At 33.3% G+C, this 72089-nt stretch overlaps 2 protein-coding genes across 2 annotated transcripts in view; both read right to left on the bottom strand.

Moving 5' to 3' along the window:
• The window catches only part of LOC149207759 (uncharacterized), an 82145-nt gene extending 75837 nt beyond the window's left edge, over positions 1-6308 (bottom strand). Inside the window, exons 1-2 of the mRNA XM_089398138.1 lie at positions 5431-6308; positions 4157-4506 (exon numbers count right to left, since the gene is read on the bottom strand). Of these exons, the coding sequence (XP_089254264.1) occupies positions 4157-4506; positions 5431-6267 (1187 nt within the window). The 5' untranslated portion in view covers positions 6268-6308. The remainder of the gene's footprint in view (positions 1-4156; positions 4507-5430) is intronic.
• A 27394-nt stretch (positions 6309-33702) lies between these two features.
• Positions 33703-36184, bottom strand: LOC149207760 (uncharacterized). The gene is made up of 3 exons (XM_089393948.1): positions 35159-36184; positions 34258-34299; positions 33703-34168 (listed from the first exon to the last, which is right to left on the bottom strand). The coding sequence occupies exons 1-3, from the start codon at positions 35993-35995 to the stop codon at positions 34088-34090; spliced, it is 960 nt and encodes a 319-aa protein (XP_089250074.1). The 5' UTR covers positions 35996-36184; the 3' UTR covers positions 33703-34087.
• Between the last annotated feature and the right edge of the window lie 35905 nt (positions 36185-72089).

A 72089-nucleotide genomic window follows, 5' to 3' on the forward strand; every position in this document is an offset into this window, starting at 1 on the left:
GCTTTTGATGGGGGAGGGCATGTTAGTATCCAACCCTAACCCGTTATTTATGTAATAAGCCCAAGGGGCATAGTTAGAGTCATAGTTAGTTATTTCAGTCAATAAATCCCGTATGAGGTTATCCACATTAATAATAATCGTAAGTGGTTGACCCACATTATAGAAAATGTACCACAATTAGTTATAAAAGGACCATACTTAATAAATAAAGTGATTAACCCACTTATGCAAGGGACCATTAGTAGTTATGGTTTTGGATGTCATTAAGTTATAAATAGTCTTAGATAATAAGGGAAGAATCATCAAGTCTAATTTTAATTGAGCTCTGCTCTATTGGAGCTTGTTCCGTCAAAGAGACAAGTGAACATTGTATTATTCTTCTGAATAATAAAATATCTTTGCAGTTTGTCTCATTTCATGTGATATTTATGTGTTTCGGGCAATATTTTTTTTGTATTTCTGGTATTCTGTTTTTTTCGCAGGTCACGTCCATAGCAAAAATTATGCCATTCAGAAGTTGACCTTCTTGTTTTCACCACAATAGTTCAAGAGGATGGAATGTCAACTCTGATCATTCATGGAAAAGGGGCTAGTCATGCGATTGATGTGGAAGACTCTAACAAAGTCTATATTGTAACTTTGGTTAAGAGTTGAGGTAGTTTAGCCTAACCACTAGCAGACTATCTTGCAATTTTATAACCAGGCTACTAGGAGGATAAGGGGTTACATTCTTTCAAGTGCATTTGTTCCAAAGTTGAGCAAAAATAGCCAGGAGGGATAGGAGATAGAGCACACAGAGATGATTTGTGCACTCTAGTAACCCATGAGACACATGTTATACTTCTTTGTACTTACAACCATATTTTTATTTAGAGAAAGAGAGCATAACGACCTCACATTCTAGTTGGGGTTTTTTCCCCAAAAGGGTTTCCCAAAGAATATCTATGTCAAATGTGTGTATGAGATTTTATTTTTCCATTCTCTATTTTCTGCATAATTTTTATTTGTATATGTCGACTATTAACAGTAAAATCTAAAGATCTAGAAATCTATGAAAATTATAATAGTATAGAATTTCATATTTTCAATATAATTTTATTAAATCTATTGTAACTAATTGCCCACTAAAATACTAATGATAATCTACACATCAATGAAATATTAATGATACTCTACACATAAATACAACCCATAAATCAAAATCAATTATTTTACACTAAAAAATTATTCAGATAAAAATTAGTAAAATTAATATTTTTATTTTTATTTAAATTTTTTACCTATACAAAAAATTATAATATTTTTAATATAACCAGGGTTATTTAAAAATATTTAAATTATAACTATAATTTTTTAAAACTAATCAATTAACATTAATAATAATTAATTAAATTAAACTATAAATTCTTATATATAATTATATATAATCAATTTAATTTTATCAATATATTTTTAGTTCATAAATAATTCACAATCCCTCTTCCTCCAATTACACAACATAGATTCTATAAAACGTTCAATAACACAATTAGATAACCTCTTCTATTAATACAATAAAATAATATAAGAAATGAAAAGAAGACCTCTTATGTTAATACATATTATATATCTAACATAATTCCATCGCTAGATTTTTTAAAAAGTTCACGCTTTTTCAACCATGAACACGGTTCTTAATAAGGAATGTTGAGATCACGAAAATAAACATTTATTAACATGATTAAAGAATTTCATGGTAAGAGAAAATCAAAATTTTATAAAATCAAAATGACTATTTTAATTTATTTATTTTTAATTAAAAACAATATTTAAATAATTAAAAAAATATTTACTATGAAATATAATAATTATAAAAAATAATCTTCAATCCCAACGAAATTAACAAAATTACTATCCTTAAACCTATAAAATAAACAAACTAATTTCTAAAATTAGAATTAAAATAATCATTAACTAAACATAAAAGTGATCATAATTTTATAGAATATTTTATTTGTACTTCAAATTTCTTTCCTATTTAAAATGAAATTCAGTTATTAATGTAGTTTTTATATTTATTTAAATTAAATTTTCAAAGATTTAGGCGGAATTGATATTTCATCACAGGTTTAATCATAATTATAAAATTCAACTATAATTATAACCATAATTATAAAGTTCAACTATAATTATAATATTGAGAGAAAGATAAATAAAAGTAGAAATTATATAATGAGATTGAAAGAAATTATATCTTAATGCATTATGAAATATGAAATAAAATAATATTTTTTGATACTTTTGTTATTTTATATGGATGTATGTTTTTTGGTTGCAATATCTTCAAAAAAATCTCTTAGAACAGATCCCAAATTTGTTTATAACATATAGTCACAAGATTAAAGAAAATACATCATATCTTATATCTCTAGTTAAATCTAGCCATTTCCCCATTTAAAGCATGGTTGTGAGTAGGGATCTTATGTATCAAAGGCACTTAAACAAGATGGAAGACATGAGGCTTCCTAAAATTGCTTCTAACTCTAGTTAAATTCATCACTTTTGGGTCGAATGGGGTTTGCATAAAGATGCTCAATCCTGGCTCGACCATTGGAAGATAAATGACATGATTTGGAAAATTAAGGATTTAAATATTAAAAACATTATTACATCAAAATTTATGGTTTCTTTGACTAGAGCAAAAAAACAAAATAAGCATGATTAAAATAAGAAGAAATTCTCATGAGTTTCAAAGAAAACATTGGCCAATTCCCAAAAGACTATGGATGATAGATTACCACTTTTCTAAATATTTGTCACACTACCAACTTTCTCTATATTTTGTATAAGAAAAATTATGGTGATTGTAATATTTTTCTTTATGATTTTTTAACATAGAAATAAAATGCTAAAAACTCTAAATACTCTCTTTCTTTGATCAAGATTTAATAAATTATTTCAATTATAATAAATATTAATCACCATCAACGACAAATTTGTTATTTTCAAAATATTTAATAAATTTAGAATTAAAAACATCCTTAACTTGATATATTTAAAATAAAAGAGTTGAAATTATGAGAAATTATAAAACAATATTAAGTATGATGTACACTAAAACCTCGAGATTGCACTACAATCTCCCATAGGAAGCTGCAAGATAACCTAAGTACAACCCAGTTAGTTATCAGAGTCTAAAACTTTAATTAAATTACAATTTAATTAACGAACAAAATTATTTTAATTTTTATGTCTGTCTTGGGTAGTTTAAGTGGCCATGGCAGTGGAATAAAGTCTCACAGAATCGTAAATGAAAAAGTCCTACCAAACCTAACAAAAAAAACTACTCTAATCTCCTTCTAATTCTTAAAATAAACAACTCCACTCTAATACCATTCGAAGAAATCCAGTAAATCCAGTCTCCTACCATTCTAGTTCTCGTGTTCGAATAAATCCAGTCTCCTACCACTCTAGTTCTCGTGAGAGTCCGAATACAAGGGAACCACTACACGGAGGGGCAAATCCACCATCTTCAACCTAAATATCTGGCCGAAGCACAAGACGTTGGCTGCAATTGCCCTTCACCCACTTCGACCCTCTTTATGTTGCACATGTTCTGTCCAATCGACAAACCTAATCAAAGACTTCAAAATTAGTTCAATTAGGTCCATTGTTTTTTACCAAGGACAAATGAAGTCGTGTAGTTATGACCTATGCCAAACTCAACCTGGCACACTAGGGTGCAGTAAAAACATGTCACCTTGATCTATATGTTTGATCTGAATCTTGAAAAATATCCAAGAGTACGAAAAAAATACAAAACCCTTTTATACAAAATATAAAGATATATGTTTTGGAATAAAAAACCCTTTTAATACACAAAGATATATATATGATTTCTGCTCTCAGAAGATCGAAAAGTGTGAATATATATATAGCTCAGACAGGAATTTGCAACCAAGGCTGCCCCGCCATTTTGTCGGTCTACACAACAGTGAAGAACGTTTTCTACAATTTCATTAACATCTTCTCAGGAGAAGAAAAGACTATAGTAATTGAGGCTTCGAATTTCGGACCAGCGCTACCTTGTCATGTTCACGGTCTGCAAAACAGTATAGAAGTTTTCTGCAATTTACTTAACATCTTTTATATAAATAGAAATACTATATTAACTGACATCGAATTTGGAACCGGTGCTGCCCTGTCATTTTTACGGTCTGCATAACAGTACAGAACGTTTTCAGTAATTTCCTTAACATCGATGACAGGTTTATAATGGTTTTGGTCGTCAGATTCCGTCGCCGCAAGGTTTTGATCAGACCATTGAGCTGTACCTGCAATCTGGGTTTGAAGGAATAGGCGAACGTTGACGAACAACTGGACGCCCGCATGCGAACTGAGGGAATACACGAAAAAAATGTTAGTTATTGGGATAGACAATAGAGAGAAAACCAGAATAATTGCAGAAGCGCATAGGACATGGACCTTCTGGCTCAATGTATGTAGACTGTTCTTCCATCCCTTGACCTAAAATCCAGGGGCAACAGCGAAGTATTTCAGAATTTGATTTTAAAAAATAAAAGGGTAAAAGTCTTAACAACAATAATTTTGTGTTTTTCTTTTCCAGAAAATTAGGCGGTAGAGTATATATGTCTTTAGAGAGGTGAAAGTGTAGAGTATGTATATTTTTATAGATTTAACAATTAAATTTCGAGAGAGTAGATCGAAAGTAGATCAAATATGACATTTTTTCTATTAAATGGTCTTAAAATTATATAATAATAATAATAATAGATAATAATAGATAAGATGAAAAAGAAATATGGTATCTTCTGGAAAATAGAACTCAAACCATTAAAGTTTCTTCTATTCATCAGATTTTGAAACAAATGATTTTAGATTTTTGTAATCCATATTTATAATCATGTTGTTTTTCCAATTAATCACATTATTTAAATTTGGTTTAAGTTTGGAACAATCTAATATGGTTCATCTAATCACATCAAATCTTAATGATGTGATTAACCAAAAAACAACTTCATTCTAAATATTTTGAAATGTCAAACAATTTGTCTCTCCTAATTATCAGATTCCTAAATATTCCTAAAATTAATCTTCTTCCTAATTATCAGATTCCCTCCTAAGAAGTCAAGTGTTCAAAACCAGAGAAATAAAGTATATATGACCTGATAGACTTAGCAGTCATATTGCTGTCTCTAAGACTATGACCTTAAAATTAGATAATAATAATAATGGACGATTAAATTCTTAAATATTTCAAAAATCTACTATCTAAATAAATCTAACTACTTATTAATTTAATTGAGGATAAGATTTCTGGATATTCCAAAAATATGTTATCTATGTCATCTAACTAAATCTAATTAATTAACTTACTACATGATAATTAATATTGGTCAATAAAGAATATATTCTGCTTTCTCCTCTCACCATTTTAGCAAGTGCCGACGGCACTTTTTTTCCCGGTTGTTCTGAGGGACTGAAAAGTTGTTCGAAAGAGTTTACTGATACCATGTCCATTGAATCCCTGCGGGTGGTGGAGCTCAGGTTACGGTTGAGGTGGAGAGGATTTCTGTAAGAAGCTTCCTGGAGCCGAGGAGGAAGCGGTAACTTTGACTGTCCGAAATCATTTTGGGAAATTTCATGGTCCATTGATTTATCACCTCTTCCCCATTCGAAAAGGGAATTCGAGCGCTCCAAAGCAAAAGATTTGCTGCCCTCGTCCAAAGAGCGGTGGCTGGAACTAATCGAAGAGACTGATCTGTTATGCACTGCGGCTGAGCTGCGGTTCGCTACGGTCATCGTTATTGTCAATTTTACACCATTCTCGGGACGAGTGCTTCCATCACGTAAAACCCCACTGTCACTGTATATGTTTTTCATGATACAGTTCCTGAATTCACCCGTCAATTGGTCGACTTCATCTTCAACTTCTTTATTTGGCTGAGAGCTTATGACCCTTTTCTCGTCCGAATTTGCAGAGGAGAAATTCTCTGCGACGGCTTTCCCCGGTTCTTCATCACTATCATCATTTTCAATATCTGATGGCGCTCGAAGCGAGGGACTTCTGCGGAATCGTTTGTTCCCGAATGCATCCCTGTATAGAACAGTATCAGGATTATTGGTTTGCCCCGGAAGATCTGGTTTTCCATTTACAGTATTCACTCCGAAATCGGCTTCAGCTTTGGAGTGTCTGGAAAACTTACTGTCCTTCCCGAACACATGTTCCATGGAATCATTTCGAAATTGAAAGATATCAGACATCATAATAGACACTATACTTACGACTGTGCTAAAGTCGAAAACACATAGCTGAGAACTGGAACTATAAAAAAAAACAAAACTTTTGGGACAACAATTCATTTAAAAGGAGGTGAAGCTACAGCTGTCCAACAGAGTTTCATGTCACTGAATATTAAATGGGATTAAATGGGTGTGCCTATTCTTGATTTGTTTCATGCCACTTGGAAAGTTTCATTATATCAGGTCGTTTCACACCGCATATTATTATATTTTAGATTCTCTATATAATAATGGCATGCCATCGTAGTTAGGAAGGCAGTGGTTTATAATGTGGTTTTTTATAAGTTTTTTGGGTGGGTTTTTCCGATTAAAATCTAGCAGTAATTTATTGGAATCTCAAGTTTGATAGTTAATTTATGCACGATTAAAGCAAGATGCTGCATCTAAATATACAATTAAAACCATTTTAAATAATACAATTCAAGATTTAACCTCCGTCACCAAAACTCTAAAAAATCACATTATAAACGACCCGTTATGAACTATGCTAAACTCACTCTGGCACGCTAGGGTTCTGAGAAAACATGTTTTCGTGATCTTGTGATGAAAATTTAGAGGCGACCTTAGGGTTTGCATTAAGTAAAGCACACATCATGTGAGGAAGACAACGTCGTTTTCTTTACGGCCGTTATTTGCATAGACAGTGCTCTGTCCAATGGGAAAAAAGTCTTACAAATTTTGTATGGAACTCTGTATGGAGTTGTCGTTTCTGAAATTTGAAGTATCATGCAATTTTGACATTTGCTATTTAGAAGCGTCACGAAAACAACATAGATCGCATTTTCGAATTTATTAATTATCGTGAATATTTGACAATCAGTTAGAAGCCTATGAAAACTACAGATATCGCATTTCAAAATTGCGAAATTTTTGACAATTTGGGAATTAACAGTGTCATGAATAACTATGTACATCGTAATAGTTTAATTGAGTAGAATATAGCTTTAATATTCTTACTTAAATAAACTCTTTAAATAGAAATTATGCTATACAGTAAATTACTTGAATCTTATACAGCATGCTGTTTTAAGGAAAAAAGCATTCTGGAGAAATTATATAGAAATGTTAGGGTGGATGTGTTTCTAATTTTTATTGAGGTTTATCATCAGTCGATAGAGTTTATAAAAGCATCAGCTTTAAAATTTCTATGTGATTTTTCTAGGAAGTCTTGATTTAAATCATAAATTATAGAAATATCTAATTTAAAATAATAAAAAAAAATTATTTAAAAATGTTGTTTTGAGGTTTCTGCGGTTTGCACTGTGTGTAAAATTTTCTTCTGGAATTATCGCATTCATTGTTTTTAGAATCTATATTTCGAGCCATCCACATTGGCTCGAAACTTAGATTCTAAAAACAATAAATGCGAGGAAAAAAATAAATTACGGTGCCTCAAAACGTCCATTCTAAAAACAATGAATTGCGGGAAAAAAAAAAAAATATATATATATATATATATATATTAAAAACACATGTAAAATATTTATATGATTCTAGGCCATTTACAATGCAAGGTTGCTTTTATGAATTTTAAAACTATTTTCATATTTATATCAGTTTTTTATTAGGAATTGATATTCATCACAAGCTCAACTGGAACCATAGCATTGAGAAAAGGATTAATGGGGGGTGGAAAGCTTACTTTGGTCTTGAAAATAATTGTAAAATAGCAAACCTTGTAATGTGGGATAAAAAGAAGTTTCTCTTTGAAACTTTAGTCACTCTTGTTATCTTATATGGCTGTGAGGTTTGGGGTTGCAGCATCTCCAGAGAATCATGGAGAAAGATTGAGCAAATCTAGAAGCGTTTTATAACTTATAGCCTTGAAATTAAAAGTAATACACCCTATCCTATTCTCCTTATAGAAGCAGGTATTTCCCCTATTGAGAGCCTAGCTATTATAAGAAGGTCATCAACCCCACCCTAGAAGATCAAAAGTATCTCTCTATTTTAACTAGCTCAAAGAAGAAAATTAATATAGCGAAGATTGAAACGAATTCTCATGACCTCCATAGTGAAATAGGTCGTTGGGCAGTTCCTAAAATGCCATGGACGGAAAGGATCTGCCATATATGTGAGAATAGGAACATCTAGGATGAAAATCACTTCCTCTTAGAGTGCCCCGCGTATAACCACATTAGATCTCAGTTTCACAATCTTTGTTACAATACTGAGCTTCCTAGCCTTTTACAATGTCAAAATTATAGTGAGCTCGGGAAGTTTCTCTCCAAGCTTTTTGAGCATAAGAATAAAATCTTAAATCAAAATAGATAATTTATTTTTTTAAATCTGACAGAACATTATTTGATCTCAGTAGACATTAACCACCACCATTATCATCATCATCAAATAAATTTAAAATAATAATTAAAATACTGATAATTTAATAAAACTAATATATTTATACTTAACCTTCAACCACTTATAATCTCTTGAAATATGATTTGATTATTATTTGAGGAATGCTGGATGCTTTACGTAATAGTTCATTATTTTTTTTCTTTTGCCACAGTTCAAATATGTTCCATCGCATGTCAATTATGGCTGGACCCAATGGCCCTATGAATAGTTCAAATATATCATTCACATGACATGTTAATTTTGGGTTGAACCAATGGACCTATGAATGCTTATGGACTTCTAAATTTGCCTAATATGCATATTAGATGGTTAATAGAGTAGGGAAGAAGACAATTTATATGAGGTAGGTTATTTAGGATAAATCGAAATTTAATCTTTTTATATAGAACTAGTTTCGTCAACTTTATGAAAATGTTGATAAAATGATTTATTTATTTTTTTGATAAGGATTTCCATCGATAAATTTTACATATTTTATGTGGTTAGAAAAATTAAATAATTTATTATTTGATATAGTTTTAAATATAAATATTAATATTTTTATAATTATAAAATATTTTTTTGGGATATATTTTTAAAAATATAATATATAAATGTAATATTTATTTAAAATTAGAATGTATGGGGTTTTGGATTGATGGTGAATGGGTGTATTGATAAGACACTCTTTGCGATAGGTCACCGATTGAGATTTTCCTAAGTACTTAATATATATATATATATGAATGAAAAATGTTATAAATTTTTTATTTTTTATTTTTTAAAAAATCAATTTAAATGTAATTTAATAATTATTTTCCATACATTTATAATGATAATAAAAATAAATTTATTTTTTATTAAAAATATTTTAATTTCAATTATGCAGCGAAATTATTGTTTATATAAATGTATATAAAAAATTATATTTTACACAAATAAATAAATATATATAGAAACTTTAGATTTTTATACATATTTTATTATATACATATATGTTGAAGAGATAGGAGAATTATATAGTGATATTGGGTATATATAAAATGGGGTTTGATTACCGATTTGATTAACGAAAAAATTTTCATTTGAATTTTCTTTCTCTTGTTTTTGATATAGCAAGTTTATGTTTCTGAAAGAAAGAGGGATTCGATTTTCTAAGTTATTTTGTTTTTATACAGTAAGTTTATGTGTCTCGAGGAGAGAGATTATTGGAAGGAATGACATTGAGGAATCAATGTAGATTTCAAAAAGAGTTACTTATTTTTGTAAAATATTTTAAGGATTCATTGATGAATGTTGAGTTAATGATGGAAGAGAATGAGTCCAAAATAAGGTGACCATATTGTTCGAAGATTTGAGCAAGCAAGGTATTTAGCGGAGTCCAGGTAGATGATATTTATGATAGGGAGAAAAACAACGGGTTTCTTTTACTTTTTCTCAATAAAGGGCAACCATGTAAATGAGTTTATGTGATGTAATTGTTCTTTTAATAAATTATTCATAATTCATCTTCTGAGTGAAATTATTCATGATTCATCACTTAAGTGAAATTAATTATGTTTAAAAGCTAGTATATATTAACGTTTTATAAATAACTTAATATATAAATTTATTTTATAATAATAATAAAAAAAAATTATTCAATAAAAATAATGAATTTATTTAGATATTTTTATAGCCCGTGTTTTATTATAATATTTCAGGTGCTGAAAAACATTTCATAATAATAACTCATTTAAAAAAATTATTAGATATGAAGAATCATGCCATTGGAATTAATAAATTACAATAAATATGTGATATCATCTTTATAATATTATAAAGATGAATAAAAATTATAAATTCCATTTGAGAGGATAGTGGTTAGCATATTTTATGATTAATTTGTATAATTAGATTTATATGATAATAATAAATTAAAAAAATTATTTATATTATTGATAATATAGTTAAAATAAATAATTAATATAATTATATAAATTGAAGGGTTATTAAAATCTTATAAGTATTTATTGATAAATATTTTATATAAAAGTAATTATAATATTAATAAAATTATAAATTTATTATTATTATTAAAAAGAATTAATATATGTAAATGATAATGTTTTGGGATTAATCACATTATTAGGATGTCGTTGACATTTTAAATCAACTAATGTGGTTCATTTTTGTCACACTTTTGTTGAGAGGATGAACTTTGTCATGAGGATAAACCATAATAGTCAGTTTGAAACATGGACCAAATTCTAATGAAACCCTAATGATGTGATTAATCCGAAAGACTCATTTACAATATGGATCACAAAAGTATATCATCTAAAGTTAATATATGAATTGAAAACAAATATATTAAAAAAAACATGTAAAGTGATTTTTTTATTGTGGAAATTAGATCTACTTTACTATGGATATTCTTCGTCTATATATAGGTGTGTTACAATATTATGGATCAATATCATATATTCTCAATACCATATATTATATATATATATGTTATTGGTTAGAATGACATTTTTCTATTTAATTTATTTAACTAAAATGATAAATAATATATAGTTAATTTTAAAAAGCTCGAAGGGATAGTTTAGTTGATCGAGTTTTTGGTCGCTAGGTTAAATTTCCTCAACGCCATTGGGTTAAGCCTTTGCTAATTTGAAAGATAGATAAATCTCTTGAAATTGATCTACCTAAATTTTCCGATAAATATAGCAACGACCACTCAATATTTGTGAACCACCTTAAAAAATACATAACTAATTTAATTATAAGAACTTTATTCTAAAATAAACAAACCTATAGAAACAAAAATTAAAACCAAAAACTATAACTTAATAATAATAATAAAAATAAATCGTACGGGACAAGACATGACAGAAAGACTTCGTAAAGTAAGGGGCATTTAAGGCCTTCAAACCAATGGAGAGGAAATGATAAGACGTTTTATAATAATAACTTTGTATAGATTCCATGTTCGGAGGAAGTGATGAACATCATTTATGGTTAACTTGGTGTATGTAATAATAAGGAAAGCTTGAATATGTTATAACAGAAGTTTTGTGTTAGCACTTCGCCTGCTGATTGACTGGCCGGGATGAAAAACATAAAGTCCGTACACTCCTTTGCGCTCCTAAATTCCATTCTTCTCTCCATTCAACTCTGGTTCCAAATACAGTTGATTTTTCCAGCCACCCATGAGAAGTTTAGTTTAGTCAACGTCCCCGTCTTAAACGGGATTAATTGACCATTGGGATAACCTAAAGTCGTTCTAGATTAAATCTCACTTTGATAATCAAATCAGAGAAAAATGACCTGAACCTCATAGGGAATCTTCAATCAACTGCTCCTGATTCATGCATTTACTTTCGCATCGTCCTGGTCATGACCCAGTCCACCCAATGTCATGACAAATATAAACTCTACTGCTTCGCTCCGTTGGATGATATACATTGGACTCCAGCTACTTCCTTTATTTTGCCCTATCAAGAATAAGAAAGTTGGTCCTATGGGGTTGCTTATAGTGAAAGAAAATAATTTTCAGCAGATGCCCACTACTTAACCAGATTCCTCTATCTTTAGGCTGGTTTGTTTTTTTTCTAATTTTTTTATTTGGTACAAAATTTCACATATTTTTTCTCGGTAGGTACTTTTAAGCTCTCTTTAAATTTACTTATATATTCAAAATATTATTTAACCAAAAAAGAATTTTCAATTCCATAAAAAGTGTATCATCAAATTTAAAAATAATTAAATAAAAACCAAAATAATTAAAATTCTAAAATACTTATCACTCCAAACTTTATAAAAGGCTTACTCTCACCCACTTGGTAACTTTGTTCCTACCATGTTTGAAAGTAATCAATATTATTCATTCATAGTCTCCCAATGTAACTCTACTCTTATTAATAAGAGTCAATTATGTTAATCAAGTTAAACATTATCCATGTGAATCAACTAAGTGGTCATTCTTGGTGGATGATAAGAAAAATTTTAAAATATTTAATGATACAAATGTTATTATTAATAAATAATAATAATATATTGTGAAGTGAGAATTGAACACAAATTTGTTCAACATTGTAATGTGAAAAATATTGTTGCAATGTGAAAATGAAATTATTGCAAAGTTACATTACATTGCAATTTATTTAGTATCATAATGTGATATTACAGAATGTGGCCAACTACATTTAATAATGTGGTTAATTTAATAATGTGGTTAGCAATGTTCAACTATGTTTGACTGTGTTTGACAATCAAAAGCAATCAACTTCGGTCAACAATAATCACCTATTAATATTACCAGTTAATTTGAATGATCATCAAATATGTTGTGGTATTGGAATGATTAAAAAATCTATCAAATATCGCAATCAAACAAACATTGTCATACTGTACATTACATTGCAATGCCACATTTAATGTGGTTAATTTAATAATGTGGTTAGCAGTCAAACATAATCACCTATTAATATTACTACTTATTTTTAATAATCATCAAATATGTTGTTGCATTAGAATGATTCAAAAATCTATCAAATATCGCAATCGAACAAACATTGTCATAGATTTACATTACATTGAAATTTATTGAAAGTCATAATTCAACATTAGAAAATTAGTCAACTACATTTACTAATGCAGTTGACAATGTTGAACTATGTTTGATAGTCAACACTCCTCAACTTTTGTTAAGCACCATCTCCTATTAATATTATTAATTGATATTAATAATCAAACATAGGGAATGACAATGGTAAAAAAATGTGAACCTTTATAATCAACATTTAAATAGTTGACCATGGTCAAACTTGGTTAACCCTATGTTTACTATATTTAACAATAGTCAATTTTGACAACTAAATGATTGACAATGCTTGACAACCATGGTCAACCATTGACAATGGTTGAATATGGTCAACTATGGTAATCCATTGGCAACCATTGATAATGGTTGGCTATGGGAAACCATTTTCAATCATTGTCAATGATTGAGTATGGTCAACCATAGTCAAAGTAAACCTTTATATTCAATGTTTGAATAGTTCGACATGATCAAACTTGGTTAACCCTATGCTTACCATACGTAACAATAGTCGACCTTGACAACACGATTGATGATAATGTTTGAAAATCATGGTAAACCATTTTCATCCATTAACAATGGTTGAGTATGGTCAACCATGGTCAACCATTAGCAATCTTTTTCAACCATTAACAATAGTTGAATATGGTCAACCACAGATAAACATTGTCAACCATTGACAGTGGCTAACTATGGTAAACTATTGTTAACCATGTCAACCATTGTCAACCATGGTTAGTCATTATCAATTGTGGTCAGCCATGTTCAACTGTTAACAATGGCCAAGCATTATCAACCATGGTAAACCATTAACTATGGTCAACAATGGTCAATCATGGTCAAGCATGGTCAACTATTGTTAACCATTGACAATGGTCAATCACGGTCAACCATTGTCAACTTGTCAATGGTTGACTATGGTCAACCATTATCAGGCATTGTCAATGGTTGGATATGATCAACCACTGTCTACCATGGTTAACCTTATCAACTTTGATCAACCTCATCAACTCTTGTCAACCATGATCAATAAATCTACCTTATACATATTGGCTATCACTAACACAACCACATTTACTAATATAGTTAATATACATTCATTGGCGACATTTTCCACCTTCTATATATAAATCAATGTATGAAATATATCAACCATATTAATATATGTAATTGTGGTAATATATAAATAAAAAAAAAAAAAATCATATATATAACTAACTTTATTTACTTATTTATTTATATGGAAAAAAGCGTATTCGGTGGGCATTTTGCTATGGTTATGAATGATTCAACTTTTAGGAAGAGATTTAAAGTGTTTTATATTAGATAAACGAAAAATAAATCAAAATTGCATGATATTAAAAATATTATTCTAAATCATATAATGTAATATATATGTTTCTCACTATGCTTTGGAAAGAAAGGCGCACACAGCCGGTAGGACTCCAATGATTATTAATGATTCGGCTTTCAATGGTTCATTCTCATCCAATATATTAAAACAATTAATGTATGAGTTAAAAGAACAAAGTTGTTTTTAGTGCGATTTTTTTGAAGTTTGAAGTTGTCGGTGTCAGAATTTGGTGGAAAAAAATGTGGTGAAATCTTGATTTGTGTTAAACTAGATTTTTGATTGTATATATGGATTCAACACCTTGAAAAACCCCAGGGTACTTCTATTGTGGAGGGGATACCCATCGAACTTGTAGTTTTGATGAATTCCTGCCAAATTTTAGAGAAATTAGACTAGAAAAATCAACCAGAAAAACTTCCAAAAAATCACAACTTGTAAAGAACAATATAATTAAAAAAAATATAAATTATAATAAAAATATTATTTCAAAAATGAAGTACAATAAGAAATGAAAAAATATCATAAAAATTTATTGAATAAATTAATTTAAAAATCAAAATTAAATAAATTAGTAAAAAATTATTATTGTGAAACCTATTATTAGAAAATAAAGAAAAACTGCTTAAAACATCACCTTAAGAGGGTTCTCCACATGTTCAACACTAGATAGACAATCAACCCTAAGGATTCAATTTCATGTATCTTTTATAATATGTATTTTATAAATAATATAACACATAGATATAATATTAACTCTCTCTCTCTCTATATATATATTGTTAAATTATTTATGTCATCTAGATTAATTGGTTTGTTTTGAGTGGATTTAGTTTTAATAAATTAATTAGTTTGGTTTGAGTGGATTTAGTCTCAATTAGGGTTTAGGGTTAAATTTATTGAGAGAGATTGATGATGAGAAATATTATAGAGAATTAGAAACTATCACAAAGAATATCTAAATACACAATTTTAGTGATAAACATTTCATTGTGAATTAATCTTTATGTTTTCATCTAAAAATAAACTTAAACTTAATCTAGGCTAAACCTAATCATAACAAAAGAAAGAAAAAAATACTAAATTAATCTAATATCATTAAAATAAGTAATAATAAACACTGAAATTTTGATTTCTAAAATAATAATAAAAAAAAAAAACAAAACAAAAATCAATTAATGTATTCATATATTTTCAATATAAAAGATAAATTTTAATAATAATAAAAAAAAAATCTATTTTTTTCATAATTAGCAAATCCATTTTATTTACTATAAAATTTCTTTAATATTTAACATAATGAAATTAACTATACACCAATTCAATGAATAGAATAATAATTCCCATAAACGATAAATCCAATAGAGTATATATCCTAATTTAAAATTTTTGATATATTAAAATAGAGTATAAATTTAACAAGCGTTTTTCTGTCAACTAAATAGGTTTTTTTAAGTATTATTCTCCTCACATTCTAATTTTTTTTTTTATCATTGAAATAGTATATATTATATGCAATTTTATTATTTTTTGTGGGTCATAAACAAAAGAGAAATATTTTAATTCATGAATAGAATTTGGCATAATACTGTTAAATTAAAAAAGGTTATATAAAATATTTGATGTTTTATACGTGGTAAACAATTTAAAAACATTAAAGGGAATATATATATATATATATATATATATATATATATTTTTTGCAGATTTTTATTTTTATTTTTATGTTTAGAAAATTTCCAAATTTTATATATTTTATCTTAGTGAATTATTGAAAAATAAAGTATTTTTAGTAAAACTCTCATTAATGAACCTAATGTAGCTTATAATAATTTTGTTCTTCACACGTGATTAAGTATGTTTTCTCTTAAGAATCCTCTCTCACATGCCACTATATTAGAAGGTATAGTAAATATTGCTTACCATATCTTAGAAATGCTTGGAAATTTTGTATATAACTTGGTGGAACAAAAAATTCCTCTATGCATATTTCATGGATGAACCCTCACAATTAATATGAATAGTATTAAAAATGCATGTGACTCTTTTAGGCAAGATTCAATTCCCAATGCAATCATCCAAATTTTGTCGCAAAGGCACATCCCATTGAGGCTATGGGCCCCACCAAAATAGTTAAGGTTCAAAAGGCGTCACCAACAAAATTGGCCAAAAGAAGGAAACAAAGCTACTACTATGATGAAAATTACTCCCTTGGACATAAATGTAAGGAACCAAAATTCTTTCAAATTGACGCTACTGAAAATAACTCAATCGTTGAAACTCCATCCACTAAATTTCCTTAGGAAGTGTTACACTAAAAAATGTCACCATGGCTATTTACAGTTGGTATGGCTCTATCAACAGTCATACTACCCTCTTAAGCAAGTCTTATGCCTCTGCTATTCATGTCAAACTCCAAGAAAGAGAGAAAGTCTTTATAAATATGTTTATCTCTGGGTACGCAGGTTCTCTCAAACCTTGCCTACGGGTACGCACCTATTGTTCATAAGGTCTGCGTCCAAGGACGCTCTGTATCTTAAGGGGCAGGCGCGTCCCTCTGAAAAGGTTAAAATGCGCAAGTTTTATCTTCAAAAACTTACTTGTGGTCATTTCTAGAGCATTCTAGAAGGTTGTTTGATGTGTATTGAGCGCCTCCAGATGGTTCATGCACTCCTATCAAAGAGGAACTTATCCCATCAATAAGGGAGTGATCCCATCCAAAGAGGGGACTATCCCATTGATGGTGGACCTGATTAACTTCCTCTTGAGCACTATAAAAAGAGGCATTGAGCCAGAAGGAAAAATGTTGAAAGCTATAGATTTCTAAGGGTAAATGCTGCAGGAATTAGGACTCCCATTTAGAAGCTTGTGAGGAGAGATTGTCATCTTTACTTGTTCTATTTGGAAGTGGGTGAGCTTTGTCAAAGTAGAGGAAGACTCTTGTGGACCCTGGAAGGAGCTTGCACAACACCAAGGCTCAGGTTGTAATGGTTCCTTTTGATTACCTTTAATGCAAATTGGTCCATTCTTCTCAATAACTTGTTGTTTATGGGTTATTTCATGTACTCCTTGGTCTATGTGTTGAATATGCTTTGTTTTATGTTATAATCAGGTGCTATTTAATTGTTTGACTGTTGGTGATTGCAGGTTTTGGAGAAAAGGAGGAGCTCATCCAGATCAACAAAGCTTGGACTTCTACAACAGCGTTTGGACAAAGGTAAGAACGAAACACTTGATTTCTCATATCATAATGTATGTTTAGAGAAGGATAGCTCCAGTTTGTTTTGTTTGTCATTAGAATGTCTTAGACTTCTAGGAAGGTCAGTTGTGTCCGCACCCTTGACTGATTCCGTGTGACAAATTGGCGACTCCGCTGGGGATAGATTCCATTGATGAGAAGAGTCTTTTCTTTTGTGTGAACTTTGCTTTGAGAAAATTGGTTTATTTTTCTGGTTTTGGCTCTGTGACTTTGTTTTTGGGTGGGTTAGCTTAGGGTTAGTTTCATTTTAGTTTTTCTTGAATTTTCCAGTAGGACGCACCCTCTGAGTATTGCACAGTGCGTCCCTGGACGCACTGTCGCTGTGTGCACAGTGCGGGCCCGCACCTGTCTTAACGGGTTGCCTGCGTCCCCTGCTGAAATTTGAGAAAATTCCATTTTTTGTATTTTTGCTCTTAGATTTTGCTTTTTCTTAGTTTTTACTGCCCAGATCCACTAATTACCTGCCATAAATCTTCACCTAAGCTTGTTTCATTGGCATTCCTGCTTTAAGCTTTCATCAATTGGGTGTTTTGAGTCTCTTTCTTGAGAAATTCTTGATTTGTTTTCCTTTGGTCATTACTTAGAGGTTTCTATCAGTCCTTTCACAATTTTGGATCTTTTTGCTTCTTGTGTATGAGTGTTAATCGCCTTTGAGTGTTTTTATTTTTGATCTTTGGAACTCTCACCCAATTTTCTCAACTTGCACTTGATTGGTTCTTAGATCACATTAGAATCATCTTGTGTTTGAGAATTCTCTTGCATAGATCACATTTGCATAATTAGAATTCTCATTTTCGGAATATGAATGAAAAATGTGCATAGATTACACTTGCATACTTTTCAAGTGAATTGTGCTTAGATTACCATTGCATAGTTTACATTCTGAAAAATCAATCGTAGATTTAGATCAGTTTTCTTTGATTTGAATTTACACAAAATAGAAAATAAAAAATGGTTTGGAATTGATTTGCATTAGTTTTTCTTGATGAAATTAGTGCATTAGAGAATTTGTTATATTTTCTCTTAGTGATCAATTTTTTGCATTGTTGGAAGTGAATGGAAACTCTCTCCTTACTTTAGTTAGGATTCATCGAATTGAAAAGATTACATTATCATATTTGATTGCATTCAGTTGAGTCGGGTCATAACACCATTGGTTTCATATCCATTTACCCATTTGAGTAATAACAGCCTTAATAACATAGCGCTTAATTAAAATTCATCTAGTAATTTTTACATTTCTAGGGCTCTGATACACCAACATAGCTTAGGCTAGTGTCTTGGAGTAGGAGAGTAATTAACTCTCCAAGACAGTAAAACCAAACAAGTAGCTGATCTTGTGATAGAATCAAATCCAATTGTTACATTTACACTCTGGGAAAGCTCCTCTTAAAGGAGAAGCACGAGCTCGTGTCCGAACCAGTGAGGGGATCCATCCTCCCTCGTTGGGAATGACGCCAGACAGTACGTATTACAAATGGTAAACCTCGGATTAACCATTGTCGAGGAGCCAGGGGTCACTTGTCGGTAAACCTTGGATTATTTTCAAGGAGCCGACAAGGGGATTGAGCTTGCTACTCTGCCCTTGCGTGCTGTCGGAGTTTAGACTGTTCCCCCAGGTGCATTTGTTGCGGTTGGTAACCTTAGTGGCCATTATCTTTAGGATTCTACCGAGGTGACGGTGGAGGGAAGGTCCCACTGTACCTGGAGCAGACGTCGGCTATACTCACTTGGATTTTCTGGGGGTTCACTTCACTCGAGACGGTTAAAGTGGAGGAACTTGGTCCAGTCTATTCATTAAGCAGGTTGCCGGGGTAACTGTTCCACCCGCCATTTCTGTACTGAATTCTACGAGGTTGGGCTTCATCACCAACTAGTGTTTTCGGTCCGGAGAGCTTACTGTTTGTGTGTGGTTTGACTCCTATATTTGATAGCGCGTGTTAATTTTTTTGTTTTTACTTTTAGAGACCATAGGTGTGAATTGTGAATTTTAATTGTTAGGTGTGAATTGTGACTTGTTAATTTTAGTTTTAAATTGTTAATAAAATTCACTGAAGTTGAATATAATGGCAAATGTTCCAGAATTTATCAACCTAGGAACCCCTCCTAATGAGAATCCTAGTACTTTTCCTTACTTTGGAAATGTTGGTCCTCCTTATATGGCTACTTTGTCATTACCTGGATTTACAATAGGTTTACCGATATGGTTATTTTCAACTTCGTTGGCCCAAAATACTCCAATTATTCAACCTCAACCGAATGCTTCTCCTTCACAGGGTTCACCATCTCAACATCACCAACCTTCTGTTGACCCTTTACCTTCTTCACCTAATTTTTCTTCCTCCATTTCTTCCTCTTCGCCTGGTAAAAGCCTTGTTGCTAGTAACCAGGAGGCTAAGAAGAAGAAGAAAGGGAAGAAGAAGAAGAAGAAGAAGCAAGATAAGAAAGAAGTCAACCAACCAACCACGACTGTAAGTGTTAGTGGTGTTGAGGAAAACTCCAACATGCAACGTAAACCAAAATACCCTTGCAGGCTTTGTAAGGGTGACCACTTCCTTGTCAATTGTCCTGGTATTCCAAAGGTCTTGGAAGTATGGTCAAAAAACTCTCATCAAATTTCCATTGATCCATCAACCAGTGATAGTCAGGTTCCTGGGAAAAAGGGTAAGGTTAGGTTTCCTTGTAAGTTATGCAAAGGGAGTCATCAAACTCACATTTGCCCTCACATGGATGAAGCCTCGAAATTGTTGGAAAACCTTACTGTTCCACAACAAGAATTTCCAACTGGTTACCGTAAACTTTCTCCCAACCTACCGTCAACTGACAGAGTGATTGATCTAAATTCAAGTACAGTCGATCACACTCTCCCATTGGAGAGTGAAACTCATGTCACTCAGGTTGATGATCAATTAGTTGATCAAGTGGTCGATTCAATTTCACAAAGAGTCGATCCCACTTTCCCTTTAGAGAGTGAATTTCATACCTCTCAGGTTCTTCTTGTTACATCAGATTCTTCTACGCCAGGGGGCATTTCACCTGTTTCTACAGAACCCCCTCCAAGTAGTGAGGTCTTTTCCTTTGATTGGAATAGACTGACAGAACCTCGTCTTCCTTCCTCCATCCCTTTCCAAATCATTGTTAAGGCTGGTAGTAGGGACATACATCGTACTCAGGTAGATGAAGGTGCTTCTGTTAGTATTTTATCCTCAACTATTTGGAAAGCTTTGGGTTCCCCTCAGCTTGCGCCTATTACACAGAATCTGAAAGCTTTTAACAGAACCATTAGTGAACCTTTAGGGATCCTTCCTAAGTTTTCTATTACCTTGGAAGGTAAAACTGTCTGTATTGATCTTATGGTAGTTCGAGGTCCCTTGGATTTCAATTTACTCCTTGGACGAGACTATGTTTATGCAATGAAAGCTGTCGTATCGACACTCTTTCGCGTGATGTCTTTCCCTCACAATGGCAGTATTGTGACTGTAGACCAGCTTTCGTTCCCTAGTCTTGTTTCAACTACCAATAATATGAAACCCCTAAATGTTCCTGATTCTAAAGTGGTATCTACCCTGCCACGGGTTAATTATGTGGCAACTGGTCCCATGTTTTCAGTTACCGATGTAAGTGAGCCTCTCGCTGTTTGCTCATCTTCCTTTGATTTAGATCTGGTAATTGACATGGAAAACTCTATGGGATTACTTGAACACGATGTTCTTCTCCCTTTTGAGTCCCTTGACATGTGTTCCTTCCAGAGAAGTATTCTTCCTTCTGATGAAGATCTCTTGGAAGCCATGATCAAGGTGTGTCCATTGACATGTCATTCCTCCAGTTGGAAGTCATGATCAGGAGCGCGAGGATAGTTTTTTCCTGTACCAACCTCGTTAAAAAATGAAACAGGCTGCAGTGAGGAAAATTCCTTTTACTGTGTCAACCTTGTTAAAAAATGAATCAATGTAGGTGAGGAAAGTTCTTTTTACTGTGTCAACCTCGTTAAAAAATGAATCAGTGTATGTGAGGATAGTTTCTTCTAGTCTCAACCTCGTTAAAAAATGAAACTGGAAGTCATGAGCATAGTTCCTTGTCTTGTGTCAAGCTCATTAAAAAATGAAACAAGGAGTTGTGAGGAAAGTTCATTTTACTGTGTCAACCTCATTAAAAAATGAATCAGTGTGTACGAGGAAAGTTCCTTTTACTGTGTCAACCTCGTTAAAAAATGAATCAGTGTATGTGAGGACAGTTCCTATTACTGAGTCAACCTCGTTAAAAAATGAATCAGGGTTTTGAGGATGGTTCCTATTACTGAGTCAACCTCGTTAAAAAATGAATCAGGTATGAGGATAGTTCTTTTCTTGTGTCAACCTCCTTAAAAATTAAACAACTCCCTTTTCAAGTTAAATATTGAAAGTAAACCTTCATTTCATCCAGCCGGTTGAATGCAATGAAGCCTGGGGGGCATGTACCTCGCTTTGCATCATTATGTTGGGGGCATGCGAACTTGGTGAGCATAGTTCCTTTTCTTGTGTCAAGCTCGTTAAAAAAAAAAAATGAAACAAGGGTAGGTTAAGTAGATTGTAGAGCGTAGTCATGAGCATAGTTCCTTGTCTTGTGTCAAGCTCGTTAAAAAATGAATCAAGGATTTTAGAGCACAGTTCCTTGTCTTGTGTCAAGCTCGTTAAAAAATGAATCAAGGTTTTTAGAGTAGAGTATTTGTTAGGTAGATTGTAGACAGTAGTTACGAGCATAGTTCCTTATCTTGTGTCAAGCTCGTTTAAAAATTGAAACAAGGGTTTTGAGGATAGTTCTTTTCTTGTGTCAACCTCACTAAAAAATGAAACAACTCCCACAAGTCTTTCCAAGATCTTGAAAGTAAAGCTTCATTCCATCCACCTCATTGAATGCAATGAAGCTTGGGGGGCATGTACCTCGTTTTGCGTCATTATGCTGGGGGCATGTGAACTTATAACAAGCATAGTTTTTCGTTTCAAGCTTGCATAAACATGAAACCGAATCCGAGCATAGTTCTTTTCCTGTGTCAAGCTCGTTAAAAAATGAAACAAATCCTCCTCTACTTGAGTCGAGAGATTGACTAGATCTCATAGATGTTAAGTATTTAGGTTAGTTATTTCAGTTTTTGCATAATTTTCTTACAGTTTTAGGTCGAGTCTTTCAAATGATCTCGTAACTCAACCTTCATTTCATCCAAATGGTTGAATGAAATGAAGCTGGGGGGCATGCGCTCTAGCAGTTATGCTTAGGGGGCATCAAACACAGTTTTTTCTCTGTTTCAAGCTTGTGAAAAAATGAAACTACTTTGAAGCATAGTTTTTATCCGTTTCAAGCTTTTGTAAAAATGAAACCTATCTCGAGTCAATTTCAGTTATTTTCAAGACTTGTTAAACTCATGAAAATACCGAGATTATTTTGCTATCTTTCATTCTCGTAAAACAAATGAAAATGCCGAGTTATTTCCGTCTCTTCCTGCTCGTAAATTAAATTGAAAGTCGGCCATATGAGTACATTTTTATCCCTTTTTCGAACTCATTAAAACTTACGAAAAAGTGAAAACCATGAGTACACTTTTATCCCTTTTTCGAACTCGTTAAAACTTATGAAAAAGTGAAACCTCAGAGTCATCTTTTAAGCCCTTTTCTGACTCCTAAAACATGAAAATATTGCCGAGCGTTTCTTTTACACTCGTTAAAACGGAATTAAAAGACGTTCTCCTTATAGCTCTTTTCTGACCGTAAAATCAGGAAAATATTGCCGTGTTTTTGTCGTTTCAAACTCGATACGGAAATAAAACGACCTGTCCTTGATCGCTTTTTACTTTTCAGGTCAGTGACACTAACTATGAAAGTACTCCTTGGTCGCAAGATCAAGTGGTTCCCCCAGGTATTATTTTATACTTTTTCGGGCTTGAGGGACACAAATTTACGAAAAAGTTCAACTTGGAGTTTCCTTAAGTTTTTCAGACTCTCAAAAATTGAAAAACGCCGAGTTTCTCCTATACTGGGCTCGTTAAACATTTCACAGTAAAGGACATGTTCAATTACAAACAGGAACGAACCACTCCTTCCTAGGGTTTGAATCAAAACTGGATTGGACTCATCCGAAGGATGAGCTTATAATCAAGCATATGTTATCCTCCTCAAGCTTGTTAAAAATAAAGAGGTACTTGCCAGAAATGGTGGGGGAAAAGAGAGAAGAATGAGCCTATTTGTTACCTTTTGTCTCAGAAGAAACTTTATTACCACTCTTGGACACGACACTTTTCATTCACCTGGGTTGGGAAATCCTTTACCTCACAGTTGATCAAACCACTTTTGAAAGTCTTCAACCGGGTTCCGGGGATTAACTTTAAGTTATTTAGCACCAAACCATCTGTCGTGTCGTTATGTGTCCAAGAGGTCTGCAAACAAAACTTTCATATGCAAAATACTTGTCATCCATTTGACCATCCCTGAGTCAGTCCTTACAGCAATATTTCTTCAACTTGAACAATGATTTCATGTTGTGGGCTTGCCCGCAACGGGTCACTTTCTATCGACATCAGCACATTATCTAGAGAGATGACTTAGGAATCGTCAGTACCTTGAAGTATGCATGCATCAATGGCAGGTTTCTCGCCTTTGACGTCAGTTTACATCATTGACTTTCGATCGAAGGATTCCGTTAAATGTTCGACACCAACTCATTCATTCACATCTCATGGATTGTACTGGGTACTTTGAGAACCATTGACATTACTGGTGGTCTCTCTCACGCTTGTTAACAGTTCACATCATCGACTGGTAATCAAGTGGTTTCTACCATGTTCGACATCGACTCATTTATTCGCATGGCTAGAATCGTACCAATTCGAGAAGTAGGAATGAAGACCCTGGATCAAATCTTTACCATCCAGGCTGCGAGGAGTTTTGTATTCATTATCTAAGTAGACTAATCTTAAACAGATGGCTGCGTCCATACTGTGTCTACAAAAGTCTATGATTATGATGTACGGAAAAATCATTCTTGTATCAGAGTAGTTAGTATGTTAGTTAAAGTTTTTATCTGAGTATGGGAATGCCTACCTCAGTGATGATATAATCTTATCCATGTATTTTGTGTTGAAAATTGCAGGTTCCAACCAGGTTCTCCACGAGATAATCCTCGAAATGATAAAGCGCTTCACCCTTCCTAGATAATACAAAACCCTAATCTATTCCAGGCTTCGCACTTTAGGGGGCAATCTGTTACACTAAAAAATGTCACCATGGCTATTTACAGTTGGTATGGCTCTATCAACAGTCATACTACCCTCTTAAGCAAGTCTTATGCCTCTGCTATTCATGTCAAACTCCAAGAAAGAGAGAAAGTCTTTATAAATATGTTTATCTCTGGGTACGCAGGTTCTCTCAAACCTTGCCTGCAGGTACGCACCTATTGTTCATAAGGTCTGTGTCCAAGGACGCTCTGTATCTAAAGGGGCAGGTGCGTTCCTCTGAAAAGGTTAAAATGCGCAAGTTTTATCTTCAAAAACTTACTTGTGGTCATTTCTAGAGCATTCTAGAAGGTTGTTTGATGTGTATTGAGCGCCTCCAGATGGTTCATGCACTCCTATCAAAGAGGAACTTATCCCATCAATAAGGGAGTGATCCCATCCAAAGAGGGGACTATCCCATTGATGGTGGACCTGATTAACTTCCTCTTGAGCACTATAAAAAGAGGCATTGAGCCAGAAGGAAAAAGGTTGAAAGCTATAGATTTCTAAGGGTAAATGCTGCAGGAATTAAGACTCCCATTTAGAAGCTTCTGAGGAGAGATTGCCATCTTTACTTGTTCTATTTGGAAGTGGGTGAGCTTTGTCAAAGTAGAGGAAGACTCTTGTGGACCCTGGAAGGAGCTTGCACAACACCAAGGCTCAGGTTGTAATGGTTCCTTTTGATTACCTTTAATGCAAATTGGTCCATTCTTCTCAATAACTTGTTGTTTATGGGTTATTTCATGTACTCCTTGGTCTATGTGTTGAATATGCTTTGTTTTATGTTATAATCAGGTGCTATTTAATTGTTTGACTGTTGGTGATTGCAGGTTTTGGAGAAAAGGAGGAGCTCATCCAGATCAACAAAGCTTGGACTTCTACAACAGCGTTTGGACAAAGGTAAGAACGAAACACTTGATTTCTCATATCATAATGTATGTTTAGAGAAGGATAGCTCCAGTTTGTTTTGTTTGTCATTAGAATGTCTTAGACTTCTAGGAAGGTCAGTTGTGTCCGCACCCTTGACTGATTCCGTGTGACAGGAAGAAGCAAGTGAACCCTAAACCGACCCAGACAATGATCTCGTAATGACTCCAGATGAGCCGTTTATATCGCTACATGCCTTGGCTAGAATTTATTTTCCCTAGACTCTCAAAATATGATGTTATATTAAGCATCATACAGTAGTGGTGTTGATTGATAGTGGCAACACTCATAACTTTGTCCATAAGAGAGGAGGAAATGTTGTTCATTTTTTTATACAGGTCACATCTAATTTCCAAGTCCTTATCGTTGATGGGGGGACCATGTAATGTGAAGGACATTGTGAGAATATTATGATTTAGGTGGGCGATTATCACTTCAAAACCAACATGTTTGTCAATGAAATGGGTGATTGTGACATTTTCCTTGGTGCTGAAAGGTTGCGCACACTAGGCCCTATCACAATCGATTTCCAGAAGTTATATCTGAGCTTTAAGAAAAACAACCACACTCATACATTGAGGGGACTCCAAGAAAGTGCTCCTACTATCATCAACTCACATTGAATGAGTAAGCTTTTAAAAGAGGGCCATCGAGGCCATTGAATTCACTCCTCCTCATATTCATCCTAACATGCAACAGGTATTAGTGCGCCAACAATGGGTCTTTAACAAACCTAACGAACTCTAACCTTCTAAGGGTGAACATGATCATCATATCCCTTTGGTCCCAGGGGCCCAAATGAAAAATGTACTCCCATATCAATATCCTTTTGCACACAAGGACGAGATTGAAAAAATCATGAAGGAACTCCCCGAAGCAGGTGTTATTCATCCCAGCAACATCCCTTATTCATCTCCAATGGTCATGGTTCTAAAGAAATACGGAGAATGGTGCATGTGTCTCGACTTTAGGGTCCTTGAAAAGCTCATTATCTAGGACAAATCTTGTATTCTAGTAGTTGATGATCTACTTAATGAACTACAAGGTGTAAATTTTTATACCAAGCTAGACCTTCACCTGGGCTATCACCAAACACACATGAATGAATTTGACATTCCCAAGACATGTTTTTGAACTCATGACGACCTTTATGAATTCCTAGTCATGCAACTTGGTCTCCATAATGCTCCATCCATTTTTTAGAGCCTCATGAACCACCTTCTGAAACCATATCTCAGAAAGTTGTCCTAGTATTTTTGAATGACCTTCTCATCTACAACATAACACGGGAAAAACACCTTCAACATGTTGACCAAATATTGCAACTGCTCCAAGATCACAAATTAATTGTCAAATTATCCAAGTACTCTTTTCGAATGGGAAAAGTAGATTATTTTGGACACATTTTGCGTCATGACAGAGTGAAGGCTGATCCGAAAAAGATTCAGGAAATGCAAGATTGGCCACAACCAAAAACCTTGAAGAGTTTGTGGGGATTATTAGGTCTCGCGGGCTACTATCGTGAATTCGTCTGCAATTATGGATACATTTCTAGATCCCTCACTAATATTCTTAAGAAAAATTCATTTCTCTAGATTGACGCAACTCAGCAGGCCATCTTGGCTCTCAAAAAAGCCACGTACTCCATTCTAGTAATGGATTCACTAGACTTCACCAAGTATTTTGTTACTAAATATGGTGCTTTAGGTACATGAATTGGTGCACTATTAATGAAGGAAGGTAGATGATTGGATTTCACAAGTCAAAAGATCAGTGGCAAACATCTAGGTCAATCTATGTATGAGAAAGAAATGATGCCATATTACATGCAGTAGACACTTTGTGACCATACTTATTAGGGCGATGTTTCCAAAAACCGCATCATGGAAGAGTTTCATTCCTCTATAATTATAGGACATTTAGGTTTTCAAAAGACCTATGCATGTGCATGTTGTTCTTTCTTTTGGACCACCATGAAGAACAAAATTCTTACTTTTGTAGTTGAATTTGATGTATGCCAACACAACCAAGGGGAAATTATTAAGCTATCGAGAACCTTACAACCATTGTCGTTCCCTGCTTCCATATGGATGGATGTTTCCATGCATTTCATTGCAAGTCTCCCAAAATCTGGAAACAAATTAGTCATCATGGTGGTTGTTGACAAAATTTCCAAATATGCTCATTTTTGTGCTCTACTACACCGATTTACCCCAACATTGGTCGCTGAAGTTTTCATGGACCAAATCTTCAAATTGCATGGCAAGCTTGCTTCCATTGTGTCTGATCGAAACCCCACCTTCAACAGCAAATTTTGGTAGAAACTTTTCAAGCTCCAGTGCACACGACTCCAACTAAGTACAACTTATCATCCACAAAAGGATGGTAAAACAGAAGAAGTCAACAATTGTTTGGAGACCTGTTTGCAGTGCTTCACTTCAGATAAGCAACATCAATGGGTACAATGGTTGTCTTTAGTTGAATGGTGGTATAATACTAACTATCATGAAGCCACCAAGATGACACCATATGAGGGAGTGTATGGCCAACTCTCACCTTCACTAGCTTCTTATATCTCGGATGTTCCAAAGTACTCTTAGCTAATCAAATCCTATAGAATTGTGCCACCATGATCACTCATCTCAAAGATAATTTGCAGCAAGATCAAAACAAAATGATGTAACAGGCTGACCAACATTGTTCCAAGTGGTCATTTCAAGTAGGTGACCTAGTGTTCTTGTGACTCCAAATATATAAGCATACCTCTCTCAAAGAAAAGGGCGAACATAAACTAGCACCAAAATTCTATGGACCTTATTGTGTACTTCAACATATAGGAGTAGTCACTTACAACCTCGCTTTGTCAATTTCTTCAAAAATCCACATGGTCTTCCATGTATTGTGCATCAATAAAGTTTCGGGGAATAATTATAGCATTCAAACAAGTCTTCTGAAATTGGATGAGGAAGACTCACTTTGGTTCTCACCAGAATAGGTCCTTGATACTCAAAAAATACATCTCCATGGCCGCACGATCAAGGAATTCATCATCAAGTGGAAAGACACCTCTCTAGAAGGTTTGACATCGGAACCAACCACTATTCTTCAACAGTTTCCACAACTTCTGCCTTGAGGACAAGGATGCTTTTGATGGGGGAGGGCATGTTAGTATCCAACCCTAACTCGTTATTCATGTAATAAGCCCAAGGGGCATAGTTAGAGTCATAGTTAGTTATTTGAGTCAATAAATCTCGTATGAGGTTATCCGCATTAATAATAATCGTAAGTGGTTGACTAGCATTATAGAAAATGTACCACAATTAGTTATAAATGGACCATACTTTATAAATAAAGTGGTTAACCGCTCTTATGCAGGGGACCACTAGTAGTTAGGGTTTTGGATGTCATTAAGTTATAAATAGTCTTAGATAATAAGGGAAGAATCATCAAGTCTAATTGTAATCGAGCTCTGCTCTGTTGGAGCTTTCCCCCTCGAAGAGACAAGTGAACATTGTATTATTCTTATGAATAATAAAATATATTTCTAGTTTGTCTCATTTCATGTGATATTTATGTGTTTCGGGCCATATTTTTTTGTATTTATGGTATTCTACTTTTTTCGCAGGTCACATCCATAGTAAAAATTATGCCACTCAGAAGTTGACCTTATTGTTTTCACCACAATAGTTCAAGAGGATGGAACGTCAACTCTGATTATTCATGGAAAAGGAGCTAGTCATGCGATTGATGTGGAAGACTCTAGCAAAGTCTATATTGTAACTTTGGTTAAGAGTTGAGGTACTTTCGCCTAACCACTAGTAGACTATCTGGAAATGTTATAACCAAGCTACTAGGAGGGAAAGCGATTCCATTCTTTCAAGTGCATTTTTTCCAAAGTTGAGAAAAAATAGCCAAGAGGGATAGGAGATAGAGCATACAGAGATGATTTGTGGACTATACTAACCCACGGGACACATGCCATACTTCTTTGTACTTGCAACCATATTCTTATTCAAAGAAAGAGATCATAATGACCTCACATTCTAGTTGGGTTTTGCCCCAAAAGGGTTTCCCAAAGAATATCTATGTCAAATGTGTGCATGAAATTTTATTTTTCCATTCTCTATTTTCTGCATAATTTTTATTCATATGTGTGCACTATTAACAGTAAAATCTAAAGATCTAAAAATCTATGAAAATTATAATAGTATAGAATTTCATATTTTCAATATAATTTTATTAGATCTATTGTAACTAATGATGATACTCTACACATCAATACGACCCATAAATGAAAATCAATTATTTTACACTAAAAAATTATTCAAATAAAAATTAGTAAAATTAATATTTTTATTTTATTTAAATTTTTTACTTATATAAAAAAATTATAATATTTATAATATAACATGGATTATTTAAAAAAATTTAAATTATATATATATATATATATATATATATATATATATATATATATATATTTTTTGAACTATTTTATTAACATTAATAATAATTAATTAAATTAAACTATAAATTATTTATATATAATTATATATAATCAATTTAATTTTATTAATATATTTTTAATTCATAAATAATTCAGAGTCCCTCTTCCTCCCATTACACAACATAGATTCTATAAAACATTCAATAACACAGTTAAATAACCTCTTCTATTAATACAATAAAATAATATAGGAAATGAAAACAAGACCTCTTCTGTTAATACATATTATATATCCTAACATAATTCCATCGCTAGATTTTTCAAAAAGTTCACGCTTTGTCAACCATGAACACAGTTCTTAATAAGGAATGTTGAGATCACGAAAATAAACATTTATTAACATGATTAAAGAATTTGATGGTAACAGAAAATCAAAATTTTATAAAATCAAAATGACTATTTTAATCTATTTATTTTCAATTAAAAAAATATTTGATTAAAGAATTTGATGGTAACAGAAAATCAAAATTTTATAAATCAAAATGACTATTTTAATCTATTTATTTTCAATTAAAAAAATATTTACTATGAAATATAATAATTATAGAAAATAATCGTCAGTCCTAACGAATTTAACAAAATTACAACTTAATTAATTTTTATTTATTAATTAACATACAATTTTTAATAATAATTTTAAATAAAATTATTTTTATATATTACTTTATATATTTTATTTAGGCATTTAACTTATTCATTTATTATAAGGTCATTTATTTAACTAATTTTCCTTTAAATTATTAATTTATAATTTTTAATAATTATTTCTGAAACCGAATACCCTCAATAATAATTTATTTATTTTATACTAATTAAATTATTATAATAATTTTGACCCTTGATTCTCGAGTCAAACTAGCTGTTAGGCAAGGTGGCTGTTGGAGGCTCCACTCAGAGTATTTAACATGATGAGCTAGATCTGTTTCTTCAACTTGTCCTGAGGATGAACCACACTAGTTGGTTCGAAACGTGTCGACAAATGGTATTCCATGTGATTTTCGCCGAAGAATTTTTCTCTAAAATTACTATCCTTAAACTTATAAAATAAACAAACTAATTTCTAAAACTAGAAAACTAATTTCTAAAATTAGAATTAAAATAACCATCAACTAAACATAGAAGTGATAATATTTTTTTAAATTATAAAATATTTTATTTTTACTTCACATTTCTTTCATATTTAAAATGAAATTCAGTTATTAATTTAGTTTTTATATTTATTTAAATTAGATTTTCAAAGATTGGGGTGAATTGATATTTCATCACAAGTTTAACCATAATTATAAAGTTCAACCATAATTATAATATTGAGAGAAAGATAAATAGAAGTAGAAAGTATATTATGACATTGAAAGAAATTATATCTAATGGATTATGAAATATGAAATAAAATAATCTTCTCTGATACTCTTGTTATTTTATATGGATGTATGTTTTTTGGTTGCAATATCTCCAAAATGTTTCTTAGAACAGATCCCAAATTTGTTTATAACATATAGTCACAAGATTAAAGAAAATACACCATATCCTATATCTCTGGTTAAATCTAGCCATTTCCCCATTTAAAGCATGGTTGTGAGTAGGGATCTTATGTATCAAAAGCACTTAAGCAACATGGAAGACATGAGGCTTTCTAAAATCGCTTCTAACTCTAGCTAAATTCATCACTTTTGGCTCAAATGGCATTCACATAAAGATTCTCAATCTTGGCTCAACCATTGGGAGATAAACGACATGATTTGGAAAATTAAAGATTTAAATATTAAAAACATTATTAGATCAAAATTTATGGTTTCTTTGACTAGTTTAAAAGAACAAAATAAGCATGGTTAAAATAAGAAGAAATTCTCATGAGTTTCAAAGAAAACATTGGCCAATTCCCAAAAGACTATGGATGATAGATTACCACTTTTGGAAATATTTGTCACACTACCAACTTTCTCTACATTTTGCATAAGAAAAATTATGGTGATTTAGTAATATTTTTCTTTATGATTTTTTAACATAGAAATAAAATGCTAAAAACTCTAAATACTCTCTTATCTAATCAAAATTTAATAAATTATTTCAACTATAATAAATATTAATCACCATTAACAACAAATTTGTTATTTCCAAAATATTTAATAAATTTTAAATAAAATCGTCCTTAACTCATATTTAAAATAAAAGTTGAAATTATAAAAAATTATAAAACAAAATTAAGTATGAGGTACACTACTTTTGAAGGGAAAACTTCGAGACTGCATTGCAATCTCCCGTACTAATCTGCAAGATAACCTAACTACAACCAGAAACCTCGAAATTCTCCCATAGTAAGCTGCAAGATAACCTAAGTACAACCAAGTTAGGATCAGAGTAAAATTTTTATTAAATTGTATTTTAATTAACAAATAAAATTATTTTAATTATTTTAATTTTTATGTTTTTCTCGATTAGTTTAAGTGGCCATGGCAGTAGAATTTAAGTGGCCATGGCAGTAGAATGAAGTCTCACAAAATAAGTGACCTTCTTATACTACTCTCTATATTCCTCCCCATTACTAAGTGAATAATGAAAACATGTAAACTCTATATTCCTCCCCATTACTAAGTGAATAATGAAAACATGTAAAGTAGTAAATGAAAAAGTCCTCAAAAAAAACCTACTGTCATACCATTCGAACAAATCCAGTAAATCCAGTCTCCTACCATTCTAGTTCTCGTGTTCGAACAAATCCATTCTCCTACCACTCTAGTTCTCGTGAGAGTCCGAATACAAGGGAACCACTACACGGAGGGACAAATCCACCATCTTCAACCTAAATATCTGGCCGAAGCACACGATGTTGGCTGCAACTGCCCTTCACCGACTTTGATCCTCTTTATGTTGCACATGTTCTGTGCAATCGACAAACCTAAACAAAGACTTCAAAATTAGGTCAATTAGATCGATTGTTTTTTACCAAGGACAAAAGAAGTCGTGTAGTTATGACCTATGCCAAACTCAAGCTGGCACACTAGGGTGCAGTAAAGACATGTCACCTTGATCTATATGTTTGATCTGAATCTTAAAAAATCCAAGAGTATGAAAAAAAATACAAAACCCTTTTATACAAAATATAAAGACATATGATTTGGAATAAAAAACACTTTTAATACACAAAGATATATATATGATTTCCGCTCTCGGAAGATCGAAAAGTGTGAATATATATGTATATATATAGCTCAGACAGGAATTTGCAACCAAGGCTGACCCGTCATTTTGTCGGTCTACACAATTTTCTACAATTTCCTTAACATCTTCTCAGGAGAAGAAAAGACTATAGTAATTCAGGCTTCGAATTTCGGACCAGCGCTACCTTGTCATGTTCACGGTCTGCAAAACAGTATAGAAGTTTTCTGCAATTTACTTAACATCTTTTATATAAATAGAAATACTATACTAACTCAAACATCGAATTTGGAACCGGTGCTGCCCTGTCATTTTTACGGTCTGCATAACAGTACAGAACGTTTTCAGTAATTTCCTTAACATCGATGACAGGTTTATAATGGTTTTGGTCGTCAGATTCCGTCGCCGTAAGGTTTTGATCAGACCATTGAGCTGTACCTGCAATCTGGGTTTGAAGGAATAGACGAACGTTGACGAACAATTGGACGCCAGCATGCGAACTGAGGGAATACACGGAAAAAATGTTAGTTATTGGGATAGACAATAGAGAGAAAACAAGAATATTTGCAGAAGCGCATAGGGCATGGACCTTCTGGCGCAATGTATGTAGACTGTTCTTCCATCCCTTGACCTAAAATCCAGGGGCAACAGTGACGTATTTCAGAATTTGATTTGGAAAAATAAAAGGGTAAAAATCTTAACAACAATAATTTTGTGTGTTTCTTTCTCACCAAATTAGCCGGTAGAGTATGCCTTCAGAGGTTAGCCTGCAGAGTATATATGCCTTCAGAGGGGTGAAAGGGTAGAGTATATATTTTTATAGATTTAACAGTCAAATTACTCTAGAAAATGGATTAAATATGATGTTTTCTGTTAAATGATTTTAAATAATAATAATAAGAAGAAAAAATATGACATTTTCTAGAAAATAGAAGTCAAACCATTAATTATGTTGTTTTTCCAATTAGTTACATTATTTAAATTTGGTATAAGTTTGCAACACTCTAATATGGCTCATCTAATCACATTAAATCTTAATGATGTGATTAATCCAAAAGACAATTTCATTCTAAATATTTTGAAATGTCAAACAATTTGTCTCTCCTAATTATCAGATTCCTAAATATTCTTAAAATTAATCTTTTTAGTAATTATCAGATTCCCTTTTAAGAAGTCACATGTTCAAACTAGAGAGATAGAGTATGTATGACCTGGTAGACTTGCAGTGAAATCTGTGTCCCTAAATGGGTTCTCTATAACCTTAAAATTAGATAATAATAATAATTGATGATCAAATCCTTAAATATTCCAAAAATCTATTATCTAAATAAATTTACCCACTTAATTTAATTGAAGATCAGATTAAGGATCAGATTTCTGGATATTCCAGAAATATGTATCTATGTTTTCTAACTAAATCTAATTAATTAACTTACTACATGGTAATTAATATTTTTCAATAAACAATATATTCTGCTTTCTCCTCTCACCATTTTAGCAAGTGCCGACGGCACTTTTTTTCGCGGTTGTTCTCTGGGACTGAAAAGTTGATCGAAAGAGTTTACTGATACCATGTCAATTGAATCCCTGCGGGTGGTGGAGCTCAGGTTACGGTTGAGACGGAGAGGATTTCTGTAAGAAGCTTCCTGGAGGCGAGGAGGAAGCGCTAACTTTGACTGTCCGAAATCATTTTGGGAAATTTCATGGTCCATTGATTTATCACCTCTTCCCCATTCGAAAAGGGAATTCGAGCGCTCCGAAGCAAAAGATTTGCTGCCCTTGTCCAAAGAGTGGTGGCTGGAACTGCTCGAAGAGACTGATCTGTTATGCACTGCGACTGAGCTGCGGTTCGCTACGGTCATCGTTATTGTCAATTTTACACCATTCTCCAGACGAGTGCTTCCATCACGTAAAACTCCACTGTCACTGTATATGTTTTTCATGATACAGTTCCTGAATTCACCCGTCAATTGGTCGACTTCATCTTGAACTTCTTTATTTGGCTGAGAGCTTATGATCCTTTTCTCGTCCGAATTTGCAGAGGGGCAATTCTCTGCGACGGCTTTCCCCGGTTCTTCATCACTATCATCATTCTCAATATCTGATGGCGCTCGAAGCGAGGGACTTCTGCGGAATCGTTCGTTCCCGAAGGCATCCCTGTATAGAACAGTATCAAGATAATTGGTTTGGCCCGGAAGATCTGGTTTTTCATTTACAGTATTCACTCCGAAATCGGCTTCAGGTTCGGAGTGTCTGGAAAACTTACTGTCCTTCCCAAACAGATGTTCCATGGAATCATTTCGAAATTGAAAGATATCAGACATCATAATAGACACTATACTTACGACTGTGCTAAGGTCGTAAACACATAGCTGAGAACTGGAACTATAACAAAATAAACCTTTTGATATTTTTAAGAGGACGTAAGCTTCGATTCCATTGCTCGGAGACAACAATTTATTTAAAAGGAAGTGAAGCTACAGCTGTTCAACAGAGTTTCATGTCGCTGAACATTAAATGGGTTTAAATGGGTGTGCTTATTCTTGATTTGTTCCATGCCACTTGGAAAGTTTCAATATATCAGATCGTTTCACGCCGCATATTATTATATTTTAGATTCTCTATATAATAATTGCATGCCATCGTACCTATGAACTATGCGAAACTCACTCTGGCACGCTAGGGTTTCGAGAAAACATGTTTCCATGATCTTGTGATGAAAATTTAGAGACGACCTTAGGGTTTGCATTAAGTAAAGCACACATCATGTGAGGAAGACAGCGTCGTTTACTTTACGGCTGTTATTTGCATAGACAGTGCTCTGTCCAATGGGAAAAAAGTCTTACAAATTTTGTGCATTGGATATAAGTCTCAACCAACTGGAACTCTGTATGGAGTTGTCGTTTCTGAAATTTGAAGTATCATGCAATTTTGACATTTGCTATTTAGAAGCGTCATGAAAACAACATAGATCGCATTTTCGAATTTATTAATTATCGTGAATCTTTGAAAATCAGTTAGAAGCGTATGAAAACTACAGAGATCGCATTTCAAAATTGCGAATTTTTTTACAATTTGGGAATTAACAGTGTCATGAATAACTAGTAATAGTTTAATTGAGTAGAATATAGCTTTAAAATTCTTACTTAAATAAACTCTTTAAATAGAAATTATGCTATATGGTAAAGTACTTGAATCTTATATAGCATTATATTTTAGGAAAAAAAAATTCTGGAGAAACCATATAGAAATTTTAGGGTGGATGTGTTTTTAATTTTTATCGAGGTTTATCATTAGTGAATAGAGTTTCTAAAAAGCATCAATTTTAAAAAATTTATGTGATTTCTCAAAAAAAAAAATTTGATTTAAATCACAAATCACAGAAATATCTAATCTGAAATAATGAAATTTTATTTTTTTGGCTTACACAATTTGTATGTCTATAGAATTTTTGTCTGCAATTATTGCATTCATTGTTTTTAGAATCCATGTTTCTACCCATCTACCATAGCTCATCATCGAAATAGATCTATCCTAGCTCATCATCGAGATAGATCTATCCTATGATGAGCCACAGTGGCTCTAAACATAAATTCTAAAAGCAATGAATGCCGAGGAAAAAAACAAATTATTAAAAAAACATGTAAAATATTTATATGATTATAGGCCATTTGCAATGCACGGTTGCTTTTATGAATTTTAAAACTATTTTCCTATTTATATCAATTTTTTATTATAAATAAATAAATTTAAAATAATAATTAAACTACTGTAAATGATAATTTAATAAAACTAATATATTTATACTTAACCTTCAACATCTTGTAATCTCTTGAAATATGATTTGATTATTATTTGAGGAATGCTGGATGCTTTACGTAATAGTTTATTATTTTTTTCTTTTGCCACAGTTCAAATATATCCCATCGCATGTCAATTATGGCTGGACCCAATGGCGCTATGAATGGTTCAAATCTATCATTCACATCCCATGTTAATTTTGGGTTGAACCAATGGACCTATGAATGCTTATGGACTTCTAAATATGCCTAACATATTAAATGGTTAATAGAGTAGAGAAGAAGACAATTTATATGAGGTAGGTTATTTAGAATAAATCGAAATTTAATCTTTTTATATAGAACTAGTTTCGTCAACTTCATGACAATGTTGATAAAATGATTTTTTTTTGTTGATAAGGATTTCCATCGATTAAATTTTACATATTTTATGTGGTTAGAAAAATTAAAGAATTTATTATTTAGTATAGCATTAAACATAAATATCATATATTTTATAATTATAAAATATATTTTTTTGATATATTTAAAAAATATAATATTTAAATGTAATATTTATTTAAAATCAATATATTTATGTATGAGTTCATGGGGTTTTGGATTGATGGTGAATGGATGTATTGTTAAGGTATTCTTTGTGATAGGTCATCGCTTCAAATCTCTGGATAATTAAGTAGTATTATATGAAAAATATTTTAAATTTTTTATTTTGTAACTTTTAAAAAAGTCAATTTAAATTTAATTTAATAATTATTTTCTATCCATTGATAATAAAAATAAATTTATTTTTTTATTAAAAATATTTTAATTTCAATTATGTAATGAAATGATTGTTTATATAAATGTATATAAAAGATTATATTTTACACAAATAAATAAATATATATAGAAACTTTAAATTTTTATACATATTTTATTATATACATATCTGCTAAAGATTTGGGAGAATTATATATACTGATATTTGGTATATATATAATTGGGTTTGATTACCAATTTGATTAATGAAAAATTTTTCTTTTGAATTTTCTAGGTTCCCTTTTTTTTTATATTTTAATTCTATGTGTCTCGAGGAGAGAGAGATTATTGGAAGGAATGACATTGAGGAATCAACGTAGATTTCAAAAGAGTTACTTATTTTTGTATAATATTTTAAGGATTCATGGATGAATGTTGAGTTAATAATGGAAGAGATTGAATTCAAAATAAGGCGACCATATTGTTGAAAGATTTGAGCAAGCAAGGTATTTAGCGGAGTCCAGGTAGATGGTATTTATGATAGGGAGAAAACAACGGGTCTCTTTTACTTTTTTCCAACAAAGGGCAACAATGTAAATGAGTTTATTTGATATAATTATTTTTTTATAAATTATTCATAATTCATCTTTTGAGTAAAATTATTCATGATTCATCACTTAAGTGAAATTAACCATGTTTAAAAATATATATATATATATATATTATAAATAATTTAATATATAAATTTATTTTATAATAAAATAAATAATTTTTTTTATAACCCGTGTTTTATTATAATATTTCAGGTGTTGAAAAGTATTTCATGATAATAACTTATTTAAAAAAATTATTAGATATGAAGAATCATGCCATTGGAATTAATAAATTACAATAAATATGTGATATCAGCTTTAATATTATAATGATGAATAAAAATTATAAAATTTATTTGAGAGGAGAGTGGTTAGCATATTTTATGATTAATTTGTATAATTAGATTTATATGATAATAATAAATTAAGATAAATTATTTATATTACTGATAATATAGTTAAAATAAATAATTAATATAATTATATAAATGGAAGGGTTATTAAAATCTTATAAGTATTTATTCATATATATCTTAAAAAGTAGTTATAATATTAATAATATTATAAATTTATTATTATTATTAAAAAGAATTAATATATGTAAATGACAATGTTTTGGGGATTAATCACATCATTAAGATTTGGTTGACATTTCAAATCAACTACTGTGGTTCATTTTTGTGACACTTTTGTTGTGAGGATGAACTTTGTCATGAGGATAAACCATATTAGTTGGTTTGAAACGTGGACCAAATCCTATTGAACCCTAATGATGTGATTAATCCGAAAGACTCAATTACAATATGGATCACAAAAGTATAACATCTAAAGTTAATATATGAATTGAATACAAATATATTAAAAAAAACATGTAAAGCGATTTTTTTATTGTGGAAATTACATCTACCTTATTGTGGAGATTATTATGGAAATTAGATCTACTTTATTATAGAGATTCTTAGTCTATATATAGATGTGTTACAATATTATGGATCAATATCATATATTCTCAATACCACATATTTTATATATATGTTGTTGGTTAGAATGACATTTTTCTATTTAATTCATTTAACTCAAATGACAAATAATACATAATTAATTTTAAAAAGTTCCAAGGGATAGCTCAGTTGGTCCAGTTCTTGTTGTTAACTGCTTTGCCTATCTGAAGGTCGCTAGGTCAAATTTCCTCGATGCCATTGGGTTAAGCCTTCTCTAATTTGAGAGATGGATAAATCTCTTCAGATTAATCTACCTAAATTTTCCAATAAATGTAGCAAATACCACTCAATATTTGTGAACCACCTTAAAAAATACATAACTAATTTAATTATAAGAACTTTATTCTAAAATAAACAAACCTATAAAAACAAAAATTAGAACCAAAAACTATAACTTAATAATAATAATAAAAACAATCGTACGGGACAAGACATGACAGAAAGACTTCGTAAAGTAAGGGGCATTTAAGGCCTTCAAACTAATAGAGAGGAAATAATAAGGCGTTTTATAATAATATATTTGTATAAATTTGATGAACATCATTTATGGTTAACTTGGTGTATTTAATAATAAGGAAATCTTGAATATGTTATAACAGAAGTTTTGTGTTAGCACTTCGCCTGCTGATTGACCGGCCGGGATGAAAAACATAAAGTCTGTACACTCCTTTGCGCTCCTAAATTCCATTCTTCTCTCCATTCAGCTCTGGTTCCAAATACAGTTCATTTTTCTAGCCACCCATGAGCAGTTTAGTTTAGTCAACGTCCCCGTCTTAAACGGGATTAATTGACCATTGGAATAACAGCTCTGGTTCCAAATACAGTTCATTTTTCTAGCCACCCATAAGCAGTTTAGTTTAGTCAACGTCCCCGTCTTGAACGGGATTAATTGACCATTGGAATAACCTAAAGTCGTTCTAGATTAACACTCACTTTGATAATCAAATCAGATTAGTACTTCGCCTGCTGATTGACTGGCCGGGATGAAAATTATAAAGTCTGTACACTCCTTTGCGCTCCTAAATTCCATTCTTCTCTCCATACAACTCTGGTTCCAAATACAGTTCATTTCTCCAGCCACCCATGAGCAGTTTAGTTTAGTCAACGTCCCCATCTTAAACGGGATTAATTGACCACTGGGATAACCTAAAGTCGTTCTAGATTAACACTCACTCTCATAATCAAATCAGACAAAAATGACCTGAACCTCATAGGGAATCTTCAATCAACTGCCCCTGATTCATGCATTTACTTTCGCATCGTTCTGGTCATGACCCAGTCCACCCAATGTCATCACAAATATAAAGTCTACCGCTTCGCTCCGTCGGATGATATACAATGGACTCCAGCTACTTCCTTTATTTTGCCCTATCAAGAATAAGAAAGTTGGTCCTATGGGGTTTCTTTTATTGAAAGAAAATAATTTTCAGCATATGCCCGCTACTTAACCAGATTTCTCTATCGTTAGGTTGGTTTGTTTTTTTTTTTCTAATTTTTTTTACTTTGGACCAAATTTCACATATTATTTTCTGGGTGGGTACTTTTAAGCTCTCATTAAATTTACTTATATATTCAAAATATTATTTAACTAAAAAATAATTTTCAGTTCCATAAAATGTGTATCATCAATTTTAAAAATAAATAAATAAAAAACTAAAATAATTAAAATTCTAAAATACTTATCACTTCAAACTTTATAAAAAGCTTACTCTCACCAACTTGATAACTTTGTTCTTACCGTGTTTGAAAATAATCAATATTATTCATTCATAGTCTTTCTCAATGTAACTCCACTCTTATTAATAATGGTCAATTATGTTAATCAAGTCAAACATTATCCATGTGAATCATGTGAATCGGCAATTCTTGGTTGATCATAATAAAAAATTAAAAATATTTAATGATATACTTTTTTTTTTATTAATAAAGTTAACAAATAAAAATAATAATAATATTGTGAAGTCATAATTGTATATAAATTTGTCCAACATTGCAATATGAAAAATATTGTTGCAATGTGACAATGATATTATTGCAAAGTTACATTATATTGCAATTTATCTAATATCACAATGTGACATTACAGAATGTGGCCAACCACATTTAATAATGTGGTTAGGAATGTTCAACTATGTTTGATTGTGCTTGACAATAAAAAACGATCAACTTTGGTCAAACATAATCATCTATTAATATTACTAGCTAATTTTAATAATCATCAAATATGTTTGTTGGCATTATGATTCAGTTTTGGCACTATGGCACAGGTGTTGTCCTTGATGGCAACTCACTCAAATGGCAAATCACTATTCAGGCTCTCAAAATGATAGAAATGGGATATCCGCAGGTGCGCTTAACAAAAGTTGCGGACCCGCAGGTGCCACGAACAAGAAGTGCAGACATACCCCCAGGTACTCCGAACAAAAGGTGCGGGCGTCAATTTCACTCATTTCAATGCAGAGAAGCGCGCGCACATGGAAATTTTTATGATTGATCCATGGCATTTAGTCCGAAGTACATGATCCTATGGTTTTGATCTGTGGTATACCATCTAAATTATTGAACCCCGGTTTTGGGTCCCTTGTATTGGTTTTCTATGGTTTTGATCCATGGTTTGAGTAAGGGCTTGCCTATAAAAAGGAAAGGAGATCATTTGGCTAGACACTTGTGAAAATTGAATATCTTAAGATCTGAAATTTTGGGTGATCGGTTTGAAAAGCTAGATCTAAATCAAGGTGAAAACTGTAAATTGTAAGGCGGATCTATTGATAGGTCGTGATCTCTTTGGCGAATGATTAGATTTGTGAATCTGACAGTCTGTGGCACATTGGAAGACTGATAATTTGGCTCTATTTGGAGGTTCGCAGGCGATCCACAGCACAGGTGCAGAGGTACGCAGCGCAGCAGAAAGCGCAGGTGCGGAAGTACGCAGCGCAGCAAAAGGTGCAGGTGCGGAGGTACCAAACGCAGCAGAAGGTGCAGGTGCAGAGGTACACAGCTTAGAAGATGGATCAGGTGCGGAGGTGCGTTGTCGGGTAGACAATGCAGGTGCAGAGCTGCGCAGACTAGACACAGAAGAACTACGGATATTCGCAGGTTTCTATTGGTGAAGTTGCGAACTTTTCTTGAAATATTCGTTGGCTGCATTTTGTCTATTGCTGCAGAGTTCTGGGTTTAGATAACTTGTATTGCTTTTCTGGTTACTGCATTCCGAGAGGCTATTGGTTGATTCATTAGTTGATAGTAAAAGGAGATTGGTTGATTCACATGTACTTGATGATTATTTGATGTTCGTGGATCCAGTCTGAAAATTAATGAAACGTGTTCCTTGGAAGGAAAGAAGTAGGTCAGCACCTACGTACTAGTATCTCAGCTAGTACAGGAGCTAAGGGGGTTGTAGCTCCCTTCCAGTAGAGACTGGAAAACGAGAGAGGGTTGTAGCTATCTTTAGGTTGCCGCCTGCGTACTAGTAAAGGACTGCACCAGTAAAAAATCATTGTAAAAGAAGTTTCTAATTGAAAGAAGATAGAGACACATTGCAACAGGTGGTTTTCACCCACATTGGGTTTCCACCTTATATCTGGTGTTCTTTGGTGTGACCGTCTGTTTTTCTTGTGCCTGTTCATTATTATATGGTACTGACATTGAAATTAATGGTCAACATTTGAAGAATAAATTAAATTATAAATCTAGAAGGAATATTGAAAAGAATTTGATAATACTGATTCACCCCCCCCTCTCAGTATTATTTCCAACAATTGGAATCCGAGTAGGTCCTTCGGAAGAAGCTTGATCACTTGAAGGAAGATCTATCATCATGAGCAACTACGAGAGGGAAGCATCGATCAGGCCATCGATTTTTGATGGGACAAACTTCGTATATTGGAAGGTAAGAGTCATTGCTTATTTTCAATCTCTTCGTATAGAAGTCTGGGATATCATAGATACAGGGTACACCTTTCCGTCAGCAACACCTACAGATCCGGCTGGTAAGAAGCAATGTGAAACAAATGCAAAAGCTGCTAATACTCTATTAGGATGTCTATCTCAATCAGAATTCATCAAGGTTATGCAGTATAAATCCGCAAAAGAAATATAGGACAAGATTGTTTTGAGCTATGAAGGAGATGAACAGGTAAAACGAGCAAAAATTCAAACCCCCAGAATTCAGTATGAAAATCTCATAATGCACAATGATGAAAGTGTGGCTAACTATTTCCTTCATGTAGATGAGATTGTTAATTGTATGAAAAACTTGGGTGAAGAGGTAAAAGAGGCTGTTGTTGTTGAAAAGGTTCTAAGATCCTTGTCCCCTAAATTTGAATCTAAAGTTTCTGCTATAGAAGAAAAATAGAATCTACGAAACCTCACTATGTCACAACTGCACGAAATTCTAACCACTTACGAAATGACGAAAGGAGCACCATCAGACAGAAGAGAAGTTGCTTTCAAGGCTTCAGTCAAAGGAGATTACTATGAGTCAGGACATCTATCAGAAGAAGACGAAGAATCAAATTTTGTCAAGAACCTTCAACGGGGTGCTGGAAGATTCAAAAGTAAGTTACCTTTCAAATGCTTTGCTTGTGGAAGAGTCGGTCACTATGCTGCAAAGTGTCCACATAAAGACAAGCTTGATAAAGGTAAGGAACCTGTCAGATGGAACAAGAAACAGAATGTAAATAAGAAAAGTTATTACACTCATGAAGACAGTGATGGAATTTCAAATAGTGACGAAGATGAACAAGGTAACAATTATAGACTCTTAATGGCTTTTGAAGATGATGATTTTATGGATGCTATAGATGAAGAAGGTCTTTATGAAGAAATTTCTAGACTCAAAATATGTTTAGAAGAGAAGAATGTGATCATTGATACTCTTCAATTCTAACTTGTTGAAAAGGAAAAGCTTCATGAAAAGTTAGAATGTGAAATTGTTGGTCTTAGAAAAGAGATTGAGAAAACAAAAGCTCTTAATCTTAGATTTGTTAAAGGATCAGAAACTCTAGATGAGATTATCAATGTACAGCGTTCTCCACTAATCAAGATAGGTCTGGGGTATAATGAAGAAGTATCTCAAGTGCAGCAACCATCCACCTCCAAACGTTATCTTGATGCAGCAAGGAGGAGTGAAAAAAGGTCAAATAAAAATCACCAGGTAAATCAGGGACAATTTACCTCAAGAATGAGCAAAGCCTACCAGGTAAATCAGGGGCTATCCACCTTAAGGATGAACAGAAGCTACAACCAACCACAGGTAAAATATTCCCAAATTGCCTCAAGAATGGATGTCAGTAGAAACTACAATCGGTTGGTTGATAGATTTGATAATGGCAGGAGTTTATTCGATGGCCAATGTTTTTCTTGTCATAACTTTGGTCACAAAGAAACTCAGTGTGTTGCCTATAAGACAATCATGACTAGAGAAGCTCAAAAACAAAGGAGCATGACTGGGATCATGAAAAGAACCTACAATAAATTTTCTACTCTTGAAAATGAAATATAATGCTCTATTTGTAACAACTTCGGTCATGAAGATTCTGAATGCAAGAGCAGGTTTCCGCAGACAACTTAGAAGGAGCAAGCCTCAAGTGTCAAAACATGGAGAATGAAGGAACCACAACGAGAGCGATGTGGTATAGCTTTATATGCAGAAGGGCAAGAAAATCAATGGTACATTGACAATGGTTGTTCGAAACACATGACAGGTGATAAGGAAAAACTCCAGTCATATAGTGCCTTAGAGAAGGAGAAGAAGGTCTCTTTTGGAAATGACACCCCTGCGCTCATAAAAGGTAAAGGTTCTGTTCAGTTGAAAGAAAAGGTCAAAGCTGGAAATGTTATGTATGTTGATGGGTTAAAGCATAATTTGTTGAGTGTCAGTCACATGTGTGATCAAGGAATGGAGGTAATATTTCGATCAGATGGATGTAGTGTTCGTGATCTTGATAGAGGAAAAACAGTGATCAAAGGTGTAAGGACTCCAAATAATTTATACATATTCAAAGAAGGACAACATCAATGCTATCTAAGCAAGAACAATGAACACTGGTTATGGCACAAAAGATTGGGGCATCTTAGCTTCTCACAGATAAAGAAAGCATGTAAATACCAGGCAGTTCGTGGTCTTCCAGACATCAGAATTCCAAGCAATACAATTTGCAAATCATGTCAGTTTGGTAAGCAAACCAGAACAAACTTCCCAGAGAAGGAAGGATCAGCTAGTAGGCCACTTGAACTTGTCCATACTTATGTATGTGGCCCATCTAGGAAAAGGTCACCTCGAGGAGAAGAATATTTCATATTATTCATTGACGACTTTTCCAGGATGTGTTAGATGGGACTTATGAAGCACAAAGATGAAGCCTTTGAAAAGTTCAAATCATTCAAAGCCTTGCTGGAGAACGAATCAGATCATAAAATCAAATGTCTGAGGTCTGATATAGGTGGGGAGTTTACATCGAATGAATTTTTCGACTTTTGTGAAGAACATGGAATAAGAAGGGAATTCTCTATAGCTAGGACTCCTCAGCAAAATGGAGTGGTAGAAAGGATGAATAGAACGGTTCAACAAATGGCTCGTGCTATGATTGATGAGTCTGGAACTCCCGCAACCTTTTGGGGTGAAGCCGCATTTGCTGCAGTTGTTATTCTCAACAAGACAAATATTCGGGTGAACAACACTCAAACTCCTCATGAGCTCTGGTATGGTGAGACTCCTTCGGTAAAACATTTCAAAATTTTTGGAAGCAGATGTTTTATTAAAAATAATGATGAAAATCTTGGCAAGTTTGAACCTAGAGCAGATGAAGGCATTCTCCTTGGTTAAAGCATACAAATGTTACAATAAAAGGCTTGGAAGAATTGTCGACAACATTGATGTAGTGGTGGATGAAAAAGAAAACACTCCCAGGCAGGTAAGATCTGAAGACTTCGAAGATGATGAGGACTATCCATCACCATCAAATCAGATTCATGATGAAGAAGAAACCCATGAGGCACCAGAGGAACAGATAAGGATAGAAGAAAAGACTCCATCCAGGTATGTTCAAAAGAATCATCCAGAATCTCAAATTTTGGGGCAAAAGGAGGCAGGCATACAAACAAGAAGAACAATTGTAGAAGCTTCAAGCTATTTGGCATTACTCTCCTCCACTGAACCACAAAATGTAAGAGAGGCATGCAAAGATGAATGCTGGGTCAAGGCAATGGATGAAGAACTTGAGCAGATCGAAAAGAACAACACTTGGGAGTTGGTTCCTAGACCAAAAGATAAGAATGTCATAGGGACAAAATGGATCTTCAAAAACAAGTTGAATGAAAATGGGGAAGTAATTAGAAACAAGGCCAGACTTGTTTGTAAAGGGTATGCTCAACAAGAAGGAATAGACTTTGAAGAAACTTTTGCTCCTGTTGCAAGACTTGAGGCCATCAGAATGTTCCTTGCTCTCTCTAGCTTTCAGAAGTTCAAAGTATTTCAAATGGATGTGAAATCAGCCTTTCTGAATGGAGACTTAGAAGAAGAAGTGTACATTGAGCAACTAGATGGTTTCATCCTTGGGAATGATCCAAATCTTGTATGCAGACTAAAAAAGGCTCTCTATGGTCTCAAACAGGCTCCAAGGGCTTGGTACTATCAGTTGGAAAAATACCTTTATCAACAAGGTTTTATAAAAGGATCAACTGACAGCAATCTATATATACAGGTTCATAATGAAAAATTTCTAATACTTGTTGTGTATGTAGATGATATCATCTTTGGCAGCAATGAAGAAGACATGAGTCAAAAGTTTGCCTTGGTGATGCAAAAGGAGTTTGAAATGTCCATGCTTGGTGAGCTCACATATTTCCTTGGTTTTCATGTCCAACAAAACGAAGACGGTATTTTTCTATCACAAACCAAGTATCTCAAACAGATCTTGAAGAAATATGGGATGGAGGATTTGAAACCAGTATGCACCCCTATGGTGACAGGATGCAGCCTCAGCGCAAATGATGAATCGACAGCAGTACATCAACCAACCTATAGATCCATGATCGGTAGTCTGCTCTATCTAACAGGTACCCGACCAGGCATTATGCATGCAGTGGGAATAGTTGGAAGATTTCAGGCAAATCCAAAGGAAACTCATCTTCAAGCAGTTAAGGGAATCTGCAAGTATCTTCAAGGAACTCAAGACGATGGACTATGGTATCCTAATAATACAGACCTCACACTTCATGCATACACAGATGCAGATTGGGCAGGGAGCGTGCATGATAGGAAAAGTACTAGTGGTGGTGAATTCTTCATGGGTCCTAGATTAGTATCTTGGTTCAGCAAGAAACAAAGCTCTATTGCATTATCTACACCTGAAGTAGAATATGTAGTTGCTGCATCTTGCTGCACACAACTCCTTTGGATGATGCGAACATTGCAAGACATGCAAATCACTTGTTCTCCAACTATCTCCATCTTCTATGATAACACAAGTGCAATCAGTATTTCAAAGAACCCAGTCATGCACTCAAAGACCAAGCATATACCTATCAAATATCATTTTCTTTGGGAACAAGTGCTTGAACAAAAGGTCAAGTTGGAGTATGTTCCCTCTAAGGAACAAGTTGCCGATATACTCACCAAACCGCTGCCTAGGGAGACCTTTGAATACCTCAGGCAAAAACTGGGGGTAGTTGATGCATCATCTTACAGTTGAATCTTATCTGTTTCAGAGATTGTTGGTTGTACGCAAGTTTCATATGGGGTATACGCGTACATTCGCTGGTTTATGGATTGGTCAAAGACCAAATGGCACAGGTTCAGGGGGAGCATATATTCTTCTAATAATGCATTGTTGGCATTATTGTAGAAGATCTTGGAGGAGCATGTACAGAAGGAGTACATGGATGCTGATCTGAATATTGCTGCTAATGTTTTGTCTCTATATCTTCTATCTCTTTTGTCAAGGTCATTTATGGTGTATGGTGGATTATGGTGCTTCTTGAAGAAATTTTCTCTTGCAGATCTGGCCTACAGTCAGGGGGAGCATGATTAGCACAGCAGAGCAAAGTTTTGAGCATGTTCTCAGGGGGAGCATAACCCTTTGCCATTGATGACAAAGGGGGAGAATGACTTTGAGGATCTTGGGGTTTCCATCAAGTCCAAAGGGGGAGATTTTTGGCATTATGACTCAGGTTTGGCGCTATGGCACAGGTGTTGTCCTTGATGGCAACTCACTCAAGTGGCAAATCACTGTTCAGGCTCTCAAAATGATAGAAAATGAGATACCTGCAGGTGCCCCGAACAAGAAGTGTGGACATACCCGCAGGTACTTCGAAGAAAAGTGCAGGTGTCAATTTCACTCATTTCAATGCAGAGAAGCGCATGCACGTGGGAATTTTTATGATTGATCCATGGTATTTAGTCTGAAGTACATGATCCTATGGTTTTGGTCCGTGGTATAGCCTCTAAATTATTGAACCCCGGTTTTGGGTCCCTTGTATTGGTTTTCTATGGTTTTGATCGATAGTTTGAGTAAGGGCTTGCCTATAAAAAGGAAAGGAGATCATCTGGCTAGACACTTGTGAAAGTTGAATATCTTAAGATCTGAAATTTTGGGTGATCGTTTTGAAAAGCTAGATCTAAATCAAGGTGAAAACTGTAAATTGTAAGGCAGATTTATTGATAGGTCGTGATTTCTTTGGCGAATGATCATATCTGTGGATCTGACAGTCTGTGGCACATTGGAGGACTGATAATTTGGCTCTATTCGGAGGTCTGCAGGCGATCCATATCACATGTGCAGAGGTACGCAACGTAGCAGAAGGCGTAGGTGCGGAGGTAGAAGCGCAGCAAAAGGCGCAGGTGCGGAGGTACGCAACGCAGCAGAAGGCACAGGGGTAGAGGTACGTAGTGCAGCAGAAGGCGCAAGTGCGGAGGTATGCAACGCAGCAGAAGGTGCAGGTGTGGAGGTACGCAGCTCAGAAGATGGGTCAGGTGTGGAGGTGCGCTATTGGGTAGACAGTGCAGGTGCGGAGCTGCGAAGACTAGACACAAAAGAACTGCGGATATTCAGAGGTTTCTATTGGTGAAGTTGCATACTTTTCTTGAAATATTTGTTGGCTGCCTTTTGTCTATTGCTACAGAGTTCTGGGTTTAGATTACTGTTATTGCTTTTCTGGTTACTGCATTCTGAGAGGCTATTGACTGATTCATTAGTTGATAGTAAAAGGAGATTTGTTGATTCACTTGTACTTGATGATTATTTGATGTTCATGGATCAAGTCTGAAAATTAATGAAATGTGGTCCTTGGAAGAAAAGAAGTAGGTCAGCACCTACGTACTAGTAACTCAGCTAGTGCAAGAGCTAAGGGGGTTGTAGCTCCCTTCTAGGAGAGACTGGAAAATGAGAGAGGGTTGTAGCTCTCTGCAGGTTGTTGCTTGCGTACTGGTAAAGGACTGCACCAGTACAGAATCATTGTAAAAGAAGCTTCTAATTGAAAGAAGATAGAGACACATTGCAGCATGTGGTTTTCACCCACATTGGGTTTCCACCTTATATCTGGTGTTCTTTGGTGTGACTGTCTGTTTTTCTTGTTCCTGTTCGTTATTATATGGTACTGAAATTCAAATTAATGGTCAACATCTGAAGAATAAATTAAATTATAAATCTAGAAGGAATATTGAAAACAATTTGATAATACTGATTCACCCCCCCTCTAAGTATTATTTCCAACAATGTTGTGGTATTAGAATGATTCAAAAATCTATCAAATATCGTAATCAAACAAACATTGTCATAGTGTACATTACATTGCAATGCCACATTTAATAATGTGGTTAGGAATGTTCAACTATGTTTGACTGTGTTTGACAATCAACAGTGATCAACTTCGATCAAACATAATCACCTATTAAATTTACTAGTTATTTTTAATAATCATCAAATATGATGTGGCATTAGAATGATTCAAAACTCTATCAAATATCGCAATCGAACAAACATTGTCATAGTGTTACATTACATTGCAATTTATCGAACGTCATAATTCAACATTACAAAATTAGTCAACCACATTTACTAATGTGGTTGACAATGTTGAACTATGTTTGATAGTCAACACTAGTCAACTTTCGTTAAACACCATCTCCTATTAATGTTATTAATTGATATTAATAATCAAACATAGGGAACGAAAATGGTAAAAAAATGTCAACCTTTATAATCAACATTTAAATAGTTTACCATGGTCCAATTTGGTTAACCCTATGTTTACTATATTTAACAATAGTCAATTTTGACAACTAAATGATTGACAATGCTTGACAACCATAGTCAACCGTTGACAATGGTTGAATATGGTCAACTATGGTAATCCATTGGCAACCATTGATAATGGTTGGTAATGGGCAACCATGTTGAATCATTTTCAATCATTGAAAATGATTGAGCATGGTCAACCATTGTCAAAGTCAACCTTTATAGTCAAAGTTCGAATAGTTGGCCTTGATCAAACTTGGTTAACCCTATGTTTACCATAAGTAACAATAGTCGACCTTGACAACATGATCATTGACAATGTTTGAAAATCATGGTAAACCATTGTCATCCATTAACACTGATTGAGTATGGTCAACCATGGTCAACCATTGGCAATCTTTGTCAACCATTAACAATAGTTTAATATGGTCAACCACAGACAAACATTGTCAACCATTGACAATGGCTAACTATGGTAAACTATTTTCAACCATGGTCAACCATTGTCAACCATGGTCAGTAATTGATAATTTTCAACCATGTTCAACTATTGACAACGACGAAGCATTATCAACCATGGTAAACCATTGACTATGGTCAATAATGCTCAATCATGGTCAAGCATGGTCAACTATTCTTAACCACTGACAATAGTCAATCATGGTCAACCATTGTCAACCATTGTCAATGGTTGACTATGGTCAACCATTATCAGGCATTGTAAATGGTTGAATATGATCAACCATTGTCAACCATGGTTAACCTCATCAACTTTGATCAACCTCGTCAACTCTTGTTAGCCATGGTCAATAAATTTACCTTATACATATTGGCTCTCACTAACAACCACATTTACTAATAAGGTTGATATACACTCACCGGCGACATTTTCCACCATCTATATATGAATCAATGTATAAAATATATCAACCATATTAATATATATAATTGTGGTAATATACATAAAAAAATGATATATATAACTCACTTTATTTATTTATTTATATATATAGAAAAATGCATATGTGATTGACATTCTGCTATGATTATGAATGATTCGGATTTTAGGAAGGGATTCAAAGATTTTTGTATTAGATAAATGAATAGTAAATCAAAATTGCATATATTAAAAACATTATTTTAAATCATATATAATATAATATATATGTTTCTCGTTATGCTTTGGAAAAAAAGGCACATGCGGTTGGCAGAACTCTAACGATTATTAATGATTCAGCTTTCAATGGTTCCTTCTCATCCAACATATTTGAACAATTAATGTATGAGTTAAAGAACAGAGTTGTCTTTAGTGCGATTTTTTGGAGTTCTCAATGCCGGAATCTAGTGAAAAAAATTGTGGTGAAATCTTCATTTGTGTTATTTAAACTAGATTTTTGACTGTATATATGGATTCAGCACCTTGAGAAACCCGTAGGGCACTTCTATTGTGTAGGGGATAACCATCAAACTCGTGGTTTCAATGAATTCCTGCAAAATTTTAGAAAAATTAGACCAGAAAAATTCACTGGAAAAACTTCCAAAAAATCACACTAAAAACAACTAGTAAAAAACAATGTAATTAAAAAATATATAAATGGTAATAAAAATATTATTTCAAAAATAAAATACAATAAGAAATGAAAAAATATCATAAATGAAAAAATATCATAAAAATTTATAGAATAAATTAATTTAAAAATCAAAATTAAATAAATTAGTAAAAAAATTTTATTGTGAAACCTATTCTTAAAAAATAAAGAAATACGGGTTAAAACATCACCTTAAGAGGGTTCTGCACATGTTCAACACTACAGACAATAAACCCTAAAGAATTCAATTTCATGTATACGATACCAATTCCGGCATAGGGATGTCGTAATATTATAAATGCTAGAGTGCTACAACCCTCCGGCCAATAACGATTTTTTTATAATAATAATAATTATTTTATAAATAATATAATACATATATATAATATTAATAATATATGAAAAAGAATTGAAAATTTGTTAAATTGTTTATGTGATCTATATTAGTTGGTTTGGTTTGAGTGAATTTAGTCCCAATTAGGTTTTAGGGTTAAATTGAATGAGAAATATTAACGATGAGAGATATTATAGAGAATTAGAAACTATCACAAAGAATATCTAAATACAAATAATATCTAAATACACAATCTTAGTAATAAATATTTCATTGTGAATCGATCTTCATGTTTTCATTCAAAAATAAACTTAACCTTTACTTATACTAAACCTAATTATAAGAAAAGAAAAAAAATATTAAATTAATTTAATATAATTAAAATAAGTAATAATAAAAACTAAAATTTTGATTTCTAAAATTTAAAAAAAATAATGAAAAAAATTCATCAATTTATTCATATATTTTTTTCAATATAAAAATTTAATTTTAATATGTAAAAAACGACCTACCTGCGCCCACAGAACGACCCTCTCTTCTGCTGAAATTGTAACAGACTCGAATCGCCCGGACTTCTGCACATATATCTGCCCTACAACCTCACTCGTCCACCCGACTCGTTCTTCGTTATGTAGTTGTGTTATTTCTATGGTTGATTTATGTGCGATGATCTAATTCGATGATGTCCAAACGAGTGCCATCCGTCTAATATATATGCCTCCATGCCTCACGAACCATCATGTCATTTGTCCTGCCCATGGGTCAGGCCACCATGTATGCAGCCAATGTGTCTACCATCGCACAAGTTCATTTGTGGATTTCCATCACTGAGCTGACATGTATGCAACACGACTCTCCATCCACTATAACTCGATCGTTCATATCATTGGGTGGGTGCCGGCCCGTTACGGCTTATCCACTACAATGCCATCGCATTTAACTGACCGCTACATGTCTTCGCACATCGCACACACCTTTAACTAACGATGCATCCCTTTTAACCAAACACCTGCACTTGAGTCGCCTTTAACCGCCAGACACAGATGACCGTCAAACATTATGGATGCAGCCGCACTATGACTTTAGTTTTTCGACTCCCCTAGGCTCTCCCAACTCGAAGTAACAAGAAGTTTGGAGCCTATGGAGTTTGAAGTTTTAGAAAATATTAACTAGAGTGGAATTCTTATTTTTTTTTCTCTGAATCATACCATTTTAACTTGATTAAGTTTATAAAGTTTTGTGGCCTTTCCCCCTAAGTGAAACTTTATAGTACAGGGTATCAAGTAGTATGATTGGAAAAATAACTTCTTGCCGAGGATAGGATGGTAAACCAAAAGGAGTTGGAAGAGGTTAAATGTACAAGGCTACTAAATTGTTAGGAACTCATTTCACTTTTTCCTTTTATTATGGCAAGAAAATTCTCTTTTGTAAATCAAGGGGAGAAAAATAATCTTCAATTGTGCAACGTCTCCACCCGAATACAAATCATTACAACTTGAACCTCTTAGGACCCAAGCCCCTATTTGGCTCTCAACCTCTTTGATGATCTTGACTCCTAATATATGCATGCATGGATGGGGTAAAGGTTATCAAGCTAGAAGTATGAAGGTACGAATGTAATACCTCTCCTCCTCTTGAAATGATTATTAATTTTATTAGTTGTTAAAAATTAGACTCTGATGACGCAATGATCTATATAAATGTTTATTAATACATAAATAATAAAATAGGAAACATTTGAAAATTGAGCACTCGTAGAGGAGATTCTAGATAAGATAACTTTCCATGATAAGAATTCTAGAAAGGATTATGGATAAACTTAATGGATGGGAGAGAAATATCTATTAAGAACTTAGTCAGAGATAGACGCTAAGTTGTGATTATCATAAAGCATTACGGAAGTTAAAAAGAGAGCCTTTGGCTAAACAGGAAAAAAAAAACCATAAAGAGGAACACCTTTAGGGAAAAAGCCCACATGGAAAGAAGGCATAAAATGCCTATTGCAAGGATAAATGAGGTTGTTGATATCTTGGAAAGAAGAAATATTTACATGGGGGAGAGCAGAAAGAGATCAATTCTATGGTTGGGAGGAGAACAATGCTCCATTTTCAAGTGTATCTTGACTGCATTTTTCTAGTTAGGTTATGATTTACATTGCTTTAAACATTTAAGGTTAGTGTTGACTATCTAGTTGGCTATTTACTTCTAGAATAACATGCAAAGAAATTATATATATATTGGGACCTGGTGTCTGATTATTGGTGGAATGGTAGTAAGGATTATTGTAATGTTGTATTCATACATAATAAGAAAGAGTGAAATATTTATTTCTGTAAATACCAGTGACAGTGTGATTTTATAGTTAAAATTATTATGAAATACCAAAGTAGAGCAACATTGATTTTCTTTAGACCATTATGTAACATACACTATTAAATCACCTCTGCAAAGTAGAAATTTTGTATTACATTAACTAAGGAATATATGAGCATGTGGATTTATATCACATACATATTACAAAACTAAACACCAGAGATGAGTAGTGTATGCCTTTATGTTATATAAAGAAAAGATTCATAGGGAAAAATATATCAGCTTCACACTGCTATTACTACTTTACATAAATGAAACATGTACAAATGTATATCTCATAAATTTATAAGAACAGTAGAATAGTTTTAATAGTAAAGAAAATAAATTTGATGCAGTTCCTTTCAAAGAAAGACATGAGAAAATATAATACATAACACACATTAGAAGTAATGAATTCTAGCCTAATCACAGTAGGTGTAGTTGCAATTTGATGCAATACATTTAAAGGATTATATATATATATATATATATATAAGGAAGCATGACCTATACATGGCCTTGAGTTGTTGACAGGAGGATTGACGTATCCTTCCATTCTCGTAGTTTCTCATTTAGGAAACTTGAGAATTCTAGTTAAATTATTGTGCTCGACAAAAATACATAGCCTTGTACAACAATAGTGAATGAGGTGTGTCAGGCTTAGTATTCTGAGTGAATACTTGAGACAGAGGAAAATCTAAATGAAACAATAGAGAAAAACGGTAAACCATTAATTCCACATATCAGTCTAGAGAACAGGAAAAAAAATGACATTTGGGCATGCGATATAACAAAAGTACTAGTAGCCTAGATAAATGAAAGAGTGAATCATATATATGAAATTAATAGAGACAGAGCATAATAATACCAAGAAGGGGAGAAAACCGAAATAGACACTATGTACTGAAAGTTGAAACAACACAGGTTATTAATAGGATACATGTACTACTGTACAGTAAATATAAATTGTGCATGCGATGTCGAAGTAGAACATACAATGAACAAAACCCATATGAATTACCATAAACTTTGTCCAAGATAATGGGTATACATATATTACACAAAACTTAAATAAAAATGGGTTCAGAAGTAAATTTCTGATCTTAAACCCAATACTGGGCATGCTCTCTTAAAAAGGATAAATTAACCAGATTCTTAACCACTGACAATAGTAAATCATGGTCAACCATTGTCAACCATTGTCAATGGTTGACTATGGTCAACCATTATGAGGCATTGTCAATGGTTGAATATGATCAACCATTGGCAACCATGGTTAACCTCATCAACTTTGATCAACCTCATCAACTCTTGTTAGCCATGGTCAATAAATTTACCTTATACATATTGGCTCTCACTGACAACCACATTTACTAATAAGGTTGATATACACTCACAGGGGACATTTTCCACCTTCTATATATGAATCAATGTATGAAATATATCAACCATATTAATATATATAATTGTGGTAATATACATAAAAAAAATGATATAGATAACTCACTTTATTTATTTATTTATATATATAGAAAAAAGCATATGCGATTGGAATTCTGCTATGATTATGAATGATTCGGATTTTAGGAAGGGATTCAAAGATTTTTGTATTAGATAAATGAATAGTAAATCAAAATTGCATGATATTAAAAATATTATTTTAAATCATATATAATATAATATATACTTTTCTCGTTATGCTTCGGAAAAAAAGGCGTATGCGGTTGGCAGAACTCTAACGATTATTAATGATTCGGCTTTCAATGGTTCCTTCTCATCCAACATATTTGAACAATTAATGTATGAGTTAAAGAACAGAGTTGTTTTTAGTGCGATTTTTTGGAGTTCTCAGTGCCGGAATCTAGTAGAAAAAAATGTGGTGAAATCTTCATTTGTGTTATTTAAACTAGATTTTTGACTCTATATATGGATTCAGCACCTTGAGAAACCCCTAGGGCACTTATCTTGTGTAGGGGATACCCATCAAACTCGTGGTTTCAATGAATTCCTGCAAAATTTTAGAAAAATTAGACCAGAAAAATTCACTGGAAAAACTTCCAAAAAATCACACTAAAAACTAGTAAAAAACAATGTAATTAAAAAATATATAAATGATAATAAAAATATTATTTCAAAAATAAAATACAATAAGAAAGGAAAATATATCATAAAAATTTATATTATAAATTAATTTAAAAATCAAAATTAAATAAATTAGTAAAAAAAATTATTGTGAATCCTATTCTTAAAAAATAAAGAAATACGGGTTAAAACATCACCTTAAGAGGGTTCTGCACATGTTCAACACTACAGACAATAAACCCTAAAGAATTCAATTTCATGTATACGATACCAATTCCGGCATAGGGATGTCGTAATATTATAAATGCTAAAGTGCTACAACCCGCCGGCCAATAACGATTTTTTAATAATAATAATAATAATAATAATATTTAAATTATTTATGTGATTTATATTAGTTGGTTTGGTTTGAGTGAATTTAGTCCCAATTAGGTTTTAGGGTTAAATTGAATGAGAAAGATTAACGATGAGAGATATTATAGAGAATTAGAAACTATCATAAATAATATCTAAGTACAAATAATATCTAAATACACAATCTTAGTAATAAATATTTCATTGTGAATCGATTTTCATGTTTTCATTCAAAAATAAACTTAACCTTTACTTATACTAAACCTAATTATAAGAAAAGAAAAAAAATATAAAATTAATTTAATATAATTAAAATGAGTAATAATAAAAACTAAAATTTTGATTTCTAAAATTTAAAAAAAATAATGAAAAAAATTCGTCAATTTATTCATATATTTTTTTCAATATAAAAATTAAATTTTAATATTTAAAAAACGACCTACCTGCGCCCACCGAACGACCCTCTTTTCTGCTGAAATTATAACAGACCCGAACCGCCCGGACTTCTGCACATATATCTGCCCTACAACCTGACTCGTCCACCCGACTCGTTCTTCGTTATGTAGTTGTGTTATTTCTATGGTTGATTTATGTTCGATGATTTGATTCGATGATGTCCAAATGAGTGCCATCCGTCTAATATATATGCCTCCATGCCTCACGAACCATCATGTCATTTGTCCTGCCCATGGGTCGGGCCAACATGTATGCAGCCAATGTGTCTACCATCGCACAAGTTCATTTGTGGATTTCCATCACTGAGTCGACATGTATGCAACACGACTCTCCATCCACTGTAACTCGATCGTTCATATCATTGGGTGGGTGCCGACCCATTACGGCTTATCCACTACAATGCCATCGCCTTTAACTGACCGCTACATGTCTTCGCACATTGCACACGCCTTTAACTAACGATGCATCCCTTTTAACCAAACACCTGCACTTGAGTCGCCTTTAACCGCCAAACACAGATGCCCGTCAAACATTATGGATGCAGCCGCACTATGACTTTAGTTTTTCGACTCCCCTAGGCTCTCCCAACTCGAAGTAACAAGAAGTTTGGAGCCTATGGAGTTTGAAGTTTTAGAAAATATTAACTAAAGTGGAGTTCTTATTTTTTTTCTCCGAATGATACCATTTTAACTTGATTAAGTTTATAAAGTTTTTTGGCCTTTCCCCCTAAGTGAAACTTTATAGTACAGGGTATCAAGTAGTATGATTGGAAAAATAACTTCTTGTCGAGGATAGGATGGTAAACCAAAAGGAGTTGGAAGAGGTTAGATGTACAAGGCTACTAAATTGTTAGGAACTCATTTCACTTTTTCCTTTTATTATGGCAGGAAAATTCTCTTTTGTAAATCAAGGGGAGAAAATAATCTTCAATTGTGCACCGTCTCCACCCGAATACAAATCATTACAACTTGAACCTCTTAGGACCCAAGCCCCTATCTGGCTCTCAAACTCTTTGATGATCTTGACTCCTAATATATGCATGCATGGATGGGGTAAAGGTTATCAAGCTAGAAGTATGAAGGTACGAATGTAATACCTCTCCTCCTCTTGAAATGATTATTAATTTTATTAGTTGTTAAAAATTAGACTCTGATGACGTAATGATGTATATAAATTTTTATTAATACATAAATAATAAAATAGGAAACATTTGAGAATTTAGCGCTCGTAGAGGAGATTCTAGATAAGATAACTTTCCATGATAAGAATTCTAGAAAGGATTATGGATAAACTTAATGGATGGGAGAGAAATATCTATTAAGAACTTAGTCAGAGATAGACGCTAAGTTGTGATTATCATAAAGCATTACGGAAGTTAAAAAGAGAGCCTTTGGCTAAAAAGGAAAAAAAAAACCATAAAGAGGAACACTGCTTTAGGGAAAAAGCCCACATGGAAAGAAGGCATAAAATGCCTATTACAAGGATAAATGAGGTTGTTGATATCTTGGAAAGAAGAAATATTTACATGGGGGAGAGCAGAAAGAGATCAGTTCTATGGTTGGGAGGAGAACAATGCTCCATTTTCAAGTGTATCTTGAGTGCATTTTTCTAGTTAGGTTATGATTTACATTGCTTCAAACGTTTAAGGTTAGTGTTGACTATCTAGTTGGCTATTTACTTCGATAATAACATGCAAAGAAATTATATATATATTGGGACCTCGTGTCTGATTATTGGTGGAATGGTAATAAGGATTATTGTAATGTTGTATTCATACATAATATGAAAGAGTGAAATATTTATTTCTGTAAATACCAGTGACAGTGTGATTTTATAGTTAAAATTGTTATGAAATACGAAACTAGAGCAACATTGATTTTCTTTAGACCATTATGTAACATACACTATTAAATCACCTCTGCAAAGTAGAAATTTTGTATTACATTAACTAAGGAATATATGAGCATGTGGATTTATATCACATATATATTACAAAACTAAACACCAGAGATGAGTAGTGTATGCCTTTATGTTATATAAAGAAAAGATTCATAGGGAAAAATATATCATCTTCACACTGCTATTACTACTTTACATAAATGAAACATGTACAAACGTATATCTCATAAATTTATAAGAGCAGTAGAATAGTTTGAATAGTAAAGAAATAAATTTGATGCAGTTCCTTTCAAAGGAAAGACATGGGAAAATATAATACATAACACACATTCAAAGTAATGAATTCTAGCCTAAGCACAGTAGGTGTAGTTGCAATTTTATGCAATATATTTAAAGGATTTTTTGTATCTATATCTATATATATATATATATATATATATATATATATATATATATATATATATATATATATATCAGGAAGCATGACCTATACATGGCCTTGAGTTGTTGACGGGAGGATTGACGTATCCTTCCATTCTCGTAGTTTCTCACTTAGGAAACTTGACAATTCTAGTTAAATTATTGTGCTCAATCCCTATGACAAAAATACATAGCCTTGTACAACAATAGTGAATGAGGTGTGATAGGCTTAGTATTCTGAGTGAATACTTGAGACAGAGGAAAATCTAAATGAAACAATAGAGAAAAACGGTAAACCGTTAATTCCACATATCAGTCTAGAGAACAGGAAAAACAAATGACATTTGGGCATGCGATATAACAAAAGTACTAGCAGCCTAGATAAAATGAAAGAGTGAATCATATATATGACATTAATAGAGACAGAGCATAATAATACCAAGAAGGGGAGAAAACCGAAATAGACACTATGTACTGAAAGTTGAAACAACACAGGTAATTAATAGGATACATGTACTACTGTAGAGTAAATATAAATTGTGCATGCGATGTCGAATTAGAACATACAATGAACAAAACCCATATGAATTACCATAAAATTTGTCCAAGATGACGGGTATACATATATTACACAAAACTTAAATAAAAATGGGTTCAGAAGTAAATTTCCGATCTTAAACCCAATACTGGGCATGCTCTCTTAAAAAGGATAAATTAACCAGATTCATTAATTACAAAGCAACAATGAAATTAACTAATACATATAATGTCATTTGGAACAAAATAAATAGTGGAGACTACCATGTGGCGAGCTAGCAAGAACCAATAGGACCACATTCAACACTAAATTATTTTAAAATGTCGATGCTATAGGTAGCCTCAAGCCATAATGGTTGTCAGGCCATGGGTGGAATTCAATAGCAGTCAACTAGCAAAAAGGAGTGAAGCCCATGGCAACCATCAACATTTAGAACCCATTGAAACAAAGAGACAACAGACCTGGAAAATGAGCTAGAGAAGCAGTGCGTTAAAGGAGGAATGAAATTGAGAAAAAAAAACCTTGAACTTAAAACTATGAGGCTCCTTGGTACCTAGAAGCAAATGATACTAACAATGAAAAGAGAAAAGTGGTAAGAGTCACAAGCTGTAAATGGAAACAAAATAATTCGAAGGGTGAGACGCAATGTTAACCATGTGATAGAGAAATACGTTATACCTATAAGTACTTGGAGGAAATGTAAGGTGGCACTTGAGACTAGTAGTTAGCGTACACAGGGTCAAAGAAAACAAGGTTAGTGCAAACCTCATGACCAAGTCTCATTAAACCAATTTTTCTTTAGGAAACAAAAGACGAAAACAGGGGAAGCCATGTGAGGGCTACATGTGAGCGTCGAATGCCCACGCTTAGTCTTCATTAATAGACCAAGGTTGAGCCATCTATAGGAAATGCCACGAAACAGAACCTAAGAGATTAAGGGTATCACCAGACCCTCATCTTTGCAACCAAGAAAAGTGAATGATAAGTCAAATGAAATATGCCTCTAAATTAAATATAAATAGCAAGAGAGACAAACCCTTGCAAATAAAAAACTATACCTATAAATGCATGCCATGAAAAAGTGAACATCACCATAGGAGAAATATTTCCAAAGAAGGGTCTCAATACATGGGATACCTATATCCTTGGTAACGTTATGCAAATAGTATAGTGGATTCAAAGTTAGAACTATTTCTTAAGCAAGAAAGCCAAAGAGGAAAGAAGTGGATGGGTGGACAGTCTTCTAAATGGAGTGTACATGCCAAATGTGAGGCACAAAGATGTATCAAGCGGATCCTGGCGAGAAAAAGGGCACAATTTACCTCCCTTAAGGTTCAGACAAAATCTGTGCAAAAACCTCCCCTAAAAGCATAGCGACCGAAGAAACGAATTATGTAAAATGAGGTTTAGGTATGAGGGTAGAGTTATGAGGTCGAGTTCCATCGTTGATCCTCATTGAAGTGGTTGTGGCTATTGATCACCACCATAGTAGGGTTGGGCGTGCACCACAGATGTACTCCACCCATCGCGTGAACTATACCATGTGGCAGAGGAGTAGTGGGGCGTACATTGCCAAGTGAATGTGAAGGATAAGTACCCCCACCCAACTGGACAAATGTGAAGAGTGCATCTAGCTGTAACCAAGGTATCATGCCATGTTCGTTAAACATTAAATGACTTTGGTGGCCAACGTTAAGAAACCACTTAGAGGCGAATTAATTTAAACGATAAATCGATATATCTAATGCTTAGGTATAAGAAGGGGGTGAGGGTGTAGGTGCATGGGGACCCTAGAAGTAATAAAAGGGTTGACCCAAGTTAAAATAGACAACGTTTAATTCATAATTGAAACCCTCACCAGTTAGGTATAAAAATTGCATATGGAACCTTTAATGAAAGTGAATGGAATCAGTACTTGCATGTAGCATGAACCTTTCGAATTTAATCTCAGCCTTTGATATATGTGTAATTTTTTTGTTGTTGCTTTGATGTGGAGATCTAATAAATGGTATCAAAGCCCATGTTATCTACTGGGACTTAATGAACCACCATAATAGAATATGAATATATATATATATATATATATATATATATGAAAAGTACATTAAACTAACAAGTGATTCATTGTACTATGTTAAGACTAGGTTGATTAATCTAAGGGGAATACCCAGCAAGATGATTGAGGATGCACCTGCTAATCTAGTAGGAGATGGGTTGTATGTAGAACTGGGGGAAGGAGCCAACTAATCCATTCATGAGATTTATACAAAATCTACAATGAGAGTTGGCACATCTAGGGAACAATAATGAAAGTTTGATACGTGTCAATGATGAACAAGAATATTGATTAGAATTTTAAGGGAGAAACAAGCCAAAAAATAATGGAGACATTGAAAGGAGAAGGGACAAAACCTGAAAAATCCGAGAGTGAAGGGAAATCAGATAATACTTATTTCCGAAAGTCTAAGTGGAAGAGACATCCAAAGCTTCTAGGAGAATTCTAAAATGTTAAGCCACCTACTTTTCATGGGGAAAAGGAGGAGGATGTGGAGAACTGATTATTAAATATGACCAAGTACTTTCAAGTTTATGATTACGAGAGAAATATGAAATCCAGGTTAGTCATTTATGAGTTGCAAGCAAAGCTTCTTTATGGTGGGAAGAGTAAAATAATGTACAAGGGTTGGAGGAAAGCACAGTATTATGGGAGGAATTCTATAACACTTAAAAAATCGCTACTTCAGTGGGCGATATTATGTTGACCGTGCCAAAGGATTTCAAAAGTTACGATTGGGACAAATCACCATAGATGAGTTTGTATCCAAATTTACTAACTTATTGAGATATGTTCCATATTTAAAGGAGGAAAAAACTAAAGTGTAGTGGTTCATAAATTTCTTGTGTATAGTGTAAAAGGAATGGATCGAATTTGATAACCCAAAAACCATGGATGAGGTGGTGAGAAAGGCAAGGTTATGCTATTAGTAGTTTAAAAGTAAGGGGGGAGGGTCCAAGACTTGGCAGAATAAGGATACAAATAAGGTTAAAATGGGAGGAAGATGAACAAAACTAGGGTACCTTAATAATTTTCGTCAGGATCATCATCATAAAATGTTTGACAAGGTGACTGTAAATTAGCAAGAAACTTCCCAGGCAAGGTCAAAAATCACATATTTGAATGCTAGGAAAGGTAATCGAGACAAGGAGAAAGGATCACTGAATGGTTGGGGATGTGGTGAGCATCATTTATTAAGATAATTCCCACAGAACCCGAGGTTTGTGCAAAATATACAGGTTGTTCATGAAGCTACTACAATGAATGACATGGCCAAGAGTATTCCAAAGATAAGTGCAAACCTGGAGGATAGACAAGCAGAACATCAGTCCATGATGATTGAGCTAGGAGGTATTCTTTCCAACTAACCTGCCTCTATTTTAATTGACCCAAGAGCTAGTCTGAGCTATGTTGGACCACAAATAGTAGAAAGAGGTAAATTGAAAAGAAAAATTATAAAACAGCTTGGTTCGTACAATTGGCCACTTGTGCCAAGAGAAGAGTCACTAGCCAAGTGAAACAATGTCAATTAAATTTAAACATATACCTAACCATAGTAGATTCAAATGTACTCCCTCTTGGGTCTTATGACATATTAATTGGGATGGATTAGTTGGAGTGGAAAGAAACATTTATAAACTTCCCAGCAAAAATTGTAACATGTGTAAACCCGCATGTACAAACCCACATCATTTATGGTGTGCCAAAACCAATATCAGTTAGGAAAATTACCGCCCTGCAAATGAAGAGGTGCTGAGAAAGGATGCCAAATATTTATGGTCTAGGTAGAAGAAACTGAGCAGAAAGTAAAGAGTTGAAAGTGAATGTTGTTTCAATTATTAATGATTTTTTAGATGTTTTTCCCTTGGATATTCCCATTCTACTACCCCATAGATATATAGACTTCTCCATAGACTTGGTACCTGGTGCAACCCTAGTGTCCATATCACCTTTCAGGATGAGCCCACCATAATTAATGAAACAAAAGATGCAACTGCACGAGCTGCTAGATAAAGGTATATTAGCTAGTGTGTCACCCTGGGGAGCACATGTAGTTTTTGTTAAGAAAAAAGATAGTATGTTTAGGATGTTCATTACCAATTTCTAGCTAAAAAAGTTGACTATTAAAAATAAGTATCCCCTACCATACATTGATGATTTATTTGATCAGGTAATGGGATCCACCATCTTCTCCAAAATTGATCTAAGGATGGGATACCATCAGCTAAGAATCAAGAATGAGGATATTTATAAAAAAACATTTAGGACATGAAACAAACACTACGAGTTTGTAGTGTTACCGTTTGGCTTGACCAATGCTCCTGCAACTTTCATGTGTCTAATGAATAGTGTACTCAACAAATATTTGGATAAATTTGCATTGGTATTTATTGATGATATTTTGGTATATTCCAGGAATGAGGAGGAGCATAAGGAACACTTAAGGTTGGTGTTGCAAACCTTAAGAGAAAATAAATTGTATGCTAAATTTAGTAAGTGTGAATTCTATAAAACTAGAATCTAGTATCTAGGGCATATCATCTCAAAGGAGGGGTTAGCAGCTGACCTAAATAAGGTAAAGGCCATGGTTCACTGCCATATACCCAAATATGTAGTTGTTGTCTGGTCATTTATGGGACTTGCGAGGTAGTACTACAGTTTTATTGAAGGATTCTCTAAAATAGCATATCCTAATACCTCTCTACAAGAAAAAGGGGTAAATTTTGAGTGGACAATTGAATGCCGGTTGAGCTTTCATAAACTATAACATTTACTAACCACAAATCTTGTCCTAAAACTGGTAGATATAAATGAGGAATTTAGAGTGTGTATAGACGCATGTATCGAGGGACTGGGAGGGTTGTAATACAATTATGTAACAATATACGAATCAAGAAAGTTGAATAATCATGAAAGAAATTATGCCGTATACAATATGGAATTAATAGGTGTTATACACACCTTGAAAATGGAGGCACTACCTGCTGGGAAATAAATTAGCATTACTAACATATCATTTTAGCTTAAAGTATTTGTGCATTTAGCCTAAACTTAAAGCAATATAGGCTAGATGGATGGCATTCCTTAGCAAATTTGAATTTGATATTAAGCACATGAAAGGGAAGGAAAGAAAATAGTTGATTCTCTAAGCCGAAACACTTACACTCTAAAACCAATAACTGTTAGTACCTAAGGATTCAAAATATTCTATGCATAAAGATTCAAAGTATTTATAAATGCAACAAAATATGCATCAAGTTCATGTACCAAGATATGCAGAAAATGAGGAAAAATTGTTGACTTACAGAGGAAAATTGTATGTACCCAACATACCAAAATTGAAAGAGATGATACTCGATGAGTACCATAATAATCTATTTTCAGGACATCCAGGATACCAAAAGATGATCACATCTTTGAAGAAAACCTTCTTTTAACTAGGAATGAAAAAGGAAGTGGTAGATTATTTATCAAAATGTATAGAGTGCCAACAGGTTAAGGTAGAACATCAGCACCCTGCTGGGTTGTTGAATCCACTACCTATTCCTGAATGGAAATGGGAGATAGTATCATTATATTTTATCACAGGGTTACCATGAACAAAAAAACATGACTCCACTATGGTGGTAATGGATACACTTAGTAAGGCTGTGCATTTTATACCTATACAATCTAACTATGGCACCACCCAAATTGATAATCTATTTAATGATAGTATCAGATTGAGATGCCAAATTCACCTCAAATTTTTGGAGGGAAATATTTGGAAGCATGGGTACTAAGTTAAATTTTATCACGACATACCATCCTCAAATGGATGAAAAAACCAAAAGGGTCAGCCAGATTCTCGAGGACATTCTCAAAATGTATGTGATGGATAAGCCTACCAAGTGGGAAGACTTTTTACATTTAGTTGAATTTATGTATTATAACAGCTATCAAATCTCCATCAAAGTGAGCCCTTTCGAGGCATTTTATGGAAGAAAATGTCATACACCACTCATTTGGAGTCAATCACAGGGCAAACTAATTTTGGGGCTAGAACTATTACAAGAAACGGCAGAGATGATGCAGAAAATTCAGCAGAATGTTAAAGCAGCATAGTGTCGATAAAAGAGTTACACATATAAGATAATAACACATAAGGAATTTAAACTTGGGGATCATGTTTATTTGAGGGTGAAAAATCCAAAAAGCTCTATGTGAACATGAAGTTGCTCAAAATTATCTACACGCTTTTCCGGACCATTTGAAATTTTGGATTGAGTCGAAACTGTAGCCTACCAATTAGTTTTCCATAGTCACATTAAAGTTCATAATGTCCTTCATGTATCTTCATTAAAAAATTATGTACATGATAGTAATCATATTATTGATTTGAAAATGCTACAGGTGGAACCCGAAGAGGATTTCCTGCCAGAACTGCTCTGTATTCTAGACAGGAAAGAGATTTGGCTTGGAATCGAGTCATCGCTCAAGTTAAGGTGCAATGGAGGAATTTTACTCCTGGTAAGGACACATGGGAACTGGAAGAAGAAACAAAAAGGAGGTGCCCAACATTATTTCTATAGATCGAAGCTGAAATTTAAACATCGAAGGCAATGTAAATAAAAGGGAGGGAGAATGTAATACCTCTCCTCCTTTGGGATGATGACATAAAGATATCTATAAATGTTTATTGATACATAAAAAATAAAATTGAAAACATTTTAAAATTAAGAATTGACAAAAGAGATTCTAGATAAGATAACTTTCCATGATAAGAATTCTAGAAAGGTTTATGGATAATCTTAACGAATGGGAGATAAAGATCCATTAATAAATTAGTTGGAGATAGACGCTAAGTTGGAATTAGCATAAAGCATCGTGGAAGTTCAAATGTGACCTTATGGCTAAAAAGGAAAAAAAACCCATAAAGCGGAATACCGCTTTACGGAAAAATCCCACATGGAAAGAAGGCATAATATTCCTATTGCAAGGATCAATGAGGTTGTTGATCTCTTGGCAAGAACAAATCTCTGCACGAGGGAGAGCTGAAGGAGATTAGTTCTATGGTTGGGAGGAGAACAATGGTCCATTTCCAAGCCTATCTTGAAAGCATTTTTCTGGTTAGATTATGATCTACAGTGCTTTAAACATTTACAATTAGTGTTGATTGTCTAGTTTTCTATTTACTTTGAGAATAACATGCAAAGAAATTATATATATTGGGACCTCGTGTCTGATTATTCTTGAAATGGTAATAAGGATTATTGTAATGTTGTATTCATGCAGAATAGGAAAGAGTGAAATATTTATTTATTTAAATAATAGTGACAGTGTAAGTAATAAGGATTATTGTAATGTTGTATTCATGCAGAATAGGAAAGAGTGAAATATTTATTTATTTAAATAATAGTGACAGTGTGGTTTTACAGTTAAAGTTGTTATGAAATACCAAAGTAAAGCAACATTGATTTTCTATAAACCTTTTTGTGGTAATAAAGATTATTGTAACGTTGTATTCATACAGAATAGTAAATAGTGAAATATTTATTTATGTAAATAACAATGACAGTGTGATTTTATAGTTAAAATTGTTATGAAATACCAAAGTAGAGCAACATTGATTTTCTATAAACCTTTTTGTAACAAACGTTATTAAATCACCCAGAAGTTTTGTATTATATTAACTAAGGAATATTGAGCATGTGCATTTATATCACATATATATTGTCAAACTAAACACCATAGATGAGTAGTGTATGACTTTAAGTTATATAAAGCAAAGAGTCATAGAGAAAAATATATCAACTTAAGACTGTTATTACTACTTTATCTAAATGAAACAAGTACAAATGTATTTCTCGTAAATTTATAAGAACAATATAATAATTTCAACAGTAAAGAAAATAAATTGGATACATTTCCTTTCAAAGGGAAGACAAGAAAAAATATAATACATAATACGCATTCAAATTAATGAATTCTAGCCTAAGCAAATTAGTTGTAGTTGCAATTTGCTGTAATATATTTAAAGGATTTTCTATATAAAAAATATATATCTCATGAAGTAAGATCTATATAGGGACGGGAGGAGTGACGTATCCTTCCAATCTCTAAGTGTTCGGTTAAGAAACATGAGAATTCTAGTTAAAGTATTGTGCTCAATCCCTACGACAGAAATACATAACCTTACATAGGAAGAGTCAACGGAGTGTGATAGGCTTAGTATTCACTTGGAATACTCGAGACAAAGGAAAATCTAAATGAAACAATAGAGAAGAAATTGTAAACCATTAATTCCACATATCACTCCAAAGAATAATAAGAGCAAATAACATTTGGGCATGCGATATAACAAAATTACTGGCAAAAACGCACAAGTGAATCGTATATATGACATTAATGGAGAGAAAGCATAATAATACCAGGATAGTTGAAACAACATAGGAAATTAACAGGATACATCTACTACTGTAGAGAAAATATAAATTGTGCATGGGAGGTCGAAGTAGAACATACAATGAACAAAACCCATATGAATTACTGTAAACTTCATCCAAGATGATGGGTATACATATATTACACAAAACTTAAAGAAAAGCATGTTCAGAAGTAAATTGTTGTATTTAAACCCAATTATGGGAATGCTCTCTTATTCATTTATTATAGAGCCACAGTGAAGTGAGATGGGACATATAATGTCATCTGGAATAAAATAAACATTGGAGACCACTGCGTAGCGAACCAGAAATAACCAATAGGACCAAATTCAAAACTATAGTAATTTAAAATGACAATTCTATAGGTAGCCTCGAGGCATAATGGTTGTTGGGCCGTGGGTGGAATTCAACAGTAAGCAACTAGCAAAAAGGAGCGAAACCCATGACAACCATCAACATTTAGAGCCCACTGAAACAAGGAGACAACTGACTTGGAAAATGTGTCAGAGGAGTAGTGCATTAAAAGGACGAATGAAACTTGAGAACAACAAACGTCGAACTTAAAACAGTGAGGCTCGTTTGTACCTTAAAACAGTGAGGCTCGTTTGTACCTGAAAGCGAATGATACCAAAAGAAACAAGAGAAAAGCGGTAAAAGTCACACCCTATAAATGGAAATGAAACAATTCAAAGGGTGAGAGGAAAAGGTAACCATATTATAGAGAAATACATTATACCTGTAATTCATTGGAGGGAATCGAAGGTGGTGCCTGAAGCCAGTGGTCGGCATACACAGGGTCAAAGAAAACAAGGTCAGTGCAAACCTCATGACCCAATTTGAGTAAACCATTTTTTCTTCACGAAACAAAAGAACAAAATAGGGGAATCCATGTGAGGATTACTTGTGAGTGTCATATTCCCACATTCAGTATTCATTGATAGACCAAGGGCAAGCCCTATGTAGGAAACACCATGAAACAAAACCCCATATATTAAGGGTATCACGAGATCCACATCTCTGCAACCAAGTAAAACGAACGATAAGTCAAAGGAAATTTGCTTGTAAATTAGATATAACCAGTAAGAAAGACAAACCCTTTGTTGAGATTTTCTGTTTTAGTCAAATAGGCAAAAATATCTGAAGGATGACAACAATAGGGATTCAGTTCCTAGATTAGCTCCAGGTTGTTGGGAGGGAGTTAATGCCTCCTATATTTGATGTGAGGGAGTTATGAGGCTCTTAGATTCTCTATGCTATATAACACGCAGTCATTCGGATGATTTGCTATGAGAGTGTGAGGATTTCATACGTAGCCCAGATTGGTTGGGTGAACCACCTTAAAAACTGTGTCTTATGTGCTTGTTGATTTATTCTGCTGTGTTTAATTAATTTAGTTGTGGACGGAAGCAGTGGCAACTGCTTGTTATGTGATAAACCGATCTCCATCAACGGCAATAGACTGCAAGGTTCCGCAAGAGGTATGGACAGGACACCCTTGTGACTATTCTAAACTCAGAGTGTTTGGTTGTGATGCATATGCTCTAGTGCCTAAACATCAGCGAACTAAATTAGATCCAAAGTCTAAAAGGTATATCTTTGTTGGGTATGGTGATGGAACAAAGGGATTTAGATTGTGGGATCCTACTACCCGCAAAATCATCATCAACAGAGATGTAAAGTTTAATGAATCCTCTCTTGTACAGTTAGATGTAGATAGAAGATTGAAATAGGATGATGTATCTGATTTCCAGCATATTCAGTTTGACAACATTTCTAATGATAGTCATAACGACCATAGTTCAGATTCTAGTCATGAACAGATTTCAGAATTAGATTATGAACAGGGTTCAGATGGAGGACATGAACAGGTCTCAGATGGCGATCATGAAGAAGTTCCTTCAGTTGATAGACAGCTAGTTGTGGAAGCACCAGAAACGTTCTTAAGGAGATCTACAAGGATCAAACGTCGTCCGAGAAGGTATGATGATCATGTTACTTCAGTTGCTTTGATCGCTAATGATGATGAACCTTTGTGTTATCAGGAAGCTGTAGAAGGTTCAAATAATGACAAATGGAAAGCAGCTATGAAGGAAGAAATGATGGCCTTAGGTAAGAATGGTACGTGGGATCTGGTTGAACTTCCCAAAGCCAGGAAAACTGTGGGATGCAAGTGGGTCTTCAAGCTGAAATGGGGTGTGAATGATACGGAAGACAGGTACAAAGCTCGGCTGGTTGCAAAAGGGTTTTCTCAGAAAGCTGGCATAGACTTTCATGAGATTTTTTCACCAGTGGTTAAAATTGTTTCAATTAGAGTTGTGTTAGCATTAGTGGCTTTGTTTGATTTGGAGTTGCAGCAGTTAGATGTTAAGACTGCATTTCTACATGGTGATTTAGATGAGGAAATATATATGGAACAACCGGAAGGGTTTTTTCAGCATCGCAATGCGAAATTTGTCTGCAGGCTCAAGAAGTCATTATATGGCCTGAAGCAGTCGCGTCGGCAGTGGTATAAGAAGTTTGATTCTTTCATGTTGAGTCAGAAATATG

Source organism: Pinus tabuliformis, chromosome 1_2 (genome assembly GCF_031772625.1).
Source record: "Pinus tabuliformis cultivar Carrire ecotype Pingquan chromosome 1_2, CPIR1, whole genome shotgun sequence".
NCBI lineage: Eukaryota > Viridiplantae > Streptophyta > Pinopsida > Pinales > Pinaceae > Pinus > Pinus tabuliformis.

What these genes read in the sequence shown, in the direction of transcription:
- LOC149207760 (XM_089393948.1), bottom strand. Translation starts at nt 35,995, where the DNA reads ATGATGTCTGATATCTTTCAATTTCGAAATGATTCCATGGAACATCTG. An exon ending in CGTCGGCACTTGCTAAAATG is followed by an intron (nt 34,300 to 35,158) that starts GTGAGAGGAGAA and finishes CCTGGATTTTAG; the next exon opens with GTCAAGGGATGGAAGAACAG. An exon ending in TACATACATTGCGCCAGAAG is followed by an intron (nt 34,169 to 34,257) that starts GTCCATGCCCTA and finishes GTATTCCCTCAG; the next exon opens with TTCGCATGCTGGCGTCCAAT.